The following is a 56,359-nucleotide window of genomic DNA, read 5'->3' as shown; positions in this document are numbered from 1 at the left end:
TGAACAAGAGTGAAGTAAAATCAGAACAAGAGTGAAGTGAAATCAGAACAAGAGTGATGTGTTTTGTGAACAAGAGTGAAGTGAAATCAGAACAAGAGTGATGTGTTTTGTGAACAAGAGTGAAGTAAAATCAGAACTAGAATGATGTTTTGTAAACAAGAGTGAAGTAAAATCACAATAAAAGTGATGTGTTTTGTGAACAAGAGTGAAGTAAAATCATAATAAGAGTGATGTGTTTTGTGAACAAGAGTGAAGTAAAATCAGAACAAGAGTGATGTGTTTTGTGAACAAGAGTGAAGTAAAATCAGAACAAGAGTGATGTTTTGTAAACAAGAGTGAAGTAAAATCAGAACAAGAGTGATGTGCTTTGTGAACAAGAGTGAAGTAAAATCAGAACAAGAGTGAAGTGAAATCAGAACAAGAGTGAAGTGAAATCAGAACAAGAGTGATGTGTTTTGTGAACAAGAGTGAAGTGAAATCAGAACAAGAGTGATGTGTTTTGTGAACAAGAGTAAAGTGAAATCAGAACAAGAGTGATGTGTTTTGTGAACAAGAGTGAAGTAAAATCAGAACAATAGTGATGTTTTGTAAACAAGAGTGTAGTAAAATCACAAGATACATCAGTAACATTAAACGTAGACGGAAACTAACTATATCGAAGACGAATCTTAGAGCCTACAGCCACCGCGCCCCGCTCTTGTTCCGAAACTCCGCTTCTCTTCTACGGCAGCTCATCGTTGCGTCTCTTTACCCGCCGACGCTGATTCCGGTGAGTCCGACGTAGAGGTAGGTTTTGATTTGGGGTTTTTTCAGCATTGGCGCGACGATTGAATCCGCCAACAGCCCCTCCGCCCCGATCGCCTTTGCCAGCTCCCCCACCGCCGCCAGTATCCTCTCCGGCGCCACCCCCAGCTCAGAATTACGATTTGGAAGAAGAAAGGATCGCATATTTGGAAGATTTCGCGTAATTTGATCGCATGTTTTAATTCAGAAAGTAATTTCCAAAAATACCCTCAGCATATTTTATTTTATTAAAATTAATAATATTTGTTCCATTAAGATGTGTGGCTGAGATTTGTTCTCTAGTTATACACTTAAGATTAGTTATACCTTGATCACTACCCTTATTTTACATATTGGATTAGCAAATCAATTAGTAATAGTTACATTTATAAGTTCATAAAACTTTTCGGGTCGATTTGATCATTGGTAGAACTCAAAACTATTGAAATTTAATGAATGGTAAATAAATACAAAAAATTGTGTAGAACTCAAAAGTTTTTATCAAAATATTTGAATTAAACATAACATCCAATTGAAAATTATAACCCAAACAATTTGTACTTTTCTTTCATTCTCATTTCAAATTTGAAGATTCATGCCAACTCTTCGAATTGATTCACAGCTAAAACTGATCGAACCCTCAATCCGATCCGATTAATAAAACACTAGTTGCATTGTTTTATACTCCATCCGTCCCACCATAAGTGAGGCGTATTCCTTTTTGGGTCGTCCCACTATAAGTGATTCATTTCTCTCTACTTTTTTCCCACCACTACTTTACTTTATCTTCATTTAACCACTAAGCACCATTACCTAAAAACCAATACCCAAAAGTAGTGTGTCACATATGATTGGATAGAGGGAGTAGTATCATTTTGTTATCCCATGCATCGAATGAATAACTCGAGCAAGGCACAAATAGTTTGAAAATGGTGTAATATAATGACAACTTTTCTTAAATTGCTAACTTGTTAACTCATCAATGCACAATATTAAAAATAGGGAACATCATTTTTAGTACATCAACTATCCCAAATGAGCAAATTTGGTCCGTAACATTTCATAATATCTTTTGATGTCCATTAATTATAAGTTAATATCAATTCAACTACTTTTTAGCTATTTCCAATATTTTCATGACCAAAGTACCCTTAAAGCCATGAAGGGCAATTCAATCTATTTATTCATCCACTTTTTTCTTTCTTCTAATTTATTTGAGATTAAGTTTAATAGATCTTATACTATTATTAATAATATATACCATACCTTATTTGAATATTATGATATTACTTTCTAGTGCTAGTTAATACTTTTATATGGTTACATTCTCAATTATTTAGATAAAACTAAGATAAATATTTTATTTTAATGAATCTCGTAATCATATTAAACTGAAAATTTAAGTTAATCATAATATATAATATATGCTACATTGAAATAAAAATTTAATAAAGTAGAAAAAATATGATTCACGAATAGTCAAGAAAATAGATATGAGAACCATGAACAATTTTCATGATGTTGTAAATGGTCTAATGATAATATTAAGACGCGACATAGTGATATTAAACAATTGATAGCAACTATTAATTTTTTATTTAATTAAACAATCATAGATTTAAATTAATCATATATTCAGCTAAGAATGTTATTGTCTTTTTTATTAAATTGATTATTGATAATTTCAACTAATTTTTTTTAGACTACAATTACTACATAAGAGTAGATAAAATAAAACTTAGCTCTTTTAATTATTTAAGATTCTATGTATGTTAATAAATTTTAATTTATTTTTAATCATCAATTTTGTATTGCACTTAAAAATAACATATTCTATGTATAACTTTAAGATTGAAAAATTAATATTCCATCTAATAAATTGAACTACTTTTATATACAAATATTGTATAAGTATAATGTTTACATATATTTATATCTAAGTTATTTCACTATTAATATTAAATATAGTATAATGATTTAAAATATTACAAATAAGTAAAACTAAACGTAAATAATTAATAGTAATAATAGAATATTAATATCATTAAGATATTTTTATTTTAAAATTAAAATTAGAGGGAACATCTTTTTTTTTTACATCAACTATCCCAAATTACATACTTTAATGAAAATGGGAGGGTAAATAGATTGAATTGCCCTTCATGGCCTTAAGGGTACTTTGGTCATAAAATATTGGAAATAGCTAAAAAGTAGTTGAATTTATATTAACTTCTAGTTGATGGATCTTAAAAGATATTATGAAATATTACGGACCAAATTTGCTCATTTGGAATAGTTGATGTTCCAAAAACGATGTTCATTCTATTAAAAATGTCAACATAAATTTGTGTTGACATTTTAAACATCCATGCAACACAATATATTAAAATATCAAATAAGTTTATGTTGACATTTCAGTGTTAGACATTTTTAATAAATCTTATTTTTGCTTGTTAATATATGTACACTTGTCTTGCATATTCGAGGCTCTGTTTAATCTAATTTCAGATTATATGCAGATAATAAAATAGAAGTATATTGGAGTAGTACTCTTTCAAATAAAATAATTGAATCCAGCAGCATTCTAAAGATTCCAAAAAGGTAATCAAGGTAAAATCTTAAGTATGATTGACTAATGAATAGCAACAAAAGCAGTATAGAATATGAACCATTGTTCGAATCTAATGTAAGTACTCCTACACTATATACTATGACAAAGATACGCTAGTCTAATGTAAGGCTTAATTACCATAATAAATACATAATCATTCAAATTAATGCCATTAATAATACATGTGCGTCCAATTGTTTCCGTAAAGACTATATCCCCATTGCACACATGTATAGAAAAAGTGTAATAATTTGACATATTCAACTACTTGGGCAGCCAAACGCTGCCTTTTATACTTTAAACCACAAACCAAATAGTCCAAGAAAAAGTGAAGAATATATAACTAAGATTAAGTGTAAGAACTATCTGAGAGCCTATGATCCTCTCATCTAAATCACAGTTAATTAACAGTTCTTAGAGAAAACAATGTTTGTCGTCTTTGTCTTTACAAATGTATAGTATATGTTCGTTTGTTTTCCATGATGGCCTAACATAGGTTACAATATTGTAACCTCCAATATCATGTTTAGGGTTGGAGTTAGTAATCGCATCCATATGTTTGTTTGTACAGACACATATCACAAGTTTGTAAACACTCTGTTTGGTATGAGATAGCCAAACTTGAGATACACACATGCATTTACGATTTTATCCTCGTTTATTTTTCAAAATTCCCAGATTGTCCTCATTCCCGTAATTTGGCTCTGAACTAAAATTTGCCGTCAAACCCTAGTTCCCGACCACCAATTTCATATCTCCTCAAATATAGTGGCAACGACGGACGACTGGCTGGTGCAGCTCCTCTGAAGTTCAATCCACTCGGTAATCTCAGGTTGTATGTATTTCGTAGATGAGGGTATCCAGCCACCGACATGTACTCGCAAAGCTAGTTGAAGATTATTTCTGATGTTGTTATCCAATGGTTTCATATGTATTCCTGTTTCATGAAATTTATACAACTGGTCATCAATTCAATTGCATAAGAAGTGCATGTATGTATTCGTTTTTATACTTTGATGTGGGTGAACACGTCGAAGCTCATTCATGGTTTCAATTTGGGCAATTGGTTTATTTCAATCATTTCATCTTTGCTTTGTGGCCAACCTTATGTTTAGTCTTTTGTTTTAGCTTATTTGAGTCAATCTGCATCCATAGAATTTGAATTAGTAATTTGTTTGTTAATTAATTTTTGTGCTGCCAGTCATACTAGGCTCTTATCATCACTATCATTTGTTGTAATGACCTCTCAACACCAGAGCGGTAATAACACCGACGGCAGTCCATTACCAGAGGATAATGCCTTCATCTAAGCGCCCTTACTCTTCGTAGTATATATAGCCGTGATAGATAACTGCATTCTCTTTGCAGGTAGCTCGGATATGGTTACCAACAAAGGGGTAATAGCAGCTGTCGCTAGACGTTGTTGGATAGAACGCGAGGAGGTGATCCTTATGTCAGCTATGAAGGAGTTGGCTGCAACCGGATGTAAGTCGGATAATGGTTTCCTTTCAGGTTATCTAACCCGTGCACTGGAGGTACTGAAACGTGAATTTCCAAAAGCTGATATTGTTGTTCATCCTCACATCAAGTCGAAAATCACTTCTTGGAAAAAGAATTACTATTCGCTAATGCAAATACTTGACCGTAGTGGAGTTGGTTTCAATGCGGATGGTGAGTACAAGATAGATATCGATGATGAACAATGGGCACAAGTTGTGCAGGTAATATTGTTTGGGTATTTGCAAGTTTAATTAGTTGTTTGGATATATGTGTTGATATATTTTCCCATGTTTCGGGTGCAACCAATAACATAGTTTATATCCTTCGTGGATAATTGCCTAGATTTTGTTATTATTGCCAAATTGCTTTGTTGATGTTATGCAACACAATTAACTATGCAGTTATGTATACTGAATTCAATTATAAAAAATAGAGAATTTTAAGAATATAATGGTGCTAGGCAGTGAGAGAACGAATTCCTTTAGGGAAGTAATCATTGCGAGTCCCTTCGAAGTGTAAAGCATTCTGGTTAGAAAGAATGAAAGCAACTTTTTTTTAAAAGCAGAACTTAAACTTTAAAAATGGGACAGCAGGAGTTCCCATGACGATTTTAAAGTCCTTAAGCATATTATGTTCTAAATTTTAACAGTCATGCTCATGCAACTAGATTATCATAAGCACTATTACCATATGCATGCTTCATTTGGTTGTAAAATTTGTAATTTGTGTATTTGATTTAATGTGTGTGGCAGAAAGATAGCAATGCCAAGTTTATGAGGAATAAGTCGTGGCCTATGTTGAGTGACTGGAAGGAGATTTTCGGCAAGGACCGTGCGGAGGGGGTTAAGGGCATGGACACTGGGGAGGCGGTGCAAAAGATATATGGTTCTAATGTTGCTGTGGGTGAAAGTTCAGCTAAGTCTTCTCCAATTACTTTAGAGGAACTCTTCCCTGATGAAGTTTTTCCTAGCGGTGTTCTACCAGAGATGGTAGATGAGAGCACTTCGGCACCGACACCTGTGAGAGTAACTCCGAGGGTACAAAACAAAGTACCGAAGAAGAGGAAGGCTGAGGACAAGATGGACAGTGTCCTTGTTTTGTTTAATCACATCCATGAAGACACCAATGAGCGGCTGAAGGACATCTCTAACCGAATTGGTTATGAGTTTGATCTTAGCACGAAGAGAACCGAGGTCTTCAATCAGCTGAAAGGCATGCCCGGGCTGACCATCATACAACAATTTTATGCCGCAAAAAAGTTAGTCAAGGAGCCTGAGCTTATGGATCTGTTTAGGGGATTGGATGAATGGGCGCGACCGACATTTGTGCTCGACCTTCTAGAGACCGATGTAATGATTTGAATTTTTTGGCGTTTAATATGGGGATGCATGGACACGTTTTGTATTTTGGTTTATTAATATTATCACTCTAGAATTTGTGATTCTAATGCATATAAACATCTGGTGTCTTGATATTCATTTTGTTAATCTTATAAAATACTTTTGATTGCCTTCTTATGCTCCCCAGCGGACCGTGCTTGCCATCAAACGTATGAGACTTTGCAAACTTTCACAGAATGCCATTAACTTAATATTGATAACATGACAGTGGATACAAGCAACTACAATACACAAGTGGTGGCATTACTACATAAGGGAAAATTCGCACACCACATTGGACACAGACATAAGGCCATCCACAACGCTGTTTCTATACCGTTCCTATACCGTTCCTTAAAACACTATTTGAGGGCCCCACTGTACTTTTTTACTCCATTCCTTAACTAAGGAACGGAACCTGCAACCCACCGTTCCTTAACCGTTCCTTAAATTACTATTCATTCAATTTCATTTTTTTTATTTCCAACCCAATTCAATTTAAATAAACACACTTTAATAAAAAACAAACACACTTTATTAAAAAACACACAACATTACAAAAAAAGTTAAAAAAACGGTAATATTACCGTTAACAAATTTTTTTTTTTTAAAATCAATTTTTTAAAAAAAAATTAATTATTGCGTCATCGCTGACGTGTCCCACTCGCGGGCCGGCGAGTGGGATGCACGCACGAAGCGGGGAGCGCCACGTCGCCCCAGCGCGTGGCGGCACAAGCCGTGCCGCGTTCCGTGCCGTCGGCACCCGGAACGGAATGGGAGCGGAATGGTGCGCCGCAACGCGTTCCGCGGCGAAACCGTTCCGGCGGAACGGCACGCGGAACGCCGGCGGCACGCGTTGCGGGTGCCCTAACAAACCTTAAAAACTAAGAACATGGCCGCATCACAATAAAAACACACAAGATCCTTAAGGCCGATCAAACCATACATAGAACTGGATGTCTTGAGCATCGACGAGCTTAAAATGGCAACGAACACCCGGGAACAAAGCGTTAGCATATTTGAAGCGATGCCAACCATGCTTGATCTAGATCTTGCCCGAGCTATGTTTGAGAAATAGCCACCATGTTTGCCCGTCAACCAGAAAATGCACGGACGTGGAGTTGCCAAAAGTCATTCGGAATTTCTATGGTTCGCTTGATATTTGACTTGGTCAGCTTCAACATCCATGTGGGATACTCATCGTCATCAAGCTCACCCCTTTCATCGTCGTAGTCACTGTCGTCTACCGACTTCGATTCCACGTTGGATGGGGCATAATCGTCCGACGAATCAATGTCGGGGGTGTAGATCTCTTCGTCGTCCTCCTCCTTAGTCAACGCTAATATACAAATATGAGTAAGGGCACTATATAAGGCTATGTTTTTAAACTGAAAACAAATAACAGATTAATTTTCACAAGAGACTCACTTTCGAGATCACCGCGTGGTGGGCAACCGGTCCCCGACTTGTATCTTTTTACATGGAAAATCCCCACATCGACGAGGGTGAAGCCAAGTTTCTCTTCATGGGCAATATTATTCCCACGCCAGAATTCAGACCATCCAACGCAGAAGTGGCACCCACTAGCTATTTTCAGTAAACGGACTGGCCATCGGGTTCCATTTGGCATTACGAGCCGACAGTCAAATGGTAGGTCATCCCCATGTTCCGCAACCCATTGCGGAGGTAGTCGCTACAAACACGATACACTCGGTAAGACAGTTCAATCTAGCCAACATGAGAATGTGAAAAGTGGGCAGAAAAAGAAGCATACCATCTCCTCTTTGTTGCGAGCTCCGGAAAACATTCCGCAACCCATTGTGGAGGTAGTCGCTACAAACACGATACACTTGGTAAGGCAGTTCAATCTAGCCAACATGAAAATGTGAAAAGTGAGCAGAAAAAGAAGCATACCATCTCCTCTTTGTTGCGAGCTCCGGAAAACACTTTGATGAAGGAAGGAAGCCTATGGTAGGTGCCATAGGAGTCGTCGTCCGCCATAGATATCTTCAATGAAAATTGCACATGTTGAGACCTCGGCTAACATATTTATTGGCCTTCTTCCCCTATCAACACCCACCCCATTTACAACGATGACAAGATTTGTCCATGGCAAAGGCTGCAAAACAGTGGAATGGGTTGGTTTGCAATTGATGAATGCATTAAAAGGAAGCGTGTACACATACGTGAACACTGTGGTGGAAGAAGTGTGGACTTTATGATAATGCAACCAATTATAAAATAACGCAATTTCGGTTATGCCAACAATTCAATGTAAATGGAACACATCATGAGACATGAGTTATGCTACCAATTTTCTTAAATAAGATATAAGAGATAGGGGGTTACATGCCTATAGGAAAAAAAATAGGAAAAAATTAAAGGATTATTTTATAGGAAAAATAAAAGGATTTCTACTATATTAGTCAACGAATGTGCGTGTTTTTTAAAATATAAAATATAATGAATAGGAGCTTAAATTTTTTTTTCCATGATCTCGAATGGTCATCTTATACTCCAATTAATGACCTTGATGGATGCCTAGTAGCAAACGAGCTCGGTGGAGGAAGTAAATTTTTGTTGGATATGACCTTTATCTAACTTGATTTAATAGGTCAAGGAAAACCATTTATGGAGTTGTAGAAAGGGGTGTTTCCTCAGCTATTACATAAGGTGTCGTGTTGAGTAAAAATCCAAACCAACTTTACAACCCACTACTCATCAAATAGGAGCAATGAACCCACAAATTCCTACTCAAGCGACCTTCTTCTACCGGGGAAAATGGAACGCAACGATGGATACGTTGCTACTTTCTACTGTGATCAAGCTGGGAACTGGGAACCGATCGAATGATGACTATTTGACTGATACGGTGCTCAACGAGGCTTGTAAGGTAATTAATCTTCGTTTTGCCATTGAAATAACTTTTGCGGATACTGTATAATTTGCAGATGAAATGCACTATTAGTTTAATATTAATCTTGCCCAAAAAAATGCCTCAAAGTTCGATCATTAGGTAATAAGTTGTCACACAAATAAGCATTACTTACAAACCATTGTGTTAATAAGTATGTTACGAAACAGTTCAATGCAGTAATAGAAAGTAATATGTTTTCTCATGAATAATCTCAACCACATCAATCACACGTTTGTCCTCTGAGCCCACATTGCAGCAGTTAGGTCGTCCCTCTTCTTCGTCCACATTGGTGTTGGCTCGACCTTAGTGATCGTGGGCACCACAGGGTCATCATGATCACTCTCATACCCGTCTTCATGCTGAGCTCCTACCAATTCCTCATACTGATCCACCTCCATGTGAGTGCGTATAAAAGTGTGAAGTAAGAAACAAACAATTATCAATCCCGTTTGGACCTCGATAGGGTAGAAGCTTGGGCTGCGAAGTATTCCCCAACGCATCTTGAGAACTGCAAAAGAACGCTCAATGATATTCTGAGCTTTAGAGTGCTTCAAGTTGAATAATTCCTCGGCTGTTTGCGGTGCTTGGGTTCCATGACCCCACTCCTTCAAATTGTAACGAACGCCTTTGTACGGTGTGATGAATCCCTCGCTATCGGCATAAGCATTGTCGCAGAGGTAATAGCAATCTACAAATGTGAAAGAATGTGAAAAGGTGAGTGTCAAGCCTACCCACTTTACTAAAACAGATGTCAGACTGTTTTACCTTTGGATACTTTAAGCCCGAGAGGCCGGCTGATTGCATCCCGTAATATTCTCCAATCACCAGCATAACCCTCCCATCCTGGCAGAACGTAAACGAACCGAAGTCGTCGATCACACACTGCAAGTGTGTTTGTTGATACTTGCCCCTTTCTATTACGATAATGTGGTGTGTCAGCAATGGGCACTCGTACGTGTATATACGTCACATTTAAAACTCCTAGACAACCCTACAACATTGTTTGGTTGAGGAGTCAGCACAGTGTTTGGGAAAAATAAAAAAATATGGCGGACAACATATTTCACATACCTTAAACCGCTTCCATCTTGAGTCCGTGTAGTCATCACCAACCGGTTCAGGTTTCACTAATAACAACTCATGCAAAGTAAGCACCCCACGGAGCACCATATGTGTGTATTTAGACACTGTTTCAGAAGAACACATGAAATCGTGCCCCACAACCCGTGTCTTTTTGTAGTGTGCTAGAATGGACAAAAACATAGCAACTTGTTCCTCAACGGTGACAAATTTTTGGTCTCTTAATCCAGCCCGGGCACGTAGAATGCGACATAATCTACCGAAAGTGTTTCTATCCATCCACAAATTGTCTATACATGAACGATTAGAAACCCGGACAAGCCTGTCCATCTGCTTTACATGAGCAGGAATGGAGTCAGTCATTTCCTCTGGTGTAATTCTTTCTCCCCCCTCCCCGTTTCCGTTTATGTGCATTGGTGCTGGACAGAGTGATAAACATGCTTACAAGGAGCATGTTTATCTGATGATTTCTTAGTATTTCCTCAAGCAAAATCAATAACTCGGTTGGTTCCTTTTGATCCACCTACATGAAGAATTCTCAACAATCTTGCTCAAATTGCTTCAAACACCAGAGCATCATAACAAATGCCAAACAATCACATCAGAATCATCACTTTACAATGTCATCACAAAGACATAACATAGATGCATAAATCAACTGCATAAAGTGAATGGTTAATGCATATACCCTGTCATCATAACAAAATAGATGCATAAATCAACTGAACAAATATAAGGACTTCAATCTCATCAATAACAGCATCAAATCCATTCAATTTATGCCACAAAATTCATACAATCATACCCCATATGCATATAATAGCATACAATCGGCCATTTAGGAACAAATTGTGAAGGCCATGGGTACTCGGGAGCAAATTTATTTCATAGCGTATTTACAAAACCACAAATTTCTATATTCAAGGTCTCTATAATGAACTCCAATGTCGATTAAATGAGAATAAACACACTGACTTCCATCTCATCAGTAACAACAGCTAGAATCAATTCTATTTATTCTTCCAAAATTCATACAATCACACTCATATACATATTACAACCTACTGTAGGGGTTGGCAGCGGAAGCGTGCGTTCAAACGGATCACATAAAAACTGATCTATTTAGCAGATTATTTAGATAAACTCTATTCGCGTAATTATCACATGTATCATGCTTATAACTTGAATTTAAACATGCTTTAGCATAAATAATACTTAAAACATGCTTGCTACGAAGTAAGGCAACTTACCTTGCTAATTCACTTAAGAATCGAAGATGTCTTACATCTTCTCCACGTGAAGATCTTGAGTACTCGACCTCGGATCTTCTGACTGGTATCTCAGACTGTAAACTGATATTTGTGTGGGCAAATCTCACCAGAATACTAGGACTTAAATAAAGAAGACAGAATCCTGCTCACCGAGGGAGAACAAAAATCGTTCCTCTCATTGGAATAAGAGGGGACGAATTTTTTTTAAGAAAAACAAGTGTATTTTCTGTCTCCTTTATTCTCCCATTTATATTAAGTCACATATTGGGCCCAATCAGGGATCTAAGGAAGAATTTGGATATGGCCTCCCCCAATTAGCTTTTTACTAATTAAATTGAACCCACAATTTAATATAAGCTTATATTGGAATATTACAGTCAGCCACTAAAGAAGTAATATTGCACTGCCCATTCAAATTTGAAATTACAAGTATTCTGGGTTTCCATTTGTGTGCAATTTATTTCCCGCGCTTAAGATAGAAATATTCATTAATTAATCAATGTCTGCTATGGACTTAATTAATTAACATATTATATACTCCAAGAGTTGACTTAGCAAGAAACGCTAATTTATTATTCATTCATAGAGTAATCAAACTCCAACTAGCTAGGTTCCGAATAATAAAACCTTGTTTCGAGCTCCTCTTGTGGATGTTATCAAACGAGACTCACCTCGCGCACGATTCAATATAATAGCAATCCAAGCACCGCTAGATATTAATTGCCACTACCCAAGATACCAGGATCATTGGGTTACGAAAAACCCGCACCTATTGGTAAGTCAAAGTAGTAGATAATCAATATCGTATGCTCAATGCTAACATACATTGATTAAGAAATTATTTATCAAGACCTCGTCTTTCAGTAGATAGCATAGAGACTCGTCTTGCCGTTTAGATCCAATTCAGGGCTATACAACACCAACGTCATCTTATTTCAATAAGGCTTAGAAATATGCGGACTGACATTGCAGCCTTTCATGATAGGTAGTCTAGGCCTATCTAGGTTGTGAAATTCTTATTTTTCTTTGTTCAGAACTGACCGTGTTACCTTAAAGTGGACGACGCCCACAACCGGTCTACTAAAACAAAGACTTAGACTTTGTTACGTTCGTTTATACATTTAAATATGCAATAAACATCCATTAAATGTAAAACATAACAACATTATGACAAAAATAATCTGTTGCATTCATTGAAAAAGAATATATAGAGTTTTACAGTATTCGATCACTCGAAAGGTTATTTCTAGTATACAAAACCCTAACACCTACAACCTACAGTTGAAAGACATTACCTTCAGAACAGCGTCTTGGCCGGCCATGGCTCCTCGGCGTTCGATTTACCCAGGTCGTTAGCTTGCAACCTACAAATAAAGGCAAACGCGGTGAGATATTCGAATTGGATTCAACAATCTCAATATATGAATTATAAACCACACAAGCAATTACGACCACCAAGATTTTCGAATTAGAGTTTCTCACCAAACGCGTCGCCAATCTGCAATTGTTTGTTGATTGTGGCAGCAGTAGATGGAGATGGAGTAAATGAATGGGTATTCAAGTCAATTGATTGAAATTCGAAATCTTCAATTTGTTGATTGTGGACAATCACATGGTGCACCTCCGACAGAGATATCTGCTTTGAACCGGGTCAGATAGATTGCTAACATGGAAATCAAACATGGAAATTAGGTAGATAGGGAGGACTATCTATGGCTAATATGGATAATAAACGAACCCATAAATTAATTACTACTTAAACTTGGCCATTAAAAAGTTGTGGATAATTTAAATATAAGGTATTGTCTTGTAAGGAACCTTGTTCAGTTTGACTGTTTGAGGTATCAAATAAGGGAATCTTTTGTTATTTTTAATCTGTCTTTATTAATGTTTAATTAATACTTTACTTAAACCCAAAACCCAGTTAGGCTGCTTTATACTGTGACCAACCATTATTTTATCGGTTCCATTTTACAATGACAAGAAGAATCAAGATTTTGCAGTAATAGATATCTGTGATTGTACAATTTAATAAAATTCATAGTTTTTGTAATAAAAATTGCAAAAATATTATATTTAAAGATCCCAAGATCTATGTCGCTAAGAAAATTCTTTGGTCCCTTCAAAACTAACTTGTAGTTTGATTAGTGAGGATGAGAACGAAGCTAAAAAAAAGAGTCTCAAATTTTGATCTATGTTGACATAATTTAAACTTAGATTCTTATTCTGCTGAATTAAAAAATTACTCTAAAATTTGATTTTTCTTACATTAAATACTAGTACAAATTTAATCCCGTGTAATAACGTTAAAAGTTAAAAAGGACTTTTGTATTATTCCTGGACATTTATACCCTTTTAGGTAGTATAGTAGTGATAGTACTAAGAGCAGAGGGCATTTTTTCATTGACTATGCATCTACTAATAAACAACATTCAGATTATACCTGAAACGATATTAAATATTTCATAGATACCTTCTTTGTAATTTTAGTTTTAATCATTTTTTTATTTTTTCCTTATTGATTTTTTTATAAATGTTTTCTTTTCTTTCAATTTTTATTTTTGTATAATTTTTTCCTTATTATCAATATTGTTATTTAATTGCATGATAACACAACATTAGTTGCATTATTTAATTAAGTTTACGTTTGCATAAAATATGTAAATGAAGGCTTCTACATTTCAGTAATTGACAATGTTAGGCATAATGCAATATAGGAGTAGTATACACATGGAAATTGCAGAAATATGGCAGAATAATGGATTGCGATGGCTTGCAAAACCATGTTTGACTACATGAATTCTAGGTTCTTGTGTTTTTACTTTGTTAGAGATTTTTGGATAGGGTCATTACTACGGTCTACTTTAGTTTCAAAATATGAGAATTGCTTTTACAAAAAATCACAAAGCCTCGTGAAAATCTTGTTAATTCATAATGAGCTTTAGCCATGCATTGGAATTTTAAAGTACTATAAATTGGCTGTTGCATTTTGTGGATTTGACTACTATTCAACATGGCTATTGAGAAACATCCATCTACGTATAACAAGATATACATGACTCTCATGCTTTCACAATTATATAGATGAACTCGTGAAAAAATGACTTTTCCAAAATGCATAGATTGTAATGTACGCATTCATTTTGACTTGTTCATGGGTGATGGTTAGCATAAACCATATTCCAATATCTTGTCTGGTAAAACTTTTACTGCACAGAAAATCGATTGAATTTATTAGTACTATATATTAGTACTACAATAAATAAGAATTTTGAACTAGTCATTATTTGGTTATGAACTTGAGCTTAAGACTAATTTAAAGAAAAAAATAATTCAAATACTTTGAACGCTCAAATATTTAACAGTTATATTTGGATATATGATTTCAACAACGAAACTCATACTCCATTTATCTCATTACAATTGAGTCATATTCATTTTTTAATCATCTCAATATAATTAAGCTATTTTCACGTAGGGCAAAGTGACGTATTATGTTGCTAAGTACTTCGCATAGTAAATCGAATATCTTAACGCCGTCATTAAAATATTCATTTTGGATTTAACATTATTACTACTCCCTCCGTCCCAGCTCAAGCGATTGATTTGATAATAAATAGTTAAAGTGAAGATAAAGTAAAGTAAGAAAGAGAATAATATAGAATAGTACTTACTTTTATTTTCTCTCCACTTTAACTATTTATTATCATTTTCATCAAACACGTGTCGAAAAGCAGTCAATCACTTGAAATGAGACAACGGAAGTATTATTTTTGGATCTTTTACCCCTGTAATTGTTGTAAATGTGTATAACAGTGTATTATGTTGAAAATTGAAACAATTAGTTCAGCATTTGAAAACACACGGAGTTGTACAGTGTTGAGTGAAGGTTGTACCGAAATTCGAAGTTACGAAGTTGGGCATTCCGAAGATGTCGTTATTCCGCCGCCGCAGTGTTTAGTCGGAGTGCCGTACACACATTACACGCACTTCACCAATCATTTATACCGCTACTGTAACAAAACCCATACCAATTTCACTCAAATTTATATAACAATTCTCCTCTTTTTCTTCAGACCAGATATTATATGTATATTTTTTTGTAGAGACACACACACACACGATTGGGTTTGACATAGAGAGAAGTGCGCGTTTGGATTGCCCCCTCTCCAGTTGAATTCCTCATCACGGCTTCCTGGATAGATAGATTATTTTATCTGGGCGAAAATTTTCTAGGATCGAAGCTAGGGCTTGCTTTTCTCTTCTGGCAGAATGAAGATTGAAAATGCGAATTGATGAGGATTGGAGCTCCGATCTTAGTGTAAAGCTTTGAAATTTAGGGTTTTAAGTTATAAATGGACGTGGATGCGGCTATGGCTACAGAGCCCGATCACGATCCATCAGAGCAGCCCGCTACGGCTAATGGTGGGGACCACACAACCGAATCCGATTCCTCGTCGTCTCATCAGCAGCAGCAGCAGCAGAGTAGTAACAGCGATGAAGTTAATGATAGCAGTAATAGTGGTGGTGCCGGAGGCGCCGCGGTGCCGGGCCCACGCTGTGCGCCTACTTATACTGTGGTAACCGCTATAATGGACAAGAAGGAGGATGGTCCTGGGCCGCGGTGTGGCCATACACTGACAGCCGTACCTACCGTTGGGGAGGAGGGGACTCCTGGATATATAGGCCCCAGACTAATTCTTTTCGGAGGAGCCACAGCACTTGAAGGGAATTCTGGCGCTTCAGGAACTCCCTCGTCAGCCGGAAGTGCAGGAATTCGTATGTGCTGTTTAATTTTGTATTGTTTTCGTTGATTACACAGATTGTACATTTCAAAGGCTTATCGGCATGTCTAATTTTTTTGTTATATATATGCTGAAAGATGATAATTTGCGTGGATCTTGTGCTTGATTTGATTAGTGTTCATGCTTGTTTATGGTTCGAAATGGATATCTTGATTTTGAATGTCGCTAAGACCTCCACGATAGCAGCTATAATTTCTGATGAGTGCTGTTGAAAGAATCATCTTGTAGATTTGGAGTTGAAATGTGAATTTGTGATTAGTTTATCGCTATGACAAGAGCTAGCAGTGGAGATTTGAGATCTGTAGGTTGTGTGTGTTAGTTACCCATTATCCATGTTTTTGTTGTAACCGGGAAGACACAAAGTTAGCATCAATGTACCTGAAATTGGTTCTCCTGTAATTCTTGAATTCAAATCTATCAATGATACTGAAGCATGGTTTTTGTTGTAGGGTTGGCTGGTGCCACTGCTGATGTACACTGTTATGATGTTTTGACGAATAAATGGTCTAGGTAAGTTTAGTTATTAAATTATCATCATGTTCTCTATTCTTCATTTCTGATTGTTTTGGGCATGTTTTCTGTTATTTTGAACTTTCCATTAAAGGCTATATCTTAAAATCTTTACAGAATTACTCCAATTGGAGAACCACCCACGCCTAGGGCAGCTCATGTAGCAACTACTGTAGGTACCATGGTTGTTATCCAGGTGTGTGGACAAATGTTGTGTTTTAAAAGTTGCCTCATTTTCTTCAATTATGCATGCATTCTCACATTATCATCGTTCTCCTTGCAGGGTGGGATTGGTCCAGCAGGTTTGTCTGCAGAAGATCTTCATGTTTTGGACCTTACTCAACAACGGCCGAGATGGCATAGGTTAGTATTTTCTACAATTGAAGTAATGCACATATATCTACATTTACAACTAATTCACACATTCCTTCTTTATTACAGTAACAAATTATTTTCATCTGTGTCACCTGAACTTTCTTTTTTGCTTAGGGTTGTGGTTCAAGGTCCTGGGCCAGGGCCTCGCTATGGCCATGTCATGGCTTTGGTTGGTCAAAGGTATCTTATGGCAATTGGCGGAAATGATGGTTAGCATTTTGGTTTCGTCCTTCTCCAATTTGTTATTTCTGTAAGAAAATAATTTTGTGCGTGTTTCTTAGGTAAACGTCCTTTAGCTGATGTATGGGCTCTGGACACTGCTGCAAAGCCATACGAATGGCGGAAACTGGAACCGGAGGGTGAAGGTCCGCCACCTTGCATGTGAGTTTGTCACTTGTGACCCTTTAGTTCTCAATTTCTTTTCGTTCCATTCATGTTCTTTCCCTTCGTTCTTCACATTTTCTATCTAAATTAATGACGTCCTGTTTGGTCTTGCTTAAACTCATCTTTTAACCACAAAAATATTCATACGACAAATTAAAAGTTGAAAGTTTATCAAACATGCATATCATGCCATAATAATCATGTTCTCCCATAAAGCAATTTACTTCTTAAACTGCATAATACACTAAAATTGGGAACTGTAATTGGAAATCAAAGCAAACACCCCCTATGTGTTCCTTCAAATGTTTCTTAATGCCACTTTGGCAGATTTAAATCAAATGTAATACTACTACTTAATGTAGTACATCATTCTTCTTTGCACCCTTGTGGCTTTACATTTGGAAAACTTTCCCAAATTGAGTTTTATGTTATCTTGCATACATGCTCGTCAAACATTGGTACTAAGTAAAAAGCATATCTTCTTATGACTCCTTTAATTTGCTATTCAGAGAGAAATAAGGCTCCAACAGATATACACACATTATAGAAATGTTCGGTAATATCCCTATATTTCTGATGCGTCCTCTCCTGTTTTTTACTGCCTCTGGATCAGTAAATCAGTTCCATTTATGAAGTTGTAACTGTTCATGCACCTGAATGTAATAAATTTGCTTAACTCTTATTTATGCAAGCTTATGCTTTTGTTTTTATAGAGTCTATTTGACAGGGAGTCGCCCCAAATATTCAATTACTATTACATTTCATTTTCATATATACTTGGTTTGATCAGATTTATCATTCTGTGGGACTTCTGCACTTGTTATTATGCCCGGAATACTAACTATATCTTTAATACGTGTCTCTCATAATTTAGTTTTTGGTTATGTCAAAATTATTTATGATTTGTTTGGTTTAAGTATCGGACATGCATGCCCTTTTCTGATTCAACTCTCTGAGTTAGAGAATCCATTGCATGTGGCAAATTCGAGGGCGTACTACCTGGGTTATTTCATGCTTGTTGAACTAAATCTCATATGCTCTCAGAAAAAAGTACATTCTGAATTGGCTCAAGATATATTTGGTTGCCATCTAAGTTTGGAACTATAGTTTACTTTCCAGTGCGCTCAAATAGAAAACCTCTTGTTTCCTCTTGTGTGCCACATGTGGAACTGACTCCTATCTAAACTGACTTATCAAAAATATTTTGTCTTGCATCTCGATTGTCCAGGTATGCTACTGCAAGTGCACGCTCTGATGGTCTTCTTCTGCTTTGTGGTGGGAGGGATGCAAGCAGTGTGGTTAGTATGGCAACCAATGAACCAAAGTGTCTGCTTCATTTTTTTTCCATCATGCTGTTCTTCACGTGGCATCTTTAATCATAATATCATTTGCATTGTCCACTCAAATGATGTACTTGCATGCTATCTTTGACTAGTACATACTGCACAAGGTGCAAAATACAGTAATCATGTCCAGTCTGTTTTGCGTTAGAGCTGCCAATATCGATGGTGACAAAGTAATCTTGGGGGAGGGCTAGTAGTTCCCATTATCTCCTCACTAATGCATGAACAACTATAATAATAGTTCAAAAACGAGCATATGACTAATTATTATATATACAGTAGCATTGACAAAGTCAATTACCTGAATGAATCATCGAATTGTTTGTTGTAATAATATTTTAACAAAGGTTGTTTGCAGTGAGAATGCCTCATTTTACTGGTGGTCCATTTACATTTCTACTCTTGTGCAGCCACTTTCTAGTGCATATGGGCTTGCCAAACATAGAGATGGTCGCTGGGAGTGGGCCATTGCTCCTGGTGTTTCTCCATCTCCAAGATATCAACATGCAGCTGTAAGTTCTTTATTGTGACATTATGTGTTCATATCACTTGTCTTTCATCATCTCAGTTGAAAAACTTATAGCTGTAATCTTGTAACTAGGTTTTTGTTAATGCACGCCTTCATGTATCTGGTGGGGCTCTTGGCGGTGGACGGATGGTAGAGGACTCATCAAGCATTGCTGGTACCTACTAAGTTTGCTGTTGATATGTCTCGTCGTCTACTTATAATTGAGGGGTTTTTTGTTTTTATTCAGTTCCAAGCTTTTAGTTCTCAGTACATCTACTGCAGGTTGGGAAGTTGTATTGGATTTTGCAGAAGTGTATTAATCAATTGTGACCGTTTAAATGTTCTTGAGATTTTATAGTTGTAGATTAAAATTGAAAATATGTGGTTGATTGTATATTTATTTGTTGACGAGTCACTTTATATTTGTGGGTAAATGGCTATTAAAAAAATTGAAAATTGAAAGAGATGTTTGAAAAGAGAAACTTGAGTTATTCTAAACAAGGTGATGAAGTTAATATGTCAAGCATACCTTTCATACTTACTTCTCTGTGTAGTTTTGGATACTGCTGCTGGAGTCTGGTGTGATACAAAGTCTGTTGTTACTAGTCCAAGGACTGGAAGATTCAGTGCTGATGCTGCTGGTGGGGATGCAGCGGTTGAATTGACGAGGCGATGTAGGCATGCTGCTTCTGCTGTTGGTGATTTGATCTTCATCTATGGTGGTTTGCGTGGTGGTAAGACAAGATACCTTCAGCAAAGAAATGCTATACATTATTTGCTTGCCATCCTAGCTTTTATAATTTATGCTAACTGCGATTGTTATATTATAATTTCTATTTAATGTTTTTTGACTGCAAGGAATCAAAATTTGTTAACCTGCCTGAGGAAGTTAACATATTTCGAGTTGGAATTTAAAGTTTAAACTGAAATGGCTTCTATATCTAGTCAATTGTAGATGATATTCCGACTATAATTACTATGTTGCTATGCTGTCAAGTTATGTTATGCTTGTGTTGGATGTAAATAAAGGAGACCTTTAATGATTTAATGTACTATGATCATGGTAACTCAAGTCTGTAAACTTAAATTTTAAGCTGCTTCTTTATTACAGTATTGGGATTTTTATTTGCCTCCTTTGCTTTACCAGCTAAGTGGCCCCTAGATCATGAAGGTGTTCAGGAAGAAATTCTTGTATAAACTTTCAGATTGCATGTCATTCATATATAAAAATTCGTGATGGTTGAGAATGCAGTCTATGATAATAGTTGGAAATATTTGTTGCCACAGGGGTGCTGCTAGATGACTTGCTTGTTGCTGAAGACCTTGCTGCTGCAGAGACAACTAGTGCAGCTTCTCTTGCTGCTGCTGCTGCAGCAGCATCCAATATACAGCAGGGGAGGTTACAAGGTAGATATGGATTTACTGAGTACAGAAATGGGGAACCTGTGTCTGATGCTGCTGCCGATGGTGCAGTCGTGGTTGGAAATCCTGTTGCCCCTCCTGTAAATGGTGATATTTATACAGATATAAGCACAGAAAATGCAATGCTCCAAGGTTCCCGGTAATTATATGAACTGTTTTTTGTGATGATCTCATTCTGTACTTTGCCTATCTGGGTGGCTTCAAGTTCAGTGACTAACTATGGTATTCCTGGTCAGAAGATCAAGCAAAGGTGTTGAGTACTTAGTTGAGGCTGCAGCAGCAGAAGCTGAGGCTATCACTGCTGCACTAGCAGCTGCCAAAGCTCGACATAACGGAGAAGTTGAGTTGCCTGATAGAGATCGTGGGGCTGAGGCTACCCCCAGTGGGAAGGAAATATCCTCTCTGATCAAGCCTGATTCTATGTCAAATGATTCAGTCCCACCTGGAGTTAGGCTTCATCATCGAGCAGTAAGTGTTGTTATAAGGAAATGCCTGCTTTAGACGATGTTGAGTGGTTTTTGGGTATAGGGTGGTTGAATCTGTTTATAAGTATATGCTATTGATAATTTCCAGGTGGTTGTAGCTGCGGAGACTGGTGGTGCTTTGGGTGGTATGGTGAGACAGCTTTCAATTGATCAGTTTGAAAATGAAGGCCGGCGTGTCAGCTATGGAACTCCAGAAAGTGCAACAGCAGCTAGAAAACTTTTAGATCGCCAAATGTCAATTAACAGTGTACCAAAGAAGGTATATTTTCCATAAGACAGTAAAAATATATTCTGGTATGCTATCTGGTTAATTAACAACATATTTTACATTCCTAATAGTCCCCCTTAGATTTTCTTGGCCTGACACTTCACTGGTTTAACTCATTTAAGATCATGGTAGTTGTTTCCTATATTCTATATTGATAAAAGAAGTGTTAAAGTTGAAGATTACCTGACCAGGTGATTGCTCATCTTTTGAAACCTCGTGGTTGGAAACCTCCAGTTCGTAGACAATTTTTCTTGGATTGCAATGAGATTGCAGATCTTTGTGATAGTGCTGAAAGGATATTTGCAAGTGAACCTAGTGTACTGCAGCTGAAGGCCCCTATTAAGATATTTGGTGACTTGCATGGCCAATTTGGGGATTTAATGCGACTTTTCGATGAGTATGGATCACCTTCGACTGCTGGAGACATAGCGTATGTTCTTATACTCTATAAATTTCATTATGCTGCTACAGTATCCTGACTGTTCAGGTCTTGCAACATGTACTTGCATATCCTGTAAATATGCCTCGCTGATTTGGTACCCATTATCACTATTACCACTCTTCACTAATGTACAACTTCTGCTGCATGATCACATTCCCTTTGAGTTAATGTATACATGTGTGTATATAATGCAAGCACATTTGTTTTTTGTCTGAATGCATGAATTCATGAAGCATACCCACAAAACACAGAACTTGCAAATCTTCCATCTATCAAATTTTGGTACCATTTGATACTAAGTTGTTGACTATGTAACGTCTATTATCAGATATATTGATTATCTGTTTTTGGGAGATTATGTTGATCGTGGCCAACATAGTTTGGAAACTATAACCCTTCTCCTTGCAATGAAGGTATCAACTTTCAGTTGGGTTCTATCTCACTTACTATTAATCTTGTACATATTGACAAACTGGCTTCTCAAATATATAGGTTGAGCATCCCCATCAAATTCATTTAATTCGTGGTAATCATGAAGCTGCAGATATTAATGCACTATTTGGCTTTAGGATCGAGTGCATTGAGCGTATGGTAAATCACAACACTTTATACTCTCTTCTTTACATGGGATTAACACATAGGCCTTCTAATGGTGTCCTGAACAGGGTGAGAGAGATGGAATATGGGCATGGCATCGGATAAACAGACTGTTCAACTGGCTTCCTCTTGCTGCTCTAATCGAGAAAAAGATCATTTGTATGCATGGCGGTATTGGGAGATCGATAAACCATATTGAACAGATTGAGAGTATTCAACGCCCAATTGCAATGGAAGCGGGATCTTTAGTTCTTATGGACTTGTTATGGTTAGTGCGTGCATTTACTCATATTTTTAATGATTATTATTATTATTATTATTATTATAATTTATTGATTTGTACTAACATTTATGTGGATGTTTCCTTGTAGGTCTGATCCCACTGAAAATGACAGTGTAGAAGGACTGCGGCCAAATGCTAGAGGTCCTGGGTTGGTAACCTTTGGGGTACGTTTCCCGCAACAGTTAATTATCTCTCGCTTTCTCTGTGCATGCACAATATATGTGTGTGGACTTTTTATTCTACTTGTGAAGAGACCTATTTCTTTTCTGTTAAAAATGGTTTTAAGATCTGCAGTAGAGCCGCCTTCTATTATCTAATTCAATTCAAACAACAGTTGCAAGAGCTACAACTTCGTTAGCTTGAGATTCCCATAAGTTCAAGTTATGTTTTGATTGATCACACGAAGTCAGTATTTTTATACTAACTCTTCAGTGTGTATTTATCTTGTACAACTTTCATACGTATTCAATTTTTTTTTCATGATGATGTTTTGTTATTCAAGTCTAGAGTCTAGTATAGAAAGTTACAGTGTTCATCATAGGATCTCTGTTGTTCCATTGTTAATAAAAGTTTCTTTGTTTTTCAGCCCGATCGTGTTATGGAATTTTGCAATAACAATGATCTCCAGTTAATTGTTCGAGCACATGAGTGTGTGATGGATGGATTTGAAAGATTTGCTCAGGGGCACTTAATCACACTTTTTTCAGCAACAAACTACTGTGGTATGTTCTAACTTGGTTTGTGGACTGTGTTATACCCTCTACGCAGTTGTTGGCTTGTTCTTATTGTGGTTATAATATTATTAATTATAAAATATCTGTAGGTACTGCAAATAATGCCGGTGCAATTTTGGTTTTGGGTAGAGATTTAGTGGTTGTACCCAAACTAATTCATCCCTTGCCGCCCGCAATTTCATCTCCTGAAACTTCTCCCGAACGCCAGATAGAAGACACGTGGATGCAGGTACACTAGTTTAATAATTATGCATACATTCTTAATCGGCAACACGTCTTTGAAAGCATATGCATCGATTTTGATCATATCTCCCTTTGGAATCAGGAGCTGAATGCTAACAGACCACCGACACCAACCAGAGGCCGCCCTCAAGTTGCTAATGACCGAGGTTCTCTCGCTTGGATTTAGGTTCCACTTGCAGAATGTTTTCTTACTCTTCTTCTAAGCTCATGCTAACACCTGGGATTTCCAGCGGCTTGTACATAGCATGATCCCACAGTGCTTCTGGAATCTATTCTGCGGATTGCACACGATGACTGGAGAAGTCAGGACTGCACTTGGCTGTGATGCAGGCAAATCGGGGCTCCAGAACGACCTGCTCTGACATGCAAGTTGAGCCGTGCGATAGCTGCTGAGTCTCATTTGCTCTAAGTTTTTGGTCCATGTACATGTATTATTGCCTTTTTTTTTATCATCATTGGTGAGGTATGAGATGTTTTCTCCATGTGTAATAGGGGGGTGTTTGTACTTTGTGGAATTCTTATTTTTATTCGAATATTGTGTATCCGAAAAAAAGCATCCCCTTTTTGGTTGACATTTTGTTTTCAGACATATCTAATGGAAAGGGGAAATCGAGCTTCTTGTCCTTTCAACATTTTCTGTTTCGAATAATACTACGCAACAAATATGATGAAACTGCATGGGATGAATATTGTACATGCTACAATCAAATAAATGGAGTTTTATCTACGGCTGAAAGATGACTAGTTAAATTGGGGCACAACAGAGACAAGTTAAAACAGTAACTAGTTTCACCCTCGTTTGAGTGGTCTTTGAACATATGATTTGTTTGGATCCTCTGTTTTGAGCTTTGGTGGTCGAAGCTCACCCTTCTTAGCCTGTAAAAGTACCAAGACAATTTTCTCAACTTAACGTGCTACGGGCCAAACTCAAGGGTTAAATAAAATTTTGATGAAAATATAAAAACTCCCATGTACTAAAACGCAAAATTTACTCAAGGACCTAATCTTAATACAGATGGAAGTCCACGAACTCTCTTTTAACTAAGAAAAGTTCACTAGAACCGATTCACTTTGGAAAATGAACACTAGATATGCATGTATGATGTATTAAACAAAAAAAGCAATTGTAAGAGGCATGATCTTACCTTCTTTCCTCCCTTCATGAAGTCCCTCCAGCTAGAAACCTGTTGATTGAAAATAAAACTCATAATTAATTGACCACTGGAAGGGTAATGAATATCTAGTATGTAATAATCTAAATTGAAGACACTTTTGTTCATGATTAATTACTCTGCATCGCAGACAATCATAATACATGTATGAGAAACTAACCCTCTTTTCTCTTGTCCCTTCCCACTGCTCCTCGTGTTCACGCTTCCATTTCCACATCTCCTTTGTTTCTTCTTCGTCTTTCTTTAATCTACCTTCTTCCTCTGATATCTAACATACCCATAAGATGACACTCCTCAGTACAAAACCGAAAAAGAATCCAATAACAGCCATGTACATAAATTTGCCACTGAGTATGCTTATATTTGCGGAGAAACTGAGCTAAGTTTTGATACAACAAATCCCTGGAGGTACTACATATAACCCCTTTATATTTGTATTTTGTATTATTTTTCTTTCAAATACCCCCCTCCCCCCCTCTGGTGGTGCAGTCAGCTTGTGATATAGAAAGAGATTCCAGCTTTATTTGGTTTCTTTAGAAGAAAAAATAAACTGAAAGGATACGGTTTTTGTTAACACAAAACATATATTATTAGGTTGTACAGTGCAGCATACCCTCATCTGCATCTTTCTTCTTCTCCACTCTTGATCTGTTAAGAGTTCTCGAACTTTTAATTTCAACTGCTGCTGGAATTCCTCCGATCGTTCATATTCCTGCTCATATTTCCCCTGTTGTTGCATAATAATGCACACAAAATATGTTGGTAATATGTTCAACTTCTATATAGTGCCTGAGTTCAATTATATAACTAGCCAAAGAACTGTCTTCATTACAAATGGAAATAATAGTGGCATGTGAGGGACAAAGGTAACAATACTCCTTAAAAGAGAATGGATAGTATTATCTTTTGTGAATATAAGTAAAACTAACAAATTCAATAGCTCAATAGCATACGTAGATAATCAGGTAAGTTACTTGAGTTAAGCCAAATGGTTTTACCTCATCCACCAATGATTTTAATTTGGTTGCAGTGTCTTTTTTCAGCTGCTTCTTCCTTTTTGCTCTAAGTTCCTCTGCAACATATATTAGATCATGAGCCTCTTCAGAAATTCATTATTGTAGACTACTATTACAAGCCAAAGAAAAGGTAAAAACATGATGAATGGTGAGAAAGAGAAACTAGTCTGTTCCATCACAGAAAAGGATGAAAAAAATCAGGGTACCTCTTGCAGCATTAACCTGGTTCAGAATATAATCCCTCTCTTGTTGGTCGAGTAACAGTTGTTGAGCTTTAGCTAATGCTGTTCAGAGAAACAAAAGTCCAATTTCAGAATTGAAAGAATTTGTGTTTAATAAAAAGCAGTAGCTGGAGGAAGATTCTTATAGTGTGAACAATAACTCAGAGACAGCAGTGGTATTTTTTTACCAAATTGGTAACATGGAATAATAATATTAGTATAGAGTTTGACCAAGAATTGCATTAAGCTTGTGGTGCCAGTCAAGGCCACATTGTCAGAAGTGGAAATTGGTATATTACTGATCAAACAATATTGCTTCCTTCCAAGATTAAGGTTTGTGTTTGTACTACTATCACTTTACTATCTATAATAGTGAGGGACCACTATCGATTGTACTAACCAGACTTTGATGAAGACATATTAATCAAGAATTAAGCACATATTTAAGTGTGTGAATATGAAAAAGCACATAATAAAGCGTATGAATCTGAAAAACTCAAACACTAAACTACTCATAGCATAGTCTATAAAGAAGTAGTATCAAAGATTTCAAAATTAACACTAAAATAAGTACATATTTTCTTCAGAAAATAATAACAGCAAAAACTACCTCCAAATGCCTCCTTCGCTTGAGGATGTTTGCATTTGTCAGGATGAACAAGCAATGATAACTGTAAAAAAAATAGCATTTAACCTGCAATTATTTCTCACAGATACAATTAATCTGTACTTAGCACTTCCATAAAAATTAGATATTCACCTTACGATATTGCCTTTTCACATCGTCTACAGAGGATGTAAATGGGAGGTTAAGATACTCGAAAGCATTTAACTTGAAACATGAAAGGATCCTACATCAGCCAAACATTAAATGATATGTCAGCTGGAAGTAAATCACTAATATATACTCGTATAACTAAATTGAACGAGAATGACCTTCTAGCAGATAGGTCAATAACTTTGACAAAAACAACAAACTCTGCTTCCAAATATCATGCCCAAAATGCTAAATTGAGCTCACATATATATTGGTAGTAACCATTCCATTAATATATTCAGCAAAGGTAGCACTAATTCTAAAATCTGCCGTTGTCTCATCGCATAGTTCGTTCATGTCATCATGTGTCATCAATTGATGACATGTATATATAAATGATGTCACCAACATAGATAACATATTTATAACAATGGCATCCTCAAAACATACAAGCACAAATTTAATAGATGAACATCTTTGTTCTGAACAAAGAATCAGAAACCTACTAGTAAAATAATGCAAGTGAGGCAATCTTAGTTTCAGCGTAAGAGACCTAGGTCCTTAGGGAATAAGGAAGGCTATAACTATTAGCTAGAAGGACATTGGATAATTGATCAGTCAAAGCTTCTCTACCCTCTATTATCTATATGGTGCTATACACTTTAACATTATGTCACCGACAAAATTGGAAGCCCTAGAGAAGAAAAACAGCATAGATGCACAAAGGAATTTAAATACATTTTCTGCATCCCACAGTAACTGATAAAAAAAAGAAAGAAGTTGAGCACTTTGAACTAGTTATTCCCCTCTCATCAGAACTTTTCGCACGAATGAAAAATCACGTACCGCAACAACCAAATTATATGTACCCATCCGAATCAAACATGAAAAACCAACTGCACCGTGCATTGGTTGGCCTTTCATAACGAGTCAGGGGTGTAGCCAATAAGAGATCAATAATCTTTGGCAGCAATAAGACTTAGGCACCTAAGATATATAAGAGGTGATTGTAGTATCAAAAGCAACACAAATTGGTAGCATAGGAAGACTGAAGAATGTATCTTGCTGACTATTAGATCCCATCATCCAGATTCCCAATTTCATCAGCTTAAAATTCAATTGAAACTGGAAACACCAAAAGGTTCCATTTGCAAAATTTATCAGGAACAAATACAACTAGGTTGAAAACCGTGTAGATATGCGTCCAATGAATACACAATACATATGAAAGGTACATGACACAACAAATTACATGCTCTTTCTATCAATATTAAGAAGCAATTTCTTCTGATAACAAACAAAAACATGCTGCAAAGAAATTAAAAATGGAGTATACTATTATTTTTGTTTAACAAACCGCGAAGTATTGATTTAAAGATTAACCTGCTGACTTCGTTATCGCGCTCGACCTCGCTGACCTCGGCGAAGAATTTCTTGAGAAGAAGATCATCGTTGAGGGCGGAAGCAGCGGCTGCAGCTGCGGAGGAGGTGGCTTCACTGACGTCACCCATCGGGTGTTTCTGATCTTCTCTATTCCCGAATTCCCGTTGTAAATTTATATAAAAGCTCAGAAAAATGACAAAAGAAACAATTTAATTTGGTATAGAGTTTCTGCAGATCCTCTGAGGAAATAAATTAGGGCTTTCAGTTTAATTTCATTATAATTTGTAGAAACAATACTACTACAAAATACACATACTCCATTTACTTTCTATAATTAATAATTCTATCTTTATATTTTAAATAGGCCAAAAAAATTGTGTCTCCATTTCTGCTAGATTTCTATCACTAATAAAATAAACTTATTTTTTACTAATAATATTTCAATTATTTTTATTCTCTATTTTGCGTTAGTAAAACTTATGTATCGCCGTCCACTAATAATAATGTACATACTTTTATTTGTAGTGTTAAATTTTCTTTTATGTACAGAATACTAATACTACTATTTCGGAATTTTAAACCATACCACACCACACCATTCATCTAGTAATTTTATAAATAAAGAAAATCGTTTTTTCCCATATGAGCATCAATTTAATAATGATTTGGTCTTGCCGTAAAATCAAAATAAATTAAGGCCTCAATTGTTTGGCAGGAAAGTAAACTTTTTAGGGAAAATGATTTTTGAGATTTATACATGTGTATAAATTGTCAGATTTCGAATCGAAACCAGTGGCTTTTTCTTCATTTTTTTATATATTTTGATTGAAAACTAAAAAGTTCTATGTATCAGCACAAATTTTAATGCAAAATTGACAAGGCAAGGGAGTTTTATGTTAGTAAAAAATAGACTCCCAAGAAAGAAATTCATTTAATTGAAAGTTTATATTTTTTGGGACGAACTAAAATAGAAAAAAAAATTATTTTTAGGAGTTGAATGGAGTATAGAGTATAAGTAACACTAAAGCATATCAATGGCTTGTACATCATGTGCCGAATTTCACATAAACAAAGCATCAACCAACCACAAGTTTTGATAGTTTGCTGCTCAATTTAATGGATGGTTCACGTATTTGTTTTGCACGAGTTCAACAAAAACAAACTATAGGGGATTACAGGCCAAAATTTACAGCTCTATATATTTGTCTATACATCGCAATTCAAGATCCTTATTTAGCCATGAATCAATGTAGCAGCATCCTCGGAGGTAGAATTAGCCGGACGTCACTGTAGCAACATAGCATTCGATCAACAACACTCTGGAGGTAAATCAAGCAAACATCATTGCAAACCATGTTGGGTCACACTATTAACAGAAAACACAAGCCAGACTTCTAGAGCCAATTACGCAATGCAAACTTGCCTTGGATCCCAATATAGAGGGACATGGAAAAGGAAGATCGTCATCATAATACCGGGATGAAACCAAAAATACCATTAATTATCATGGAAACCCAACAGTGATGCAAATTTTGAAAGACATAAAGATCAATCACAAAGTTGATTACCTTCTAAAAAATATCATTGAAAAGCATGTTGTATTGAGCATGCAGCAGGGTAAACAAGCCAAATAAATACTCACTGAGCAAACGAAGAGCAATGAAGTTGATGAGATAGTTGAATCAACACTTAGGTTGATGCAGGACTAGCAGCAGTCGGAGCTTGTGCCTCATCCTCATTCAAAGAAAGATTGCTTCCCATCACAAAGACCTGCCGTTCACTAGAATCTGGTGACCTGGTATCTTCTACAGTACGTGAGGCAGTTGATGTGTTGGTTCCACCATGTTCTGCTATTTGAAGATGATCCATCATTCGTGATATAGTAGAAATTCCAGGACTGCTACTATTCCTCTGGCCAGCTTCCAGAACTTCACTGTTGGGTTCAGGTGTAGAATTGTTGCGAGCAAAGAGTCTTTCCTTCCAACCTCTCGTGCTCTTCGTTATGGACTCTTTGTATCTATGAATACAGAGGAAAAAATGATTCAAATTCAGTAAAATACTCATCCAACCAAAAAATAATTACTGCCTTAGACAAAATTTTCTTAAGTATCACAATTTCCTAGCATCGGGCATCCATTTTTTTCAGATGCTTTCCCTTATAATGACTTAGAAAGTGAACTATGTAGACAAATTCCTTGTACCTGCTTGAAAAAGCACTTAGCCGAGATTTCAGAGAATCTGAAAATATCTGGAAATCTGAAGGTCCGGCTCTCTCTTGACTGTTGGGAGAAGTGTGGGCAGGAGACCTAGAAAAGAGAATAAGATTGCAAGTATGACCAAGTGAACTTTTAAAGGTAAACTGAAAGAAATAAACTACAAATATCTGTGCATACCTATTGCTTGAAGATGTCCCATGTTGATATGTCACAGGACTTGATCCCGAGGGTGGAGTCCCAAGCTGTTCGGCTTGAGCAGTAGAAGACCGTGAAATAAAATTTTCAGAATCTCCTCCAACGGTCATATATGGAAAATTAGAGCCAGCGGCAATAACTTCAGGTGGGGAGCTACTGCCTTCTCTCTGCGGAAGGGAAGAAGCAGCTGAAGCCTCGTTAGGATGAGTTGAGAATACCAAAAAGCGAGGACGGCCTTGAGAAGTTCTATGCCTCTGAGCCTCCCTCCTAGAGAGCTGACGAGCCCTCCCCATTGCAGCAGCAGCAGCTAAGTGCTGAATAATGCGTTCTTCAAGTTCAGACTCACTTGCATTAACCGGCAACTGAATCAGAAATTTCAGATAAACCATGTTAACTATTATAGCCATTTTACAGAAGATCAAAGATGAGAGCGATGTAGAAAGTTATAAAAAAAACGATGTAGAAAGTTATGGGAGTAACTAACATGCTGCAACTCAAAGTCCCCTAAGGCTGGATGATGAAACATAATTGTATTTCTGGGTGGATTCATTTGCATATTCCTCTCCTGCTCCACAGCAACAAGCAGTTCCTGGCTGCCAAATAAGCACACAATGAGAACCCCGAGAGTATCATGGAGTTAAAGCACCTTAAATAAATGGCAAGTATACCTGCTGGGATTCTTCAAGCCAATAGACTGCCAACACATCGGGCACTGGGAACTTCGTTGGCACCTAAGAATATTTTATAATGTTATGGTTAATACATCCGACAGTAGTCAAAATTCAATAAAATAAAACAAGAAAGAAGAAAATGGGGAAAACTAGAAAAAGATAAATGAACTACGAGTAATTCAACGTGGCTTCACTCATCTCTTGTCATGCCAGTATAATATAAGCAGTTGGTAGGAAATATAAATCAAAGTCTCATCACCAGACATGGAAAAACCACCGATATCAGGTTATCAATGTTGCTATGAAAATCAGTAGGATCTAGGAACTTTATTTATGGGAGAGGAAGATCGCTACCATTCAAGAATGCACTGGAGATGAAACTCGTGCTTGCAAGTAGTCAGCTGAAACACAGAAAAATTAATCAGTTAAGCATAGGTTAGCTCCAACACTCTGCCATCAAAGTAATAGATTGTGTTATGTACTCTATTGATCTGTTCATACCGTAGAAGGTTCACTATCACAAAAAGCTTCAAGACATATGCTACAAGCATCATCACATGCTTCCTGAATTCCCCCTTCCACAAAAGCTGCAGCAGAAGTCAAACTGCTCGATACATTTCCTTCTTCCATCTGTCACGAAGTTGAAATCTTTAATAAATCAGATTGCACAAAATGTCCTAGCATTAATTTTAGAAATCCGAAAAAAATAACGGACATTAGAGCTCAATCAAGAAAATTAGAGAATGCAGCTTCATCATTAACATAAAAATTAAGTAGTGATGGTAGAACGCAATATAAACAAAAGAAACAACACTAGACTTCAAGGAGATCAAATCAGAGATATAAAAAAAGTGAAGACAAAAAAGGGAGGATAAATCAACTTTATAAGGTGCCAATCATCAATTTGGAATAGGGAAACTGAATAGATCGCCGATTAGAGCAGGTTTACAGAAAAATGTTTCCTAATGGGGGATCAACAGATTGGAGAAAAGAGTCTTGTAGTATCTTGCCTGCCAATAGTTAGCTCCTTCACTTATTTCTTACTCCATATATTAATAGTCAACATGAAATCACTTCGCTGATAAACTATGTCGAAGCTTTAGTGAATTGTATCAAAGTAATTTATAGTACTATGATATCTTAACCAACAAATCCAGCACCACTGTCACCAAACAACTTAAACACCAGCACCATACCAAACGTAAATCAAATAAAATATATATTAGCTATAATTCATGTCATATTCAGAGAGGTACCAAGGAGTTGTACTTGAAACCTACCACCAATTGTCATCAACAAAATGGCTAAAGAGAAAAGGTATAGTTATGTTAAGCCAGTGTTAAGCCCTTAAATGAGCGAGCAAAAGAAATTCCCATACATTCAACCAAGATTAGAAGAGCCCCAAAAATTCCACCTATCCAAGTTTAAGTATTTACACCAGCAAATTTAACACAGCCAAACACATTAATAGCCCCCCTGAATAATACAGTAGCTGTTTAAAAGGAAAACAAAATCCATTACATTCAGCAGAAGTATCAGAAACCCCAAATGCTCACGACAAAAAAAAAATAGATAAAAGGCCACCAAAAATTAGTTGAATGAAAAAAATCCAAAACACTCAAAAGATTTCAAGAAGCTAAATTCCATCATCAAACCAAAGTATTGTGAGGGCAACAAAATAAACATAAGCCCAGAAAAAGAGACGACCTTTAATGTTCCAAAACTGGACACAAGCTAAACAGCCGGCCCATGAAAGGGCGAGAAAACTAACTCTCTAATTTACCATGGCTAAAAAGATAAGCAACAATTACCTCCAAAAAATTAAGACTTTGACAAACTGGGGAAATCCAACAGCGGATCAAAGCCGAGCAGCAGATGAAGAGGTGATTCGAGAAAAGAGGCGAATTAGATTATAGAGAGAAAGGAATTTGGGGGTGAGAGAGTAAGAATAAGAAGAAAGCCTTGTGGACTTTATTTTTGTTGGGTTTAGGAGAATTCTAACAATCTTCCCATTTTCTTTCCACATTTACTCTTTCGGCAAAGGGCGGTGATCATGGACTTTTATGGGGGAAAATCGGATTTCTAGGGCAGTTTACATTAAAGATAACGTAAATGTACCCATTTTGTTATCTATTCTACATATGGGAAAAACGCCAATGAAATTGGCGTGTCTTTAAGTAAAAACGCCAATACTAATGGCGTGTTTACTCGTAAAGACGCCAACGTAGGTGGCGCTTTATACCTGTGCGTATTTTGGGCGTATTTTCTCCAATTGAAATTACGTTGAAAAACGTCAACTTGGTTGGCGTGTATTACTGAAAAAACGCCTTTGTAGTTGGCGTGTGTATTGTTGTAGAAACGCCGAACAGATTGGCGTGTTTAAGCAAAGACGCCAACACGAGTGGCGTGTTTACTTGTTTTACGAAAAACGCCAACACTAGTGGCGTGTTTTCACAGGCTGATATACCATCCGTGCCTCCCCCAAATCGCGAAAATCTCACAATACACACACTTCGCGATTTCTCCAAGTTGCGCGCCTCCTCTCCGCGAAATCGCCCTCCTCTCCGTGATTTCGGCCTACATTCATCAATCGGTGCTATTCTTCCCCAAATTCATCTATTTTCTTCGGTTAGTATGCTTACCTTTTACATTATTAGAGTAAGTGGTGGATAGTTAGCTAGGGTTTGTAATGGGTTGTGAATTGAGTAGAAATATTATGCATTTTGGATTGGTTGAATGACATTATTGTTGATTATTATGTTGGATTGTTTGGGTTTAAGTGAATTTGTGTATAAATTTGATTATAAACCTAAACCCTAGGGTTGTTATATAGCTAAAAAATTGGGCAAATTGTTTTGGTTTATGTGGGTTTTGGTTGATGTATGTTGATTAGTTTGAATTGTTAAATTTGTTTATATTGTTAGGTTTGTCAAATTGAAATTGGACAAATTGAAATTGTTAGGTTAGGCAAAATTGAAATTGGGCAAATTGAAATTGTTAGGTTGGACGAATTGTTACTTTAAATTGTTAATTTTGTGTAGGTGAATTGGATTATGATTTTGAATGTGCAATGTTGTGTAGGTGAATTATTTGATGTTGGTGTTCAATTTTGTGATATTGGATTAAATTGTATCTAATTATTGAAATGGTTTATGGTTGGTTATTGTAGAATTTGGATTATGAATGTTGTGTAGGTAAATTATGGCATCATCTTCAACCTCTCGTCGTCGGCTTGCATGTGGTCCTGCGGATCCATCTGTATTATATTTTCAGAGACAACACGTGTCTAACAACATATGGGCAGGAGTTCCATCCGAATATGTACGCTGTCGACGATATGAAGGACTAATTTGGGATGTTCACATCCATCAATATGTCTTGGCAATAGTGGACCAGATGGGGTTTGGGGGTGTATTAAGGTGTGGTAAACCAAAAGACATTGACCACCATCTTATCACAGCTTTGATTGAACGTTGGAGGCCAGAGACTCACACGTTTCACTTTCCAGTCGGTGAAGCGACTGTGACACTGGAAGACGTGGAGGTCTTATGGGGCCTGAAAGTTGATGGAGAGGCTCTGACAGATTACATCCCCCCGACGAAAGCGGGATATTGGAAGGACAGGTGTTTGGATTTTCTAGGATTCATACCGGACGCATCCGAGTTGAATGAAATGACTTTTAAGCAGACAAGCTTATCGCGTCAATTGAGGATTGAGCTGTCTGGTGACCACGAACACAACATATATGCTGAGCGGGCTCGTATCTATTGTCTGCTATTACTTGGTGGTCTGATGATCCCCAACGGCTCCGAAAATAAAATTTCATTCTTCTACCTACACTTTTTCATGGATATAGAACGGTGTTCTACATATAGCTGGGGTGGTGCGACGCTTGCTTGCTTGTACCACAATTTGTGTGAAGCGGCCGTTGCTAAGAGGACGGATGTAGGGGGAGCCTTAACTCTATTACAGCTTTGGGCTTGGGAGAGAATCCCAAATATTAGACCGAGGATGCTACAGACTATCTACCATGTGCAAGCGCGTAAGTTGTTCACTAATTCATTTTTTAAGCTTAATGTTCATCAATCTTCGTGTTCTTCGCTCATAATTTAAATTTTTTAGATGGAATGGTCCGGCGTCATATGTAAAAGCACCCGAACATTGTATTGAAAATTTCCGAGATCAGTTCTCCATGATGCATCTTAATCAGGTACTTCATATACTTATAAATTGTTTTTTGTTTTTATTGAAATTATTTTAAAAAATTTGTATCACATGTAGTTTATTTGGAGGCCTTATCTCCACCGAGAGTTGCCGGAAAGTTGTGATGTCGGTCGTCCTATATGGATGTCGATAACAACGCTTATTTGTTGGAATCTGGCTGAGCCACACCTGCCACACCGAGTGTTGCGCCAATTCGGGATTGTCCAACGGTATATCCCGGATCTCCCCCGGTTCCACGGTTCTGATTTTTTGAAACAGGATCGCCGTGGAAAATCTGGTCGTAATTGGGTTCAATGGCACGCCAATTATATACAGGAGTGGGACAACAGACACTTTACGATATGGACTGATCTGGAGAACAGTACTGAGCCTGTTGCAACGGAAGAATATATGAATTGGTTTCGCCAGATCACTGTGGTGTATTTAACCAAACCCGGCGTGCATGCTGAAGAGGTATTCCACGAAACGGCATCGTCTCATAACTTTACGGTACATTATTTATACTTAACTAAACCCTGATTACTTATTTAAATTAATATTATGATATGTACTTAACTTTGAAAAATTGTAGGTGGAGACGCTTCACAATATACGCCACTTTCTAAGTGGCCGAGCTACGACAGGACATTTCTGTCCGGATATAGAAACCATTTCGAGGATGGTTGAAGAAGGACTGCAGATATCCGGGGAGGCTCAGCTGATGGACTACCGTCCTTCGCAGCGCTCTGCAATGGACGTGGACGTACCCATAAGGCAAAAGGCTCGGTGTTGACGTTTCGAAGTAAACGACGTCTGATCTTAAACTTGCGCTTCTTGGTAGCAATACCAATTTTCCAAAAAGTCTTTTGACCATGATACCTTTGTGATTCTGCAAAACATTCTTTCTAACATGTACCAAGCAAAATCTGTGATGACCCACATTGGGTTCTTCTTTCCATATGGGAGAATTCATTGCATCTATGATTCCCACATGCCTATCAGATATGACACATATTTCATGCTTTGCTACATGAAGTCTAATGCGTTCCATAAACCAATTCCAACTTTCTTTGGTTTCCTCATCAACAATGGCATATGCAACAGGCAAACATTTCTTATTAGCATCAAATCCAACGGCAATAAGAATTTTACCTCGACATCGTCCACGTAGATGAGTTCCATCAACCGTTAAAACTGGTTTGCATAGTTGAAAAGCCTCCACAGCTGGTCCAAAAGCCCAAAATACGTACTTGAATACCTTGTTCATACCATTGCTTAATATGTCATCGTGCAACCATTCCACAATTGTGCCAGGATTTTGTCTTTGCATTTCATTCAAATAAGCTGGTAACACTTTGAACGACCACTCCCATCCACCGTATACAAGCTCAATCGCTGTCCTCCGAGCATACCATGCTTTCTTGTAACTAACTTTGACATGAGATCTATTTTCAATATCCGCCACAATTGCTTTTACCTTGTAGCAAGGATCGTTTTCTATCTGATGGTGAACACTCAACGCTATCATACCCGACGAAAGATTAGCGTGGCCATTATAGTTACGATCCCCCATGCAAGTATGAGCAGTGCTAAACACTCTAATTTGCCAGTGTTCATCATGCTTCCTCAGTGTTGCTCGGCACTCCCACAAACATAGCGGTAAGGACTTATCTTTCGGATTGCCTTGTGGCCACTTACAAACTGCATGCCATCTCTTTCCTTTACTTTCAGCAACTGTATATTGTCGGATTTTTTCCAAATGCCAATGAGTCACAGCTGCCTTCAATTCCAACTTCATTCTAAATTTAGTATGCAAACCGACATTGCTAGGATCTTTTTCACTCCAATAATGCACACTGGGATCATCACGCTCAAAGTTTTTGGGATCAAAACTATCATATGGACCTGGTAAGGTGCGAAAGTAGTTGATTCCACGCTGTGGGAACTGTGGAACTACTCTTCCTCCAACTGCCCTTCCACCAACTGATGTTTCTCCAACTGTTGTTTCTCCAAGTGGAATGGATGGTCTTGAAGCAACAAATTGTTCATCATCCGACGGATCACCATCTGAGTCTGTGTCCTCAACCACATCACAATTGTCACGTTCCCCTAAATGCACGCCTCCAGCTTCAAAATCTTGTGTTGCAGCCAAATATGGTTCTTGGGCTCTCGTAGACGTACCAACATCAAAATCTTGTGTTGCAGCAAAATATGGTTCTTGGGCTCTAGTAGACGTACCAACATCATAACTTATGACATGATGACTATGATGTTGAGTAATTGCCGAATACTCAACATATAATTCAATTACACCTCCAATAATCATACTCTCACTAAACATTAGTTGCATGCATTCTTCTTCTAGTTGAACACCTATAAACGTACTCCGGATCCAAAACATATAGTACGTTTCCATATTATTTGAATATTATTTTCATATATGCTTATCCCCATCCTTTCACAAATTTTTTCCACAAGCTCATCGTACGAAATTGTTTCATCCAACATAATGAATCCTTTAGCAAAAGGAGGATCATACGAAATAACTGCTCCGGGAATTATCTTTCCACCCCAATATAAATTGACACACCGCGTCATACTATCTGCAATAATGTAAAACACAAATAAATATGTATTATTTTTACATTCATCATTATGTAGAGTCAGCCAAAAAATTGACAAAATATTTCTATTAAATACACTACAATATATATTATCATAACAATCCATTAAATATTGGTAACAAAATTAGATATACTACAACATATAATAGCATAACAATTGGTCAAAATATTTCTATTAAAATATATACTATCATAATAATCCATCAAATTATTAGTGTGCCCATAACAATTGGTCAAACAGTTATATTAATTACACTACAATATATATTATCACAACAATCCATCAAATATTGGAAGACTAATGTTTAGAAGAATGAGTCTAAAATTTGATATACTAACCGATTAGAAGGACTAATGTTTGGAAGAATGAGCCAAAATCGAAATCTCCACGCTCAAATCCACCACCGGGTCGACCCGAGCGAAAGGTTTTTCCACCTTGGGAAGGGTTTTCGCGTTTTGGGGAGGGAAAGTGTTTAGGGTTCGCGATGTTTGGGAGAGATCTGATTGATATATGGTTCAACAGAAACACGCCGACCGAAATGGCGTTTTTTAGATTAACACGCCAACTACATTGGCGCTTTTATAATTAAACACGCCAACTATATTGGCGCTTTTTCTTGTAACACGCCAACTATATTGGCGTTTTTTCTTGTAACACGCCAATTAAGTTGGCGTTTTTTACGTAGCTGTATTTGACGAAAATACAGCTAAAATACGACGAGATTATAAAACGCCAATGTTATTGGCGTATTTACTTATAGAAACGCCAATGCAATTGGCGTTTTTCCCATTTATGGAATAGATAACAAAATTGGTACATTTACGTAATCTTAAAGGCAAACTAGCCTATATACCCGATTTTCCCCTTTTATGGCAATTGCATATGTAAATCTGTAAATCTAACGCGGAAAAGAATAAACATATTTCAGGAATATTTTAATTTATTTTAATAAATCAAACAAGAGTACCAAATAATTGGAGAGAACTATTTTTTATCCTGGACTTTGCTGGAACTTTAATATTATTAGAATAATTTTTGCACTTTTTGAATTTTTTTTGGATCAAATTGCTCTTCCGCTCATAATAGTTGCAAGCATTTTGTTCTAAAAAGTGCAAAAGTCCTTAATTGTAGTAGTATTACATAAATATTGTTCTCTCCATAATCATTTGTCCATAATTAGTTGTATCATATTCCATTTTCGGTCAATCCTTAAATTCTTAGTGTATCTCATTTCACTAACAATTTGTTTTAAGACTATACAGGGTCTAGTAGTAACTTTTTTTTACTATTGAAACCCAAACTGTGTGAAAAGTGAGATAATAATTGTGGACCGGAAAAGTACACATAAGGTCGAGATGCAATTTCGATTTACTTTTCAGAAATGAAAAATAGACTGTACTGTTTGGTACGTGAAATGCTCTTGACGGTGTATTTGACAATTGACATAATTTAGTAAAAATACCTAAATTTCGCGGACTGGTATGCATTTTTTTTTATATAATGGCCTTGGTAAATATAGCTAAAATAATTATTTATGACTGCAACTCACCGCGTTGTCAGATGACAAATAGGGATACCATATGGATAAATATTTGGAAGGATCAAATTCTATACGGATTGATAGTAGTTGGATTCAACTATACGTTGAAGTAAATCAAGTACTCCATTCATTACTCAAAATATGCGCATAATTTCTCATGCGCCTTATTTTTTGCAATTTTCCATGACAAAACAAATTCTAATAAGTTGCTAGTAATATTTTTTTGCAATTTTCCATGACAAAACAAATTCTAATAAGTTGTTGATTTGGCGTAGACGTGTTTCAAATTGATGATGTAGTTGAGTTATTCATAAAGTGTGTTGAGAAAAATGATCATGTAAAATTTATAAATTTTATTAGTGAATTTGTCCTTATTGAATTTTTCGGATGTCACATTAGATACAATTTCTCTCAAATAGGTGGAGTCGAAGGGGGTCTGCCGACCCCATCGGCTGCCAAGGATGGCCGGGAAGTTCCATCACTTTTGGTCTTTGAAGATGCGCCGGGGCAAAGAAGAGCACAATCACGACGTGTACTGTATTTAATGAAAAATTGAGAGAGAGAAGGATTGTGCATTTTGCCACGATAGGAAGTCCATCCTCGAGGACGAAGATGACCCACAATTTTAATGATGGGATGCTCTCGTTTTTCATTTTCCACTATAAAATTGAGATTTTTATAAATACGAGGATAGACTATAGAGTAATGAGAAAAAGAACCCAATTTTACCCTGAACTTATGATGACAAATGGGCATAATCGTCAGTGTCCAAACTTTCGTACCAAACACAGTAACACACAAGCCATAAACAATACTTTCGCCAAATAGAATACTTGTCTTTATGTTTAATTAGGGACTTAGCCATAGGAGTTCGCTCAACCATCCATTTTTAAGGTAACAAAAGGACGGAATTCGTTTTTGACTAAATTTCCTTAGTTCATCTTAAATCTTTAGAGTTAGGTGCAAGTTGGTTTATTAAAACATCTTTATCATGTACATTTGGCTATAAAAAAGTCGCATATGTCAGTTGTGGCTTTGGAATTTTTTATAAATAAATAAAGTACTAGAATTTAAAAGCCACCTATCATAGTGGATTAGAATTAATCACTATGCCCAACACACACCATAGGTAGTATGACTTCATATTATGACTAACACATACCATGATGCCATATGTATACACTATTGACTTCATATCATGAATATGCATAATAAGGAAGTATTAGGGTGCCATCATAATTAGAGTGATAACTGATAAGGCTAATTTCATGCATAGGTCTAGGGCTTTAATTCGTGAAATTTCTGGGTCTAACACACGTTTTAAGCCAGGTGTGTGAAGATTTTCGCCAGGTCCAGCAAAGGAGGGAGACAGTTGCATGGACCTAGGAAGAAGGCGAAAAAGTGGACATTATGCGGAAAAATTGCTCGACGGAGGAAGCCTCGGAGTTGAAGGGTAGAATAGAGATTTCTACGAAGACTCTAGAAGGTTATGTCCGCGTCTATAAAAGGGAGAAGCATGCACGCTGGAGGGATCTTCTCGGTTGGAGACCTCGCCAACAGCCTGTAGCTTAGTTCACTTTTTCACACACTTGGGTTCTTTCGTGGGAAGTTCAGGGCGATCTTGGGGTTCACTTCTAGCTTACATACTCTTCAATCTGGTTGTAACACCGTCCTTCTTGAGGGCGAAGAAACAATTTATTTTCCGTTTTCGTTTCTGCTGCATTCACCGAGCTTCGCTGTTCGAAGCTCGGACCTCTTTGTTTTCTGGATATTTCACTGTTTTTTTATGCAAGTTTCGTTTTCGTTTATGCCGATTGTGTTGATCTATGTTTGTTGATTATGTTTACTTGAATTCTGAGTTGGGTTGTTGGAGTTGGTTGTTTTCGAGGTTGTTTTCTGGATTATTGCATGTTCGAGGTTGGATCTGGGAGAATGGAGTTTGTTTGTGGATGAATCGTTTTTTTTTACTTTCTGATGTTGTAGGGTTGTCTGTGATTGTTGGTATTTGGAGTTGATTTGAGCAGATCTGTGAGAATCGGAGCTATGGAGTTGATTGTGCTGGGTGTTGAGTTCGGATGGCTTGGATCCGGAGTGGATTAAGCATTCGACGTGAATCTGAGTCGTGTTGGTTTAATTTTATGCCTAGCTTACGAGTTTTCGTTTCATCTCGTTTAGTTTATGTAGATCTGATGTACTTCCGATTCGTAGCAAGTTTCCGGCGTCCCGATTTCTATATTCTGTTCGAATCTAGGAGTGTGTTCTGTTTTCTTCATTTACGTTTCCGAGCTGGTTAGGAAACTGCATGAGTTTGTTAGTTGCAGCTTTTACCGTACTTGCTTTAATTGAATGTCATGGTCCCCACTTTTTAATTCTCTCTGCCTAGTCATATTTAGTTAGTCATTTACACGGTCTAGTGAGTAATTGTTTCTTTCGGTGATGATGTCTGATTTGATAAGTGTTCGGTGTCCTAGGTCTAGCATTTAAATTCCGTGCCTAGGTCTAGTGGTAGTTTAAGCCTCAACCCTTTTGCGTGGCAGCAGCCGCTTGTTTCCAGAGTCTCTAAGCACTACTTCACGAATTCATCTTCGTGGGATTGACTCAACTTTATTTTACCCAATTAATACCCGCAAGTGTACGGGGTTATTGTAGCATTTAGCAAGCAAGAGTATATCGTATCCCACAGAGACAAATAAGTGTCAACTTAAGTACCACGAACCAATTCCAACTACTATCCAGACAATCAGAAATTTTTGGTTTTAAAACTAACAACTACTAAAAGCATGTAAAGTCAGAGAATAGAATAGAACACTTAAACACGAAAGCAATTAAGAAAGCTGTGTAAGATGGTGGAGAAATATGCAGAATTCAAGGATCCGATGCACAACTCATAGCCTAACCCAATTGAAATCGATTTACCATTTAAAGTCTCTAGAATTATTGAATCAATCACACATGTAGATTAAACCCCCTCCCGAGGTGAGAAACCTGTAGATTAAGTGTAACAATTGAAGTCCCCTTCTAATTCTTAGACCTAACTCCCAATAGATCGATTAGATAACATATTCCACTCAAAACCTCAACTCTCCCGAGTTCTATTGAATTAAGGTGTGAATTATTCTTCTTTCAAGATTAATTATTTCATCTCCCGATTACTCTAAGAAACCCTACACTCCCAATTGGTGATCAAGCAATTGTTAGGAAAAAGCACAAGAATAATTCAAATAATTACAAGAGCAAGATAAAAACGAAGTCAATTGGATTAATAACTATGAATCAATGCATCTTCACCAAGAATTCTACACAAAGTGTTTAGCTACTCATGTTCAAAGTAAAAAAACAAACAAAAACTAAAGAAAACAAAAGAATTCATGATACGGAATACAATTGGCGGATGAATTGAAGCTTGAATCTCCAATCTTCTTCCAAGAGTGCTTCCTAGAGAGAGAGTGTGTGTTTTTGCGGCTTGTAGAGAATGATTTTTCGTTGCCCTAGCTTCTCTCTTTTATTTTTCCTTCAAAAAAATCATGTTTGGGCTAAAAATCGTCAGTCAGACGGACCCGGCCGGGTGGAATTATTGCACATAAAATCCACCCGGTCGGGTAGAAGTCTCTGGACTCTTTATGAACAAAATTGGCCACCCGGCCGGGTGGAATTATTGCACATAAAATTCACCCGGCCGGGTAGCTTCTGGCAGTCCGCGCGGCTTTCGTAGATCGGTCATATCTCTCTCATCCAAACTCCGATTGGGGCGTGTGAGGTACCCACGCGAAGCTATTTCGATGATGAAGACAATGGTACTCTCAAAATAGTATTCGGACCCCATATTGATAGGCAGATTAACGTTTGAAGCAGACCCCAGTCACGGCTTGGCTCATTTTGACCCTTTTTTACCTATTTTAACTTCAAACACTTGATAAACTCATCAAAGCACCTTTATAGTGAAATATGAACGTAAACTCAAGTAATATGCATTTAAAAACCAATTATCACCACGTTTAACGCCCAATAAAACGGTTAAAATACGAGTTTATCAACTCCCCCAAACTTAATCACTTGTTTGTCCTCAAACAAGAAGCAGACAACAATCAAATATAAACTCGTACACATAAGTTGGATCTCATCATTGCCTCAGTTAATAAACAATAGCATGCATCAATAACTTAACACACATGTAAACCAACTGATCATTGCTTCAAGTTACTAACACGTATGCAACCTTGTCAATTTGCCCTCACAAGATAGATATGTAGTGTAATTCTCTCACTCTCAAAGTGTATAGGTAAAATACAAGCTCTCAAATCAATCAATCATGCATAGTTTACCATAGGCTCGCTCGAAATCTAACCTCTCCTCTACTATTTTGTGACTATAAATCAAGGATCTGAAAGGTCTTATTTGTAGGTTGTAATGTAGGCTTTTTGGTTAGGTGAGGAAAATTTGGCCAAAGTGACTTATAATCCCCTTCGAAACTATAATAACTTCGTTCTTAAAACAACTCAACTCCTCAGTAGTCTTTATAGACTCTTCTCATCTACCAATTCTCCCCCAAACTTGGTTTCTTACGCATTTCTAGACTTCGTCTAGCTTATACCCCCTCTAGGCTTCGCCTAGCTTATACCACCAAATTATTCTTTTTTTTTACAACTCTTTTTTTTCACAACTAAAAGCATACATCCACTTTCCCAAAGATATTCAAGTCAATACTTCATCTTTAAACTCTTCTTATCATCCAAAAGTGTTCTTTTCTCCCAAACTTATTTTCAAGCATATATACAACCCCAAGTTATCAAATAATAGGCTATTAGGCTCAAATATGGCTAACAAAGAATTATGATTTTTATTTTAGGGTGAAAGTAAAGATAAGGCTAGAACGGATGGCCTAACGTCACTTCCTAAATCTATACTCACTATGTAGACTCAAGGAAGATCGCGAGCAAGTTCTAGAAACATATAACACAATGACGATAATCACATATTTAGAAATATATAGGCTCAAGTCTCACAAGGTTATGACAAAGGACAAGGCAACGAGTAATCCACTTTAGAAAAATCACAATAAGGACATACAAGCATGCTTGGTCATATCAACAAGTTTTCACAAACAATTTAGCACATAGCATCATTAGCAACTCATCCAACAAACATGCTTGAATTCAATTCAAATTGATCCGACCCCCATTCAATTTCATCCACGGGGTTTATTAATCCTAAACTAAAATCCTAAACAAAAAAAAAATTTAAAAATCTACTCAAAAATAAACTAAAAAAAACAATAAAAACAGTAAACTTCACCATCCACCATATCACCCCCAAACTTATTCAAAGCTACGCAAAGAAATAAGTTTGAAACGTTGGTGGAGAGGTGATGCTTACTTAGCAACAACACCAAAAGAAATACATAAAACAATAAAAGATACCTTCCATGGGTTGCCTCCCATGGTAGCGCAACTTTTTACCGTCGTATGCCCGACGTCTCTAAATATCAAGCGAGATCCTCTTTCATCCCAGAGTTGCCTCTAGGTGATCGCTTGGCTCCTCCTCCATGAGGAAATAGATCATTCCAAGTCTTGGTGAGCCACCACTTTTCAGGCTCTCTCGGGATAAGCTCCTTCAGTGTTGGAGCAGTTGTCTTTCTTCCCTTGGCAGCAGTTGGTATTTTACCCCCCATCCTAGGGGGTGCAGTAATGATCACCGAGTGCACCGGTGAAGGGCAACTATGGTCTGCATCGATCCATGCTATTGGCTCCGAGTGAGTGGAAGCCATCATCTCCATGTGAAGCTCATAAAAGTCCTTCTGCTTCATTTTTCTGACTGCACTCGATCCTCCTTCTTCAGTAATCACTTGGTGCTTCAGACGCACCACTTTGCACTCCTCAGTTCTTCCATCCATGCTTCTCGGTTTGTGGGAAAACGTTTGACTTTCTTCTCCCATGAAGATTGTCAACTCTCCCTTTTCACGTTTATATTTGCCTCGGCAGTAGCAAGGAAGGGACGTCCTAGCAGTAGGGGGACTCCCTTGTCTTCTTCCATGTCCAAGACCATAAAGTCGATGGGAAAAATAAATTCCCCGACCTTAATAAGTAGGTCTTCCACGATGCCCTTTGGATACACGACAGATCTGTCTGCCATCTGTAGTGTGGCTGAGGTGGGCTTCAAAGTACCAATGTTCATTTGCTTGAACACCGATAGTGGCATTAGATTAATGCTCGCGCCTAGATCGCAGAGAGCATTCTCCACCTTATAGCCCCCAATGAGGCAGTCGACAGTGAAACTTCCAGGATCTTTCAACTTGGCAGGCAGTTTCCTTTGCAGCAGAGCACTGCAATTTTCAGTTAGATTAATAGTGTCAACCTGCCCCCAACTGGTCTTCTGGGCTATCACCTCCTTCAGAAACTTAGCGTACTTAGGCATCTGCTGCAGTGCCTCGATCAAAGGGATGTTCACATGCACCTTTCTGAAGATGTCCAGAAATCGAGTGAACTGTTCATCTTTCTTCTTCTTCTGATTCAGTACCTGCGGGAATGGCACCTTTACTCCAAAAGTGGTGCCAGTATTCTCCTTTTCAGCCTCCTTTTCCTTCTCTGCCACGGCAGCCTTGGGCTCAAGAACGGTATCAGATGTGGTCGCAGGCAGTGAGGGAGCTTCATAAATAGTGACACTCCTTAGATGCACAGCTTTGCATTCTTTGGGATTTATGATGGTGTTCGAAGGGAATTTTCCCGATTGAGTAATAGTACTCACAGTCTGGGAAATCTGGCTGATCTGTGTGTCGATGTTCTTCAGATGAGTGGCCATACTTTGCACATCTGTCTCAACCTTCTCCATCCTTTGATTGTTCTGCTCCATGAGCTTGTTGGACTGTAGCATGAAAGACTTGAGTATGTCTTCCGTGGTCATCTTCTTCGGATCATTAACCACTCCATCAGTAACTGTGAACCCCGGGGGTGGTTGCAGAGCATTATTTGGGTTTCCATAAGAGAGATTGGGATGCCATTTGTTCCCGAACTGATTATATCCTCCACCCTGAAAGTTGGGGCGGTGATTATTGAAGTACCGGTTGTTGTCCCATTGATTCACATAGTTCACGTCCCCCATTTTTCCTTGGGGTTCTTGAGACGGTTGCCCCATTGCTATACAGTCGAATTTCATGGTCAGCGCATCCAACTTGTCGGATAGGGCGCTCATAGGATCATGATCTGTAGTAGAAGCCACCCTATGCACCTTACTCCTGTCGTTGCTCCATCCTTCGTCATTAGATGCGAGCTCCTCAATCACTTCCATGGCTTCATTCACTCCTTTCTTGAGAAAATTACCGCCTGAGCTCAAGTTCAACTCCCGTTGTGCTTCAGGCACGCATCCCTTGAAAAATGTAATGACTTGAACTGTCGGGGTTAACCCATGGTTGGGACACCGTTTCATCAAAGATTTAAACCTCCCCCATGCGTCTCTGATATTCTCTGCAGGAGTCATCTGAAAGGCAATGATCTCGTGTTGCCTCTTTATAGCTTCACTAGGGGGGTAGAATTTCTCCAAAAATTTGTCCACCATAGCATCCCATGTTCTAATCGATCCTGGCTCCAAACTCTCCAACCAATCCTTTGCTGAATCCTCTAATGAGAAAGGAAACAGCCTTAGTCGAACCTGCTCATCTGTAACTCCATTCATCTTTGTTGTGTTGCAAATCTGGATGAACTTGGTGATATGCTTGTTAGGGTCGTCAGTGGATTTGCCCCTAAAAGCAATGTTCTCCGCCATCTGGATTAGTCCTCTTTTCAGCTCAAAAGTATTAGCCGCGATGTTGCTATGAACAGTTGGATTTGTCTGGCCTTGGTATACATATTGATTCTGCACAGGCACAGGTGGTCCACGGTTGACCTGTTGACGCAACTCCTCCAGCTGTCGTAGAAGCTCAGCATAATTGGGAGGAGGGGGTGGTGGACCGTTGTTACCTTCTTCGTACTCCATCAGACTAGGAGAAACGAGATCAAACAAAATATGGTCCTGAACGAGTGATCGGATGGGTGAAAGGTCGCTTTGAACTGAAGATGCTCCTATGCGGTTAGGCGAAGAAGCTTGAATTTTCTGCGTGAGTCTCCTATAGGCGTTCCTCTTCCGGTTTGTTGCTTCGATCTCCGGATCGAAAGGTTCTAGAGGCAAGCCTTTAGAACGTGTGTGCATACACCTGAACAAGAAACACAAATGTGAGAACTCAAAAAAATTAAAAATGAAGTAAAAAGAAACAAAAAGCAATAAAATCTGAAGTAGTAATCTTGATTATTATCACGATATCAAGTTATATAACACAAAATTGTCCCCGGCAACGGCGCCAAAAACTTGACTCAACTTTATTTTACCCAATTAATACCCGCAAGTGTACGGGGTTATTGTAGCATTTAGCAAGCAAGAGTATATCGTATCCCACAGAGACAAATAAGTGTCAACTTAAGTACCACGAACCAATTCCAACTACTATCCAGACAATCAGAAATTTTTGGTTTTAAAACTAACAACTACTAAAAGCATGTAAAGTCAGAGAATAGAATAGAACACTTAAACACGAAAGCAATTAAGAAAGCTGTGTAAGATGGTGGAGAAATATGCAGAATTCAAGGATCCGATGCACAACTCATAGCCTAACCCAATTGAAATCGATTTACCATTTAAAGTCTCTAGAATTATTGAATCAATCACACATGTAGATTAAACCCCCTCCCGATGTGAGAAACCTGTAGATTAAGTGTAACAATTGAAGTCCCCTTCTAATTCTTAGACCTAACTCCCAATAGATCGATTAGATAACAGATTCCACTCAAAACCTCAACTCTCCCGAGTTCTATTGAATTAAGGTGTGAATTATTCTTCTTTCAAGATTAATTATTTCATCTCCCGATTACTCTAAGAAACCCTACACTCCCAATTGGTGATCAAGCAATTGTTAGGAAAAAGCACAAGAATAATTCAAATAATTACAAGAGCAAGATAAAAACGAAGTCAATTGGATTAATAACTATGAATCAATGCATCTTCACCAAGAATTCCACACAAAGTGTTTAGCTACTCATGTTCAAAGTAAAAAAACAAACAAAAACTAAAGAAAACAAAAGAATTCATGATACGGAGTACAATTGGCGGATGAATTGAAGCTTGAATCTCCAATCTTCTTCCAAGAGTGCTTCCTAGAGAGAGAGAGTGTGTGTTTTTGCGGCTTGTAGAGAATGATTTTTCGTTGCCCTAGCTTCTCTCTTTTATTTTTCCTTCAAAAAAATCACGTTTGGGCTAAAAATCGTCAGTCAGACGGACCCAGCCGGGTGGAATTATTGCACATAAAATCCACCCGGTCGGGTAGAAGTCTCTGGACTCTTTATGAACAAAATTGGCCACCCGGCCGGGTGGAATTATTGCACATAAAATTCACCCGGCCGGGTAGCTTCTGGCAGTCCGCGCGGCTTTCGTAGATCGGTCATATCTCTCTCATCCGAACTCCGATTGGGGCGTGTGAGGTACCCACGCGAAGCTCTTTCGATGATGAAGACAATGGTACTCTCAAAATAGTATTCGGACCCCATATTGATAGGCAGATTAACGTTTGAAGCAGACCCCAGTCACGGCTTGGCTCATTTTGACCCTTTTTTACCTATTTTAACTTCAAACACTTGATAAACTCATCAAAGCACCTTTATAGTGAAATATGAACGTAAACTCAAGTAATATGCATTTAAAAACCAATTATCACCACGTTTAACGCCCAATAAAACAGTTAAAATACGAGTTTATCAGGGATTGACCCCACTTCCCTATACTAATTTAATAGTAAATTTGGGTTGAGGGATTAATTTTTGAATGAGAGTCGAGTGTGTTCAACGACAAAAATACTCTGTGTTCCTTGAGTTCCTGGACCTAGTGATCCAGTGGATTTAAGAAGCGCGGTGTATTGACCGAGCAATTGCATTGGTTTTTCCCTGCATGCTCAACAAAAAAAAATACACTAAGAACTGCAAAGAACTTCAATAACGTACCACCAATCTCGTGCTGCCACGTGGCACGCTATCCTGCAATATTAGGAACATATCCAGCAATATCATAGTAGACGTTTTAGATGAATTTCTACGATAGTACTACGTGGGTTGCAGTGTAGATTGTTAAGTATTGCACTATTGTCTATAATGCAAAATAGCCGTATACAAAAGCAATATATATATATAAGGATGTGATCATATGATAACCCATATGTATGGTGATAACCTAATAACCTATCATTTTATGGGTCAAAAATATCATTTTTACTAAAAATGATATTTATACACTATAAAATGATATTTTTTCAGCATGCATATAATGATACTTTTAATCCATAAAATGGTATTCTATTTTATAAAATGATATATTTCGTCCATAGAATGATAGGTTATTAGGTTATCACCATAAATATGGGTTATCATATGATCACACACACATATATATATAGGGATGTATATATATATAGAGGGATGTATATATATATAGAGGGATGTATTCATTTCCTTTTTCTATATTTCATCCTTTTTTCCTTCTTAATCTCTACCGTCAATTACATCCATCCGATGGATGCAAAATTTCGCTGATCCCATTAAATTATAATCAATTAAAAATCCAAAAAAGGGCAGAATTGGTAAATACTTATTTGGCAGTTATGGAAATTCCATGATTCTCTCCTTGGAAGATATTGCCGTTTGTTGTTCTCATCTCACGTAGAAGAAGGAAGGGTTTTACTCAGGCGTATAGGTTTTTTTATTCCGATTATTAGCAGCAAGGTTTCAATTCTCACAATTCTCAATTTTGACGTTAATCATCATCGGTATTTCAAGCTTGTTTACTTTGCGTTGTAGCAACCGTTTTTGTTCTTAATAATGGAAGAAGGTAATTCCGAATTAGCCTTATTTTGTTTATGTTTCGGATGTTTCACTACCAGTTGTAGCAGTCTGATTATTTGATAGTTAATCAGCAAGTAATTCGTGTATTGTGTTGTCATGGTATAACATGATCGCTTGCGGTGATTTTTTAAAACTATATACCGCGTAATATATGATAAGCAATGTTCAGGATAGAGTAATAAATCAGCGACGAATTTGAAACCTTCCTTCAGGGTTTCGCTCTCGGCATATCTACGGTATTAGGGTAAAACGATGCATGTAATGCACAAATTGATCACGTATAATGAATATTTCTGCCTATATAATGCATAATTCGTGAGCGGCAATGTATACGGTCTAAATTTTTGGTCTGTGTTTCGATGTTTGGCGCACGTTTCTTTTTTCCCCTAAGGGTTTAATAATCCTAGGGGCTAGGGTATAGTACGTAAACATTAATAACAACGTTTAAGAGTAGTTTGTGTTTGACCTATAAATAAATCACGTAAGTTTCCAATGTACATAGTATACTAAATAAAGTTCGTACAAATAATGCACCAACTGAATATGCGTAATGGATTATATTGTCTGTATAATGCATAATATCTTATTTGCAATGTGTATGTTGTACGAATTAAGATAGGACCGCTAGTATGTCTCGTTTCTCTAGGGCCTAATTATCGGTTATTAGTTTTGTTTTGTGGCACACGTTTCTTATTTTCCCTAAGGGTTTAATAATCCTATGGGCTAAAGTATAGTACGTAAACATTAATAACGTTGAAGAATATTTTGTGTTTGACCTATAAATAAATCACGTAAGTTTCCAATGTACATATTATACTGAATAAAGTTCGTACAAATAATGCACCAAATGAATATGCGTAATGGACTATATTGTCTGTATAATGCATAATATCTTATTTGCAATGTGTATGTTGTACGAATTAATATAGGACCGCTATTATGTCTCGTTTCTCTAGGGCTTAAATATCGATGATTAGTTTTGATTTTTGGCACACGTTTCTTGTTTCCCATAAGGGTTTAATAATCATAGGGGCTAGGGTGTAGTACGTAAACATTAATAACAACGTTTGACAATAGTTTGTGTTTGACCTATAAATAAACCACGTAATTGTCCAATTTAAATATTTGACAGATTAAATTTATGAAAATCGTGCATTAATTATCAGCTTACTACATTGCAAAGTTGTACTTTTATGCTGACCCATTTTTTTCCAATTCTGTACAGTGGTTGTTGTACCTGAATGTTCTCCCGAGCTGAAGCTTGTAGGTTAGAAATTCCAATCCTTGGAATTTGCTTTCGCTTTTACGATGTATATGCCCGCGCAGTTGGCTTTGAAACGCGCAAACAAGCTATGAGGAAGGTTGATGATGTCACGACCCGGTATCAAGTTGTATGCAATAGGGAAGGAAGGAAGAAGGATGATGAATATGACCAGTTGAATGCACGTTCTGGTTTCACTATCAAGCGTAGGAAGTTATCTAAGCGGTGTGGTTGTACGGCTAGTATATCGTTCAGGTTTTTCTCGGAAGATTGCTTGTCATGTTACATAATTCAGGAGTTCAACGAGATTCATAACCATCACATGGTTGAGACGGAACATCAGCAATTCATGTCAAGTAATCGCAAGTTGGATGATGTACATCATAAATTCATCCTCGACTGTTCCAGGGCTAATATAGACCCCACGCTTACATTTAAGGTACTGAAGGAAATTCTTGGTGGGTTTGACCTAGTTGGTTGCACTGTTGGGGATATCAGGAATGCCTCACGGGACATCAAAGCATATGCACAAGGATTTGAGGTACAAATGGTGTTGGATGATATGGCTAAGAAGAAGGAGATGTCCGAGGGGTTCACCTATCACTACGAAGTTAACGAATCTGACCAGTTTGTTGCTCTGTTTTGGTACGGTTTGATGAAGAGGAATTACCACATATTGGTGATATTGTGTCCTTCGACTCCACATACAACACAAACAGGTTGAAACTGACTAATGTGCTTTGTACGTTATAGTGCATTTATCTGTTCTATACTGCGTGCATTATTACTGTGTGTCAATGCATTACGCAATACCGTACGTTGCATTATGATATGTTTACATTTTTGATGCCACGTTAACATGATGTATGCAGGTACTGTATGATCTTCACTCCTTTCACTGGAAAGGATAATCATGGTAGTCCTGTGACATTTGCGGCCGGGTTGGTGTGCAGTGAGAAAACAGGGGCATTTGCTTGGTTGTTCAGACATTTTGTAGATTGTATGGGTGTAGCACCCAGGATGATTGTGACCGATCAAGATTTGGGTATGAGATCAGCGATTGAAGAGGTCCTAGTCGGCACACGTCACCGTTGGTATATGTGGCATATAATGCATAAGTTGGCTGTCAAGGTACCAAACAGATTGTTGCGCGACGACGATTTCAAAAAGGAATTTAACGCTTGTGTCTGGTCGGACCTAGTAGAGCCGGACGAATTCGAGGAGGAGTGGAATAGATTGGTCGAACATCATAAGCTAGAGAGCATCGACTGGTTCAACACATTGTATGCGTACAGGAAGTACTGGATACCGGCGTACTTCAGGGATTTTCCTATGGGATCGATGATTAGGACTACGTCCATATCTGAATCAGAGAACAGTTTCTACAAAAATTTTCTGAAGCCCCAAGCTAACATAGCTGAATTCTACTTGAATTTCAATCACGCCATAGAATTCCAGCGGAACAGTAGAACATCTTTGGACTACCACGATGCCACTGTCATACCCATACTAGCCACTACTCTGCCGTTGGAGAAACATGCTTCCACGTTGTTTACCGACAGTATGTTCAAGAAAATACAAGAAGAAATTGTGGAGGGTAATGACAGATGTCGTGTGCTGGGTTTTATGTCCGGAGAAACGGTTGACACATACAACCTTGGGGGTAGCAAGCGCAATGCATATGTTGTCCGTCATGAGAAGTCTGATGATACTTACTCGTGCGAATGCAAACTATTTGGGCGGCATGGTTATTTGTGCAGCCATATATTTTTCTTGTTTCGGAACAATGAGGTGAAAAAAATCCCGGATAAATACTGTGAAAGCCGATGGATGAAGACTCCCTTAGCCAAGGTTGTACATGGGGAGTTTCAGGATCCCCTGCTTACCAATTCCTCCGTTGACGATAGGCAAACTATGTCTAAGCAGGCGATTTCGATGTTTTATGGGTTTCTTAGACAATTTGAGACTGACATCGAGGTGTTACGTGCATTTGTAGGTGGCGTCGAAGAACTTGGTAACTCTCTTCAAATTGGTACTCCGTCAACCTCAGCCGCTGAGAAGATGCGTATAGTAGAGGAGTTTTATGGAATGGTAAGGCCTAAATCTGTTGAGGTTCATCCGGATGTCGTGAAGACGAAGGGTCACGCAAGCAGCTCAACGAGCCGTCTGATTTCAAAGAGAGAAAAGGCTATAAAGGATGCGACAAGGCCTCTTAGACTGTGTAAGGCGTGCGATGAGTTGGGTCATCACGACTCCAGAAACTGTCCCGTCCTTAAAGAGATGAATACGGAGACAGATGCGCGGAAGGGGAAAAATCCAGCTTGACTCAGGTTTTTTAAACAAAATAACACTGTTCTTTTTTTGGATCCTATTTTTCTTATTAGTTGAATGGCTGTAATAGAAATCCAAGTTTTACAAGCATCTTTAGTACATGTTTTTGGTTTATGAGTGGATTTTATGTCGGTCACTTACCATGTTTATAAGCATTAGTTTCACAAAATCTCTCTTTCCTGAGAGGCCGTTTATACATGTTATTCCCACAACAGTCAAAATAATGACCATTTGTCCGTGCATAATGCAATATTGTTATCAAATAATGCACATATCGTTTTCCTATATCTGTATCGCCTTTACCAAAACTTTGCATTACATAACACAGGGAATGCATATTTTTTATTTGATTCGTGCTGACAGTGGTGGCTATTTAAATTAATACCCCAAATGCAAGTTAACGTCAGAAACTAATTCATCCCTGATACTTACCCCAAAACCAATTCACCCTAATACACACAAAAAGTTTAATAATGCATAATCTATTGCAAATAATGCCATTATATAAAGATATGATGCACAGCATTTTGAGTCGAATTCTGTATATAGCTTAATAAACTTCGTGTATATTATATATAAGTGCATTATTTGGTGTAGAAATTGCATTGTGTACAATGCATTATATATTATGTAGTTTACATTAAACATTATGATAGTTTAGCGTAAACCTATATAAACAATTAACATAATGCACACTAATTTTTAATTTGATATGTGCTGACAGTGGTAGCAATATAATTTAATATCCCAAACTCAAATTAGCGAAATAAACTATATAATTTCATCCATGTTACTTACCACAAAACCAATTCAACTAAAAACACACCCAAATTTTAATAATGCATAATCTATTACAAATAATGCCTTTATATGCATATATGATGCACATCATTTTGAGTCGAGTTCTGTATATGGCTTACCATAGTTAGTGTATAATATATAGATGCATTATTTGGTGTAGACAATGCATTATGGACAATGATTTGTACATTATACGGCTTAGGTTAAGCAATATGAGAGTTAATCGTAAACCTATATACATAAATAACGTAATACAAAAATTTATTGCAAAATAATGTCAACCGCGTTTAGAATAAATCCCATCTTAACAAACGTCATGCACAAACTGTTCGGCTGAAAGTTCGTAAGTTCACATTCATAAAGCATATTCTCAAAAAACATTGTGCAGTATAATCAAGATTATAAAAAGTTCTAAATAAGTTAAGTTATAAAGTGCAAAGCCACCCTAGCAATCAATCAAGTCAGTAGGCTCCATCAACCTATATCTGAAACCATCACTCACTACAACCCATAATTCTCGAGCCACTGTTCAAAATTGAACTTGGCAGGTCTATCCCTCCAACACTTCGTTGCCTTAGTTTGGTTTGCGGCACCTCGGGTGTTGTGCGGACATGTAAGTAGCGTCCTTGCAAACTTGATTCTAAAAATTTCTAGGCTCTTTGTTCCCTTTGCGGTCAGCCCGCAATCCCAACCCTTCTCTTTCTCTCCAAAGTATGTTTCCATGTGGCGCATGATGTACACACCATTCTCCAGTGTCACCACGTTGTTCCTCCACGGCATTGTCACTACATGCATAGTGCAGCTTCGTATCAGATTGGTCATTCTTGATTCGTGACACTTATCCATTGCATCAGCCATGAACTTTCGCTACAATAAATGTCAACAGTGTACCAAATCAACATAATATTAATTTTAAGTAGTATGATCAAAATAAACAGAGTAGTCGCAGTATGTACCAGCATAGAGGGTGTTTTCCCATATTTGTCATTGAACGATGTGTGAGGTTCTGCCAGGGTGTGGTCAATTATATTCATCTTACCATCCGGCACATCAAAACATACCACGTATTGATGTCTCTCACCCCAAATTGGGAAGAAGAACTACACAATGAAGAGAA

The 56,359-nt window shown here is 37.4% G+C and overlaps 6 protein-coding genes across 14 annotated transcripts; 2 read left to right on the top strand and 4 right to left on the bottom strand.

Annotated features, from left to right (window-relative positions):
* Positions 1 to 9,414: 9,414 nt before the first annotated feature.
* LOC121772656 lies at positions 9,415 to 10,633 on the bottom strand. Its single transcript, XM_042169847.1, has 3 exons — positions 10,262 to 10,633; positions 9,922 to 10,033; positions 9,415 to 9,878 (listed from the first exon to the last, which is right to left on the bottom strand). Exons 1-3 carry the CDS (start codon positions 10,631 to 10,633, stop codon positions 9,415 to 9,417), a joined length of 948 nt encoding a protein of 315 aa, XP_042025781.1.
* Positions 10,634 to 15,395: 4,762 nt separating this feature from the next.
* LOC121787054 (serine/threonine-protein phosphatase BSL3-like) lies at positions 15,396 to 24,570 on the top strand. 6 transcript variants are annotated; one of them, XM_042185702.1, is made up of 22 exons: positions 15,396 to 16,320; positions 16,796 to 16,856; positions 16,974 to 17,052; positions 17,140 to 17,219; positions 17,346 to 17,440; positions 17,513 to 17,612; positions 18,844 to 18,913; positions 19,369 to 19,470; positions 19,560 to 19,641; positions 20,021 to 20,200; positions 20,754 to 20,873; positions 20,940 to 21,027; positions 21,128 to 21,356; positions 21,462 to 21,632; positions 21,833 to 22,071; positions 22,412 to 22,496; positions 22,576 to 22,674; positions 22,749 to 22,948; positions 23,052 to 23,127; positions 23,550 to 23,685; positions 23,787 to 23,926; positions 24,023 to 24,570. In XM_042185702.1, exons 1-22 carry the CDS (start codon positions 15,897 to 15,899, stop codon positions 24,104 to 24,106), a joined length of 2,940 nt encoding a protein of 979 aa, XP_042041636.1. In that variant the 5' UTR covers positions 15,396 to 15,896; the 3' UTR covers positions 24,107 to 24,570. The 6 variants fall into 6 exon arrangements, with proteins under 6 accessions (XP_042041636.1, XP_042041629.1, XP_042041622.1 ...); XM_042185695.1 differs by having other exon boundaries at positions 21,125 to 21,356; XM_042185688.1 differs by having other exon boundaries at positions 20,754 to 21,027; positions 21,125 to 21,356; positions 24,023 to 24,086; positions 24,171 to 24,570.
* A 35-nt stretch (positions 24,571 to 24,605) lies between these two features.
* Positions 24,606 to 28,740, bottom strand: LOC121787089 (J domain-containing protein spf31-like). Its single transcript, XM_042185714.1, has 9 exons — positions 28,490 to 28,740; positions 27,110 to 27,200; positions 26,960 to 27,020; positions 26,335 to 26,412; positions 26,111 to 26,184; positions 25,726 to 25,839; positions 25,273 to 25,380; positions 25,086 to 25,124; positions 24,606 to 24,816 (listed from the first exon to the last, which is right to left on the bottom strand). The coding sequence occupies exons 1-9, from the start codon at positions 28,615 to 28,617 to the stop codon at positions 24,730 to 24,732; spliced, it is 780 nt and encodes a 259-aa protein (XP_042041648.1). The 5' UTR covers positions 28,618 to 28,740; the 3' UTR covers positions 24,606 to 24,729.
* A 778-nt stretch (positions 28,741 to 29,518) lies between these two features.
* On the bottom strand, positions 29,519 to 33,600 carry LOC121787033 (E3 ubiquitin-protein ligase RHF2A-like). Of its 4 annotated transcripts, none has more exons than XM_042185650.1 (9): positions 33,383 to 33,600; positions 32,073 to 32,201; positions 31,926 to 31,972; positions 31,569 to 31,631; positions 31,385 to 31,493; positions 30,883 to 31,262; positions 30,691 to 30,795; positions 30,132 to 30,506; positions 29,519 to 29,808 (listed from the first exon to the last, which is right to left on the bottom strand). In XM_042185650.1, the coding sequence occupies exons 2-8, from the start codon at positions 32,199 to 32,201 to the stop codon at positions 30,179 to 30,181; spliced, it is 1,161 nt and encodes a 386-aa protein (XP_042041584.1). In that variant the 5' UTR covers positions 33,383 to 33,600; the 3' UTR covers positions 29,519 to 29,808; positions 30,132 to 30,178. The 4 variants fall into 4 exon arrangements, with proteins under 4 accessions (XP_042041584.1, XP_042041576.1, XP_042041568.1 ...); XM_042185642.1 differs by having other exon boundaries at positions 29,519 to 29,776; XM_042185634.1 differs by having other exon boundaries at positions 29,519 to 30,506.
* Positions 33,601 to 45,879: 12,279 nt separating this feature from the next.
* LOC121772647 lies at positions 45,880 to 48,117 on the bottom strand. The gene has a single exon (XM_042169837.1). The coding sequence runs from the start codon at positions 48,115 to 48,117 to the stop codon at positions 45,880 to 45,882; it is 2,238 nt and encodes a 745-aa protein (XP_042025771.1).
* Positions 48,118 to 52,090: 3,973 nt separating this feature from the next.
* LOC121772638 (protein FAR1-RELATED SEQUENCE 5-like) lies at positions 52,091 to 54,435 on the top strand. The gene is made up of 2 exons (XM_042169827.1): positions 52,091 to 52,755; positions 52,983 to 54,435. Exons 1-2 carry the CDS (start codon positions 52,091 to 52,093, stop codon positions 54,433 to 54,435), a joined length of 2,118 nt encoding a protein of 705 aa, XP_042025761.1.
* Positions 54,436 to 56,359: the final 1,924 nt, after the last annotated feature.

This window comes from Salvia splendens, chromosome 2 (assembly GCF_004379255.2).
Source record: "Salvia splendens isolate huo1 chromosome 2, SspV2, whole genome shotgun sequence".
In the NCBI taxonomy this organism is placed as follows: domain Eukaryota; kingdom Viridiplantae; phylum Streptophyta; class Magnoliopsida; order Lamiales; family Lamiaceae; genus Salvia; species Salvia splendens.
This window is presented reverse-complemented; position numbering and strand designations above follow the sequence as displayed.

Bases quoted from the DNA above. Each gene is read 5' to 3' on its own strand.
- LOC121772656 (XM_042169847.1), bottom strand. From the start codon at position 10,633: ATGACTGACTCCATTCCTGCTCATGTAAAGCAGATGGACAGGCTTGTC. The intron at 10,034-10,261 runs GTATGTGAAATA...ACGTTCTGCCAG, and splicing joins CAAGATGGAAGCGGTTTAAG to GATGGGAGGGTTATGCTGGT. The intron at 9,879-9,921 runs GTAGGCTTGACA...TCACATTTGTAG, and splicing joins CATCTGTTTTAGTAAAGTGG to ATTGCTATTACCTCTGCGAC.
- LOC121787054 (XM_042185667.1), top strand. From the start codon at position 15,897: ATGGACGTGGATGCGGCTATGGCTACAGAGCCCGATCACGATCCATCA. The intron at 17,220-17,345 runs GTTAGTATTTTC...TTTTTTGCTTAG, and splicing joins CAACGGCCGAGATGGCATAG to GGTTGTGGTTCAAGGTCCTG. The intron at 20,201-20,753 runs GTAAGACAAGAT...TTGTTGCCACAG, and splicing joins CTATGGTGGTTTGCGTGGTG to GGGTGCTGCTAGATGACTTG.
- LOC121787089 (XM_042185714.1), bottom strand. From the start codon at position 28,617: ATGGGTGACGTCAGTGAAGCCACCTCCTCCGCAGCTGCAGCCGCTGCT. The intron at 27,201-28,489 runs GTTAATCTTTAA...TGGCTGATGTAG, and splicing joins CGCGATAACGAAGTCAGCAG to GATCCTTTCATGTTTCAAGT. The intron at 25,125-25,272 runs GTTAGTTTCTCA...TTCAATCAACAG, and splicing joins AAGGGACAAGAGAAAAGAGG to GTTTCTAGCTGGAGGGACTT.
- LOC121787033 (XM_042185634.1), bottom strand. From the start codon at position 32,201: ATGGAAGAAGGAAATGTATCGAGCAGTTTGACTTCTGCTGCAGCTTTT. The intron at 31,263-31,384 runs GTTAGTTACTCC...TTTCTGATTCAG, and splicing joins GGGACTTTGAGTTGCAGCAT to TTGCCGGTTAATGCAAGTGA. The intron at 30,507-30,690 runs GTACAAGGAATT...CTGTATTCATAG, and splicing joins CTAAGTGCTTTTTCAAGCAG to ATACAAAGAGTCCATAACGA.
- LOC121772647 (XM_042169837.1), bottom strand. From the start codon at position 48,117: ATGCACACACGTTCTAAAGGCTTGCCTCTAGAACCTTTCGATCCGGAG.
- LOC121772638 (XM_042169827.1), top strand. From the start codon at position 52,091: ATGTTCTCCCGAGCTGAAGCTTGTAGGTTAGAAATTCCAATCCTTGGA. The intron at 52,756-52,982 runs GTACGGTTTGAT...TGATGTATGCAG, and splicing joins CAGTTTGTTGCTCTGTTTTG to GTACTGTATGATCTTCACTC.